This window comes from Rhopilema esculentum, chromosome 21 (assembly GCF_057945365.1).
Source record: "Rhopilema esculentum isolate cy_ngs chromosome 21, ASM5794536v1, whole genome shotgun sequence".
Lineage (NCBI taxonomy): Eukaryota > Metazoa > Cnidaria > Scyphozoa > Rhizostomeae > Rhizostomatidae > Rhopilema > Rhopilema esculentum.
This window is the reverse complement of record NC_142835.1, coordinates 110,586-171,533: the sequence shown is the minus strand read 5'-3', so window position 1 is coordinate 171,533 and position 60,948 is coordinate 110,586. Positions and strand designations below refer to the sequence as shown.

Genomic DNA, 60,948 nt, shown 5'->3' with positions numbered 1-60,948 from the left:
CTACTAGAGGTTTGGATAGAGTAATGAGGGGAAGTTTTTTCGACGGCTGACATCGATGCATTTGGATTAAAGACAACATTAAACACGATTCTGAGAGAGATCAGACAATTGTAAAGACTGACCAGAGTGTCGTAGCTTTAGTTTCGTAAAAACGGAACAAACATACAATCCTTGCCAGGACCTCTTGGAAAACGCAAAACTGCGCTATTTCTCTGAACGACCTAACTTCTAAAACCGCACAATCAGGCCCGTAGCCAAGGGGTGACATGGTGTGGCAAGACCGGTTGTTTGCCACCCCGAGAATTTGGTCTCTAAGATTTTGGTTTTTTCGTCGTTTTCTTTGGATCGCCGTGATAGTTTGAGTCAAGCCTATAGTGGTGGAAAGAAAATAGTTTTTGGGGTCTCTTTTATCCATGTAGGACCTAAGACAGAAGAACATTCGCTGCTAAGCCAAAACTTGGCGCTAATTGGGCGCTTCTCAGAAAAATTGCTAAAACGTTTGCATACCACAAATTATGTAGGAATGTTATGTTCTGTCGTGTTAGAGAACACATGTTTCTTTAGTTAGCCTACAGAATTACAAAAAAACGCTGAAATTTTTTTTAAATCAAGATCATGGAGTTAAAGAAGCGAAGACCGTGGCTTGGCTTGCTGCATCAGCTAGAAGAGGATAAGGACCGCTGAATGTTCATTTTTGTAAACTGCATGCTGGACATTCTAACGCCATTTTACATCATCTTAAGTTAAAACAGCTTCAATTTTCCAGTCACAATCTTGTCACTGCACTGTCTGTAGTTAAAGCAGTGAGAGAGGACCTTAAAGAACGATGTGAAAACTTGACTGTGGTTCAAAGCGCGAAAATGGTTGCTGATTTTTAAAGAAAGCAATGTCCAGCGAAGAAGGGCTTTTGTTTCGAATCAATTAGCTGATTCTGTCAGTACCAAGCACTTTCAGTCTGTGAGTCATAAACGGTAATAGCTTCAAGTATTGAAGACAAGAATCGTTGCAGCTGATTGAAGTGGAGTTCAGCAGAAGGTCTGAATCAGTCAACACAGAGTTTTGTGGGAGAAGATGGAAGCTCTCTCGTCTCGTTTATCCAAATAAAATGAAGTTGATGTGGCTAGAAAGATGTGAAGTTGAAGTGGCTAAAAAGCAAGCTCGGAAAGATAGATTTAGCGTCTGCATAGAGAAAGCGTGCTGATATTAACATATTTTTGCTAATTTTTATGAGTTGCAGTTACTGCTTGCTCCACGTAAACACATAAGAACTTCGAAGAGTGTTTTCTTCATTAACAATAGTAGATTCCCCAAAGTATTTTTTGCAGACAGAGAAGAAGTGCAATCTTGCATGTCTAGTGTTTGAAAATAAGATCTTGATGGAAGAGGTAATTTTTGGAAGAAAATTGGTTAATTGTTTAATTTCAGAAATCGTTATACATTTTCTTGCTTCTTTGTTTCAACTACCCCCCCATCTACAAAAAACTTCACTTTGAACTTCACCTGCATTTGCCCTGGGGAGTTTGCCCCCTATTTTTCAGAGGCCTGGCTACGGGCTTGCTCACAACTCCCCCTCCTCGCTCCCTAGACAACGTTGATTAGCAAGTTCGTAAATCTTGTAAATCTTGTTTATCAAAAAAATGTTTATAAAACGTTGATAAAAAAAATTCAACATTAGGAGGAAGGGGGAATGGGGGCTGCGTGAAATTTCAAGTTAATTTTGTCAAGTTTTTTGGCAAGGATTGTAGCTACGATTTCGACATTGGGTTTATCTACTTCGGGAATGACTTATGCTTCTGTTATGCTTCTGTATACTTACGCTTATGTTATTAACTGTAGATTTCCAGTGAACACGTATATTTGATTAAGCCCAATCTACCTTCTCAAATTCATTATAAATTCGGTGGCAAAGAATGGTGCGCTGAATATTCTAAGCAGCCATTTTCGATGGTTACCAACGTCTTCGCCAACGACATTTACAACCTATTCTCGATGGTAGTAAATAATTCAAAGCTCCTTTGAATAAAGAAAATTCTGAAGAAAAGACAACGACTTCGAAAATACAGGACAAAGCCTGGTAAGAGTAGCGTGCGGTGGACAAGCGTAAGGTAAACTAGCGTGTGGTGGACTAGCCTGTGGTGAACTAGGGCGTGGTGGACTAGCGCCTGGTGGACAAGCGTGTGGTTGACAAGCGTATGGTGAATTAGCGTGTGGTGGACTAGCGTTTGGTAGACTAGCGTGTGGTGAACTAGTGTGTGGTGGACTAGCGTTTGGTAGACTAGCGTGTGGTGGACTAGCGTGTGATGGTCTAGCGTGTGGTGGACAAGCGTATGATGGACTAGCGTGTGATGGGCTAGCGTATGGTGGACTAGCGCCTGGTGGACAAGCGTGTGGTGGACTAGCGTGTGGTGGACTAGCGTTTGGTAGACTAGCGTGTGGTGGACTAGCGTGTGGTGGACTAGCGTGTGATGGACTAGCGTGTGATGGGCTAGCGTATGGTGGACTAGCGCCTGGTGGACTAGCGTGTGGTGGACTATCTTATGATAGACTAGCGTTACAGCGTAAACGGAACGGCTAAATGGAACAATTGTTAACCTTAACAGTATAAATTTTCCCGGGACTGTATAAACAGACTGTAAATGATCCGCAAATCTGATCAGCTTGACCTGATCCGCTCCATTCCGTTCGATCGGCGGATAGTTTTGGATCGGAACCTGACTTACACCAGCCACTTATCATTACATCACTGTGGCCGAAACGTTCTGTTTTTTAGAGATTTGCTTATCGATTTTGGAAAATAGAAAAAACCACTGTAATGGAAAATTAAAAAAAAAAGAAATGATTTCAAATTCTTTTTCGAGTAATTTCAACTTTCTCGCGAAAAGCGGATATAGAATATTGTATATTGTGACAACTTAAGCCCTAGTCAAACGATCCAACATTTCACCCAACATTTCGCCCAACATCATGTTTCGTGAAATGTTGGATCGTTTGACTACCTTGTTGGGTCACCCAACATCGTAAATTTCGATGTTAGACGAAATTTGACTGAGGTAAAAATTGTTGGCAGCCGACGTCCAACAATTCTATTGCCTTGAAGTGTTAAGTGAAATGTTGGATCGTTTGACCACCTTAGCCAACTTTGTTGGCTCAGCGCAAGCGCAGTTGGTTAAGGAGCGCCAAAATTCAATCATTGCATCGTTGTTGTTTTCTTGTGCTGGTTTCGTTCGTTTCAACAATTGCGTTTGCTTACAATCAGTTACACTTTAATTATGGACAATATAACAGATTATAACGTATTATGTGCGAAAGAAGAGGTTTCTAGCGTCATTGAAGAAACTGTAGCACATAGGAGCTACAAGAAAGGGCAGGGGGACAAATTTAGGTCACGGCCTTGATAGGGGATGCGACGCTCGTCCTGAAAGATAGCGATGACAGTGAGAATATCTGAAGAGAAAATAAAAAGAGAAGGCAGTGATTGCCTTTTATTTTTTCGGATCGAAATTTCGCGAAAATGTGCAGCCTTCAGCGCGAACTTCTACCCAGTCCTTTTTCGATCTGCGAGTGAAAATGTTGGGTGAAATGTTGGATGAAATGTTGGATCGTTTGACCACCATCGTTGGGTCACATTCCAACATAATAGAAAAGTGTTAGGCGAAATGTTGGGTGAAATGTTGGATCGTTTGACCACCATCGTTGGGTCACATTCCAACATAATAGAAAAGTGTTAGGCGAAATGTTGGGTGAAATGTTGGATCGTTTGACCAGGGCTTTACGTATGCAAAACGTGTGCAATATATAATCTGATCTGATCTGCGGATTGTTTTCATGTGTGTGTTTCAAATTTTTTAAATATTGTAATTATCAGTCCTGTTATGCAACGCTTTGTTGCTTATACTCTTCCTTTAGCAAGGTATAGACACAAAATTTTAAAATACCTGTTCGACAAAAATTTAATTATTATTTGCCACATCAAGACCTTTTACAGACTGGCTATAAAAGTGCGTTCGAATCTCTACTGTAAACCATAAATTATAATAAGATAGCCCCTCTAAACTATGTATTCCAATAATATACTGAAAGTAACATAAAGCTATTACATGAAAAAATGACAAATCGCAGTCTAGTATATTGCGAAGTATAACCCTAATACTCTATGCTCCACAAAAAAACATGTGATTGATTATAGTTGCAGCAGTTGAGTTCTTCTTTTTTTACATTTGTGACTCGGAAGCGCTGATAGATTCATTTGTAATTTTCGTCCCTCCACTTGCCGAAGATCCTGACAGATACTTGTTGCTTGGTGATCTGCCAAAGATCGTGAGCAGCTCCTTCCGAAACATCGAGCCACTAAGGTTGTACAAAAGGAAGTTGACAGAGGAGTTGATGATGACACCAAGTTTTGCAAAGGCAAATGCCTTGTCTACGTGATCCCATTTCTCGCCTTTTCTTCCATTGTAGCCAAGCATAAAGAAACACTGGGTGATGCATTGCCAGGCAAGTAGTACAAGGAATGTAAATGTAACGGCCAGGAGCATTCGGGTCATTTGTTGGTCTTGCTCTTTGCTATCACGTGATTTTGAAAATTTCTTTGAGGCTTGCTCAGCTCTCTTTTGCAGTGCTCGAATGATGCCTCCATTGAAAAAGGCTATTGAAGCCCAGGGAGCCAGGACGAGGAAAATGCAGTGGACCCAAAACTCGTAGTTGACAGCACCCTTTGAGCTTCCGTACTTAGAGGGCTTGAAGCACTCAGTGTCATTTCCATCAGTATTACTAGGCTCAAAGTTAAGAAAATGTGGAATGTTTACAAAGAAGCAGAAGGCAAGAGTGATGCTAATACCAAGATATGCGCGAGAAGGAGAGCAAAAGTCTTTAGCCTTCACAGGAAAATTAACCATTATAAACCTGTTGAAAGTGACGCAGACCACAAGCCAGATACTTGACGCGATGAAATAGAAAAAGAATGGAAAACCAACGTAGCAGTGAAAGTAACAATAGGAGATCGAGCTTAACAGAGAAGGGAAGATTTTGGGAAGTGAGTCGTCAAGAAGAAAAAATATCAACAGACCACTGTCAGCCATAGCTAATGCAATGAGGTAAATGGCTGTTGATTTGTTCCTCCCAAAATTTTTCTTGAGGATCCTTTTCCAGATAATGATTGAAATTGCGTTACCGATCAGACCAAAAATGCTGATGATAACACCGACTGGAACGCTCATGATCCAATGGAACTGCTTTGGCGTCGCCTGGAAAAAACGGAATTTTTTGTGAGTATCAGCAGTTTAGTTTCCAAGTGTTTCAAAAGGGTTACTAAACAGCAAGAGTTAATTAGGCAGTTAGCGTACTAAGGTTCAGATAAAAAGGTTAAACGCAAAGCAAAGTGTAAATAAAAAGAAGTAAGATTGGAATTTGACTGGTAAGGTTTTATTGTAAGGTGGTAACTGTTGCTTCAATGAGTGCATTTTCTAGCGAACTGGAAGCATTCTTAAAATTTATCCATCCTTCTGCGGCAATAATGTTGTCACCTCGGGTAAAACTGTATTGCTTTTTGCTCCTGTCGAAGAAATCTGCAACCTTACAAAGGCTTATGTTATCCAAGTGAAAATAGTTCCCATTATTTCTGATAATTAATGATTAAAATTTTGTGATGCTCTAGTCTTAAATGCGTTATACCAGAGGGATTTTAATAGAGCCTTTGCCCCATTGACTTTTTGACGATGGCGTAATTTCCAAAAATTTTCTGCAAACATTTACACTGAGATATAATTAAATTTATTCAAGAACGACAAAAACAACAATATTGAGCCACCCATTAAAAGGAAGTTAAAAGTTTCAAAAATTGATAAATAAGGGAGAGGGTCCCTTCAGTTTTCGACCTCGGAGAATACCTTATTTTGATATGAATTGTAAAATCCCTACTCGGCAACCTAGCACTAAACACCCCCTTAAGACATTTTGCCAGAGCCCTTCTCAAGTCTTCAAATTCGAAACATCTTTTCAAATGGTATGTCATGGATCGCCAGTTCAACTTATGTTACATTTTAAGAAGTATTTTACGGAGTTCTTTCAGGCTATTTGCTGTTAATTCACAACTCTGAAACATAGATTTTTGTGACGTCACACTTTAGAAAGTTAACTGCTCTTTATGTTTTAGTAGCTTGCAAGGTCTTGATCATATCCACAAAAAAAGACAGCTGACAATTTGCATACGATAAGTTTGTGAAGTGACTGTGAAAACAACATTTGTACAACGTGCAGCCCTAGATCACTTCACAGGCAATATTCTTTTTGTATCATTTCTTGGTTTTTAAAAACCAGTAATGTTGATGTCCTGTGAAGTACGTTCTCTGTTTAGGCCAATGTCGAAATAAACTAGCATCTCATCATATAACAAAGAAACAAATCTGAGTTTGATTTTCTTTAAACAGCACTCATCATCACCAACAAGCGCTGTGTGACGAAACCAGATGGCCAAAAGGCTGGCTGGTAGAATTTTTTTTGCTTGTTTGACCGGCGCACTTCTAAGCAACAAGACAACAGGAAAGATTGCAAAAAAAGTTGCTAAACCTTTTCATTTCTTAGAATGCCAAGAGGTGTGCATTTTATTTGACAGCATAATTTTCATGTCTCAGAAATTTTATATTATGCACTATGTATCATAAACTACATGACACATATCACATGTTTACACTATATGCTGCTATTTACTATTGCATATAGACGTTTTTTGAATTTTTTCAAGAATTGAATTTTTTTCAGTATTAAGTTTAAATATAAGAATTTAGTTTTTGGAGTCTTTTACCTCTTTGCGTAGAAAGATAATAAGATATATGGTATGACCGCTTCATTTTGCTTTTGCTCCTAAATGTCGGAAAATTAGTGGGAAAACTGCTTAGTTGAAATTAACTTCTAAAACTACATTTGCCTGAATTATTTTACATCAGACTACTCCTTTCACCTCTTACTGAAAGAATATAGGTCAAAAAATACATATGAATGAAATTGCAATAAAGTTTCCCTTATGCAAAATTAAATTACTAGCATTTCTGTGAAATGACCATCCATTTCCTCTAAACACACTCCCATCAATCATGGAATTAGACGATCTTGATTGTAACGGTAGGGTGATTCATTTGATTCTTGTGAATTCGAACAAGTTCTGCTCTGTCTACAGGTTCAGTTGGTGTGAAGGGTTTTTCGTTATCATCTTTCAACTGCATATTTTTAATAACATGATTTTTGGGGGCCTATTATAGGGGGTCCAAAAGCCGCAAAACCGTGCAAAAATCCGCCAAACGCCGCGATCCGCAATGAAATAAAGCGCGAAAACGCGGTCGCCATGTTGAAACGTCACGAAACACCAAAAGCCATTTACTTGCTGATACGAGAAGGGATTGCTAAAAGTAACTGTTTTATAAGCCTGGTTCCAACTTGGTCGTTTGAGTCGTCAGAGTCGTTCCTGAAAGACACGAACGACCCAAAGAACACATTGTGGTTTCCACTTGGTCGTTTGAGTCTTTTGAGTCGTTTGTTGTTGATGCTGTTCATTGCTTGCACCATGCATCGCTCATTTAATTTTGGCGGCATGCGTGGAAGGAACGATGGTAGCATTTGATAAACAACAACTGATGTTGCAAAGTCAACTATTTCTACCTCTGGTGACTTTGTACAGACGACGATGTTAGATCATTAAATTTCAGTGCAATAGCTTGCCATGATTTGATATTTTTGTATTTATTTTTAAACTATTTCCAGTAATTGTTATAATGGCACTCGTATTTTTGAACTTCTTCCATAAAGCTTGCTGTGAAATATTCAGTTATCTTGTTATTGTTCTAGTCAAACACGCGATTACAAGAAAATCTCCTATTCTTGAAGAAAAAGTTATTAAAGCGTGGGTCGTTTGAGTCGTTTGAGTGAGACTCTCAATTGTTTTGCTTTGCAAAACTGAAATAAACAAAAAATTTTAATCTTGACGAAGCTTGATTGGGCGTTGCATTATTCTTCAATTATTCTAAATTTTCAGCGATTTCGAGCTTTGATATTCTTATAGACTTATAGACTCAAGTGCGAGGACGGCTCAGTTGTTAGAGGCGCTGACTACAGAACCAAGGGTCCGTGGTTCGAGTCCCTGACATTACCAAACTTTCACCCAGAGTGGGGAGAGTCGCCAGCTCTCTGTAATTCCACGCGTAGGAATCACGAGGTGTGTTCACATCGAAAGGAAGGTCCAGAACACTGCTCGATAAGCATAGCTTCTCAGTGTCCTGAAAACTTCCTTCGGATGCTAGGTAGCAACAAATACAAATGCAAATACTATATTCTATATTCAGGGTACACAAAGAGTCCTGAAATTTCCTAATATACCGTAAAAAATTTCCCTGGGGGCTTATTTATTTTTGATAATTTTTGGATCAGGCGTTATTAGAGAGGGGGGGGGGGGGGCTTAAATGAGGGCGGAGTAAATTACTAGAAAATACACTGGTGACATAACTGCTAGAAAAACAAAATCTTCTAGAGCTCGCTGAACATAATGAAGAAAACATTATTAAAATAACTTCTTTATGTAGAAATCATAGTAGGAATTTTGGTAGGAATTTCTTTATGAACATTTAATTAATTATTATCAAAAATATGGATTTTTGTGGTAATTCAATAAAACGTCAGAGGCAACCTGAGGTGCCAGTTACACTATACCGGATTGCTGTCGGAGCGGAGTAACTTTCATATCGGATAGGGGTTTCAGTTACACTACGCCACACCAATCTGGTACACAACGCTCTGATTAGCGGAGTGAAAATCACTCCGCTCTTGAGGTCACTCCTGAGTCACTCCCTAGCGAAGCGTTGTAGTGTAATCGCACGAATCCGATATGCTTCACTTCGAAACAAAGAATTTATATTGTTTTCTGATTGAAGCAATTCGATCGTTAGTGAACAATGGCGATTTCTGAGATTTTGTTGCTGTTGGATGATGCTAAATCGAAATCACCCCAATATTTTAGTATTTGGATTTTATCTCTACCCAAATTTTATTGAAGTGGCCCTTGGACGAAAAACATACTTTAACACATCAGATGGAACACAATCTCGCTATCCGTCCTACGAACCCCATCATTTATCTCTCAATTTCATAGTTGTTTTCGTTTTTTTATGCATAGCTATTGAAAAAGAAATCACAAACAGCACATAGATTCAAAAGTACCATCAAAAAATTTAATCTGGTGGATTTTATGTACCAGAAATGCAAAAGAATGCAGGCTTATGAACGAGCGGAGCGTCGTAGAGTAACAGCTACCCTAAATCCGGAGTAAAAGTTACTCCGCTCTGCTCCGATAGCAATCCAGTATAGTGTCCCTCTAGCCTGAGATGGCAAAGGTCAACAAATCGAGGGGGGCCAATTCGATGATTTACAATAGTAGTGGTGGTTTATTCGAAGGGGGGGGGGTTGTTGACAGTTTATAGTCCTAGGGTGGGGGCTTCTTCGAGAGGGCGGGAGGAATTAGAGGATTTACGTAAATAAAAGAGGTCTCGAATAAAGTCCACGTTTCCGATGTTGTTTTGGTACTGGAAGCCTTGTATAAACCATGTTTTGTTTATATTGACCTTTTTGTAACGGAAGGGCGTGGTTGTACAAACTTTGCACGTGTAATTTCTTTACAAAAACAAGTGGTAAAATAAGAAGTGTAATGTGAGAGGTATTGTGAGAGTGTAAATTGTTTGGCAAAGAAATATGAATATTTCAGATTGCTTGATAGATGTATTAGGTTATGTAGGAGCATATCTCTCTCTTTTGTGTGTGCTATGACTGTTCGTATAAGATAGAATCATCCATATAAATTTTTGAAGCTTGTACATCATGTTAAGGTTGTGCATTACCGCAGTGTCAGGTAATGAAAAGCTTGGTTCCAAAAACCTGTAAAAGCACAGGTTGGTTGTAATTTTGATTTTTTTAAATCTGGTGCATGGCCCCTTCTGCTTACAAACAGATTATGAAACAGTATGAAACCCTAGCCTTTATAATTTCTTGAGGTAGCTGCCCCGTTTGCCAGCATTTATAATGTCCACAGCATTTATAATGACGATGTATTCATTGTTTGGATTTTTCAATGATATCCAGTTCAGTAGTTACCAACGGAGATGTTGTTGTCTTGCCTGTAAAATTGTCCTCTGAAAATTACGTCAGCCCCTATTATTAAGAAATAATTTACATTGACCATCCCATGAATCATTTTTAAAACTGTACATCATAATTATATTATCATACTTCTCCCGCCTTGTGGAGACAATGTTCTTCGAAATCACTTCACTTTTGAAAGAGAAGCCTGTGTGTGACACCATATAAAGCTCCAGAAAATCTTGGTCCTTATTTGTTTGGGGGCCCAGTGGGAAGTACAGCCCTGCTAACACGGCATTAAAGATTATTCTATCTCTTTGCCATGAGCACATGCATCTTAAAGCTATTTTTTACACTTTGTCTCTCTCTTTTGTCCTAACCGACAACAAAGACTGACAGTAGCTTGTCCATTCTTATGTTACTACTATTTGCCTCAGAGCTCTTTTCACTATCTTTCAGTGTAAAGTGAAAAGCCTTGCCGCAAGCCGTTATTTCAGTTGGAAGCCGCAACCAGGGACGAAACTTCACTCTTTTCATTAGGGAGATATGATGCTTCGATGCCCGACGAAAGGGCGTGTCATGCTTGATGGAAGGGCGTGTCATGCCTGAACATCATTATTAGGGCACATCGCCTCAAGGTTTGAAATCATCGCGGACCCCGAGAGAGGGCCACTAAGTATGTTAGGCCTTCAGACTCAGGCTGTTTTTCAAAGCCTAAAAATATGCCTCTAGTTTTTCTGGTGTTGGCTATAAACATTTGATTCCGAAAAGCAAGAATTAGTAAGGCCTGTCTTCTCTATAAAAAAAACAGTCTTCACTTTCTAAATCTCCTGGCCATAAAGAGAGCAACTTAAAAAAGAGATTGAAGTAGGGTCTCAATTTGACCACAGTTGAACAACAGAACACAGCTTGGAAATCTTGAATTTAGAAATGAAAACAGTTATCCCAAAAAATAGCATCAGTTTTATTTTTTGAGTTTGATCTTCAACTTGTTGCTACGTAAGGAAATTAAAATTTTACAGGTGTACTTATCAAAGCTCAATTTTTGTGTTATCGTGTTACGGGTATTGTTCAGAAATAGAAGAAACTCGAATTTTTTTGCAATTCTTATCTTAACTACGATTCCTTGATAAATGTTCTATTATTTCCCGCATGAACTGTCAGGGCGGTCAAGAGAAAATTTAGCAATCACAACAAAAGTTTTTGAAAAAAGCTACATTAAATACAAAAAATTTCGTCGTGACAAAACTTCGGACAAATATTTTGACGAAATTATCTTCGACTAAATTCAATTTGAGACGAAATTTTGTCAGGATGAAATTTTTTGCATTTAAGATTTTTTAGAATTCGCATAAAGAAGCTATTACATGAAGCCGCATGCCTTTAATAGGCCCCTATTCTGAGTTGCTGTCGCAATTTTGTTGAGTTCCAAAGCTTTGGGAACTGAATGTTGCAATAAAAAGCTCACGTATTCTTCTGTGTAATCTTTTAACGAGCGTATCAAAAAGCTTATTTTGCCCTTTTGTATACTTAACAACGAAGTTATAATCTAAGCTGAACCTTTCAAGCTGGACGGATGGATTGGATTTTGGATTATTTATGATCATATAGTTTGTCAAGATAAGAGCTTCTGGAGTTCTATACTAAAGTAATTGAAATTACTGCAGATTCAGCAAAAATGCAACTATTTAAGATACAAGGAGAAGCATTTCTTGCTTACCTCATGAAATATTGCAAGTTCAAAAACTGGGGTTTATAAAAAAGTTCATATTAGCTTAGCTTTCACCTGTTATCGGTGTTGCTTTGCTCTTGGTTTTGGGTCCTATTAGTTTATTTCAGCAAACTTTAACCTGAAAGCTTCAGTTGTTGCAATATGTTTTTTCAGTGGATTATCCTTTAAATTTCCTTGCACAAAATTACTGCAGTGAAAACTTAGTGACACCTCTGTTTCATATAAGATCATAGGAATAATGTATAAACCAAATGTACTCAGTTTACGGATGAAGATGAAATTCGAATAGTTTAGGAGATAGAGTTTTTCTTGAGGGTCTAGGCATCTATTTCATTAATGCGGCAAAAATTGCAGCACTAGAGGCCGTTAATGTTTCGAAAAGCAGCCTGGTTAGATAGAAGTCGCATTTGAAAGAAAATGAAAGATTCAACAATAATCTCAGTTCACTTGTAAGCTACTTGCAGGGCTAGATTAGCATGGCTAGGAACTCCTAACGAAAACTCATTGTTACGAGAACAAAGCTTCCCAACTATTTCCTTGACGCTTTCAATCGATATGCTCGCTGGTATTCAAGGGTCGACAGATTAGCATAAATATCAGATCAGATCAAATCAGGTCAGATCAGATCGACATTTAGCAAGTTGTTCGTTTGTTTCTTACCGACATGATACCACTTGAGTAATTTGTTTTCATGTTTTTGAGTCGAACTTTACAATGTAGAACAAATGAAATTGAAATAAAAATGCTTTAAGCAACAGCACTGAAGGTGCAAATCAGAGCCTCAGTTTTCTTCGATGTGCTCTAAACCCTGAAAACAATAATTTTTGAGAAAGAAATGCAACGCTGCCTACTTTCTTTATAGCAAAAAATATTGCGAAATCTAATCAATGTGAAATCCCCATCAATGTTTGGCACCATCTTCTTTTTATCCTTCTGCAGTTTCATAACTTCCAAAAGCTGCGCAAATGATAAATTTGAATCCTCGAAGCAATTAGAAACAATTATAAACATACCATTCCAATAGCGATATATGAAAGCTGCCAGAACAGCAACAGTCAACAGTTTTAAGTTGCCCAATCTTGTTCTACGGTAAAGTAAGTTACCCAATCTTGTTTTACAGTGTCTGAGTCGTTAACGACACCTGTCACTATCCCACAATGCCCTGCTAAAATCCGTCCATTCTACTACCGCCCTCAGTATATGAAGTGCTTTATTCTATGTCAATGGTAACGAAATACTGGGAAAAAGCGAAGGATTCCAGGCAATTCACAGGGAACAATGCCAATTTTACTTGTGATTGACATTTGGTTATTGGATGGGGACACCTTAGGCCAAGCTTTTGTTTGCCGTAGATTCTCTGGCGGTGAAATTATCGGCTGTTTTAGGGGCACACTCTTTGGAAAGGGGAATTTATTCGTTTTGGATAACTACTCGAGATCGCAGCAAAATCGTTTCGATCTAAGCTTTATTAAAAGAAGAATCTTTGCCAAAGTTCGACGAATCTTTGTCATCTTTGTCAAAATCTTTGTCAAAGAATCTTTGTCCAAATCTTCGCCGTCATCATAGCCCTCCTCCTCGTAATTTTCTTCAACAACTAGAATTTCATTCATTTTTTAAGGCGCAGTTTTGAAGGGCACATTTATAATTTTTTTCTCTTTAAAGAGACACTTATGTGATATTCGATAAATACTTATTAAATCACTTCGCCAAAAAACGAGTTGAGTTTATCGATAAGTAAGAATTTTTGACTGAAGTTTTGTGTATAATTTTGTAACGATGAACTAAACTTTTCGCTGCTAAACAAGGAATTATCCTTCCATAGCACATTTTCAGCAATAGATTGATTCATTGGACATTGTTGCAGGGACATTTGCAGTTGTATAATCTATATTTGAAATAACTGTAATCGATATTTTGTATCAGGAATCGTTAATTTTTTATCTGATACAAAACACACGGTAATGGTAGACATGAATCGTTGAAGGGCCTTGGAGTACGTATGGTGGAATCAAAGACATTCTTTGCCTATGAAAGATTCAATGAAGTTCGAAGGAAAGTTTCGAAGCCGAGCTGAATATTCTAGTTAAAAGGTAGAAAACGCGTCGCTTTAATGACGTGGCTTGCTACAAGTGTATACCGTATCATGCGATTGGCAAAAGTATAGCTCAAAGTGGGATAAGAAAATGAAAGAAGAGTACTTTCAACTCTTTTGCCCCTACATTTGTGTCAAAATCAACATCTCTGATCCATAGTTATGAAGGAAATTGCATAGCAAAGGTATTTTGTTTTTAATGAAAAAATCGGTGACACAACGGGATTTGGAAAATTCAAGTTCAGCAGGGTATTCTTTCAAAAATATGACTGGCCAGGTTCAAGAATGAGATACTTAAGGAGAATCCTTCTGGACACAGATAGATCAGGTGGTTTCTCTATTTTACTTGAAGCTTGATGAATATCCAAACATTGCAGAATAACGTCTTCGTTGCTATGAATCAACACAGAAATAGTGTGCTAAGTAAACACTGAATTGTCAATCTTATTTTAAAAGCTGTAATTTGTGCTTTTATTCCAAATGATTGACAGAACCAATTAAAAATCCGAAGTTTTACAGCAAAATTGTTTGTCATAATTCTTTCCGATGGAGTCAGCTGCTAGGTTACCGATGTTTTGTCACTAATTAAATTCCTTTGTAAAGAAAGTTTCAGCATAATATTCTGTATGGAAAAACATTACAATTCTGGTAGGACTCTCAAGTGAATTTCCAGTCTTTAACATAAAAGGATTGTGCAAATCTAACTAGAAGAATTGCGCTTATTGTGAAAAATCTAGTAAGATATACATTGTGGCTATAAATGTGTAAGAGTTGAATTCAAATAAACTTGCAAACATAGTTACTCTTTAACGCATCGGCACTTTGATTTGTGGGTGATTTTTAAGGCTTGCATGTTATCAAACAAATTACAAAAGGGAGGCCTCAGTGTTATTAAACAATATTAAACTTTGTTACAGAAATGTAGACAGCCATGTGGAATTCAGCACATGTCAGATCTTCTTTCACGCGCTAGAATTCTATGCAGAGACATTTTCTCGAATCTTGTCTCTTTGGGCCTTATTCAAGTTTATAATCAATGCAGGTGTGCGCAATGCAGCTTATAATCACCAGGTTTCTTTCTTCTATAACCAGACCAGATTACTATGACCTTAAGATCAAAGACAGAATGGCAGCAAATCTCTCGGGTTGCTATATTCAGAAAAGGGGACCGTACTATCCGACCTACAAACCTAAAAGTTTTGTTACTAGCCATACCTCAAAAGAATTAGAATTGATTATTATCACCACAAAAAGCAATTTCAGGCGCATGCGCTGAGCGGCGATGTGGGGCAATAGCAATGCAACAGTCAATCAGTACTATGAGTTTGTCATATGACGCAACACATGAGATCAGTATTTTTTGCAGTCCTTCCTTTATTCTAAAGAATCGTAACTGATTTAACAATACTTAAACAAGAGAAAATGAAAACTTCTTGCTCTAAATACAATCCATTAAACGATCAGTTGTCTTTAAAGTGCCGGTGAAGAGCACGCGTACTGATTTATTATGTGATTATTGTCTAACGGGAAGTTTTTCTCTTCATTTGAAAGAATCACCAGTGTGGCTGACAGGCACCACGCAGCCATTGGGCTAGCAGGGGCTATAGCCCCCCTCCAACTTTTTTGCAATAATAGGCTAGAAATTCTTTTGGAAGGTTTACTATAACACAACTTTGGATAGTATACTCCTATGTAGTAGGAGTTCTTCCTGACTGGGAAACCTTTTTGTTCATTTTCTTGGTGTTTTATTTTGTTTAATGATATAATGTATTTTCTAGCTTAGCTTGGTTAGATTGGTATTTTGTTACTCTCAAGCTAATTTTATCAATTTTTATAATGATCGATAACTTCTCTGGACCAGACTGTTTATGAAAATTGAGTAGAAATGAAAAAGTATTTTCTAAAAGGGGCGTTTTCCGGCGTTTTGGAGGGCGTGGCCTCAAAAAAGTTTGGTCACACCCATTTCAGCCCCTCCACTTTTAGACTGGTGCGCGGTCCCTGGTGGCTGACCAATGCTTGCTCTAAGTCTACTCTTTATAAGCTTTAATTTACTGAACATTCGTTCACATGAAACTTGCATGCAGCCCAGAGTTATAACAACTTTATAGCAACATAAAGAGCAAGATACGACGAGACATGCATGTTGTACACATGCAAAGTCCAAGGACATTTGACAGGCACTCTAGTTTCAAAGATAATATTTTTGTTCTGTAGGCACCATAGGCGGAGTTGTTTTAGAGGCCCGATCCATGATGCATGTCAATTACAAATTGAAGCTCCCCACTATCGCTAGGAAGGGGGAGCCTTAAATAGAAAGAGGGTAGAGGCTCCCCCCTTCCTAGCGATAGTCACAGGAGTGCGAATTTAATGCGCACAAGAGTGTAAGCAATTTTTTTCAAATCGAGGTTTATACACCTTTTGTCTTTTCCGAGGCTAATCTATGTACCCTGCCGTAGGGCCACTGGCAAGCCCGCGTAGCGGGCTTCGTAGGGGAGCTAGTCTTCCGTTAATTGAAAGTTGCTTCAAAACATTTGCAAGCCCAGGTCTATTCGTGTTTTTCATTTAAATATTTTAATGGTTTACCACCTTAGTAAGCCCCCCTCGTATAAGCCCCCCTCGAATTAGCCCCCTGGGGGCATATTTATTTTTGATATTTTCGGACGGGAGCTTATTCGAGGGGGGGGGGGCTTATACAAAGGGAGGGGCTTATAAAATTATTGTAGACAGTAAGAAGACATTATTAAAAGATCTCGTTTATTTTAGTAGAAATTTCCTTAAGAGCATTTATTTATTAATTAAGGTATGAATTTTAGTGGTAATTTAATGAAATGCCAAAGGAAACCAAAGGATGCCAGTAGGGGCTTATTCGAGAGAGGGCTTTTGAGGCTAATTCGAGGATTTACGGTGCTTCTAACACTTATCGCGGCTATCGAGTGCCAGCGTAGCGGGCTTCGTAGGGGAGCTAGCCTCCCGTTCACTGAAATGTGCATACAGATTTAATGTATTACGGTTGCAATAACGAGTTAAATACATTGTGCGGGCCCCGAACTATTCGCGGTTCTCGTTTACGTATTTTCACGGGTTACCCCCTTAAGCTCTCCTGTTTTTTCTGGTCTCAATGATTAAGTTTTTTATCACTACATTTCGTTTAGCCCTTATGGGGCTCGTTTAATATTTTTCAGACATCTAAAAGCTCCGTTTGTTATTCTAAATTTTGCTTTGACATTTGACACATGAAGTTTGATGTTTTACTCTCAGAAATTCTTTTATATTATTATTAGTATTATTATTCTCCTATTTATACAGAATTCAGAATCAAATGTTCAATTGTTCTAACCATATACTTTTAGCCGTCGTTTACTTGTGAAGATGCTCGAAAATAGGGCCATGCTTTTCGCAAAAGAAAAGAGTTTTCGTGCAGAATTTTTCTTATGAGTCTTTTTTTGATTACCCTTCCCAACCCATCCGTACTTTTCAACTGGCGTCGGAGCCTAGATATCGCTGCTGAAGAGAAAGAGAAAAATGTTTTGAAAACTTTCTGAAAAGATATGAATGAGAAAAACGTTGACAAAGGTTCTCCCATGGAATTTCCATAAATGTGCAGCGATGGACAATGGCAACGCGATAACAAAAAATATTATATTGCGGATTGCGGAAAGCTGTTGAAAAAAGTTGACAAAAGGCTCTTCCATAAAATTTCCACAAATGAAAAGCAATGTACAATGGCAACGCGATAACGAAGAAAAATGTTATATATCGAAAAAACCAAGGCAGAAATCGAAAAACAAAGTTCACCATACAATATTAGAGCCCCTAATGGACCAACCTGTAAAAATTGAGCAAAATCGGACCAGGGGCGCGAGAGGAGATACGGATCGCAAAACAATGGCGATCAGCAGCAATATCAGCGTTTTTAACTTATCTGCATATTCACATATTAGTTATATTGTGTTATAGTGTTACGAAGGAGTGATCAGATTCAATTTGTCGACAAAAATTGGCTAATCATCCTTAATTTGTCAACAAGCCTGAAAATTTGCCCTACAAAGCTCGCTAAATGGCGAAAAACTCCTCGTCTTTACTATGATTTTTTTCAAGGGGGGTGTTACTTCTCGCATCACACCGTGGCGACGGCCTTGCATAAAGGAAAAGTCATCATGTAAAATCAAATTCCTTCAGATGTCCTGACCTGCTAGGTTAAAGGTCGTGACCTTTAACTTAAGTTTATTTGGTACCCCTGTGTTTGGACCAAACTTACTGTTAGCTGTTATTGCGATTGCTCAAGTGAGTAATATGAATCCCAGTATTCAGATTATTAGATTATTCTTTTACAACATTCAAGTCGAAGTCATGTAACTTTTGAGTGAGATTTATCCTTATTTTCGGTTAAGTTTAGCTTGTCTCTGTAGAACCTGCATTTGTAAATAATATCGATTCATCACGACGGAACAAGAGCTACACAGAGATTCAATCTTGATTTTCAAAACTGATGACGGAAAAGAAACCGAAGAGACTTTGCCACTGGGGGATTCGCAATGAGGTATGGCTGCTTCAGGTAATCGAGGCTTTGATTTTGGACGATTTTTTAGACGAGGGAATTGTCAAGATGGCTGTTGAGAATTCAAATTACGATTTCAACTTCCTTATCGCCGTGTTAAATCAAATGGCAGCGATCGCTGGGCGATCGCAGATTTATTTCTGCCCTACCTCAACGAAAATTTTCTAGCAGATTCTTGAAGGTTGTGCGTGATCAGTACCACGGTTGTTCAATGTTTTGGTTATTTTAGGGCTCGGTTTCTTTTGGATGGTTTCTCATAAACAAAATCAGTACGCTTTGAAATATTGGTTCTTTGCTTTAAATATAGACTTATTTCCAGCTGGTTTCCAAGAAAGTCTGAAATATACAATGAGGTTTTTACGATGGAGAATTATATTCATGAAATGCTCAGTCCCAGTAGCCTTGGCTTTGAACACAATGTTATACATGGCCTTACATAAGCTCAAGTTGCGCGCATCAGTTGATCGTCCCCGTGGAAACTTGAGCCTATCTAAAACTAAACGCCCTGTACTTAACAAAGTTAAAGAAACTGTAGATATTCACTGCATGCAAGAAAAGTTTAGCTGAACTTACCATGTTTGAAGTCTTCAGTGCTTGCTTTTACTTTTTCGAAGCTTTGGAAATCCTTCCACTCTTTCAGAAGGCTTTTGCAAGATGCGAAGCATAAGCTGAAGGAGATCAAGTTGCATTCTTAACATAACAACATCGGTAAAGAGATAATCCACCTGGTAGAAACTGTCAGAAACGATCAAAATGTATTTTGATCGCTTGCTAGCCACAATTGTTAACACCAAAATATTTGTATGTTAATTTGCAGAATAAGAACACTATTGTGACGATATTGAACATTGAAAGTTACAAAACGAGTGACCATGAATTTTGTATCTTCAACAGGGGCACAGGAGGTGGTTGGGCTTGCGACCCTTTCCCTTTTTGGCAAAATGCAGACCTAAGCCCAACAAAAAACCTGATGCAAATGAAGTATCATATTTCCATTTTCAATTTGCTGTATAATAGACAAAATTGGATTAAAAGTAATGGCGCAAATAAGTGGTGGGTGATTTGGTGATGCAAAATCCCCATCATTTCTAACCAGTCGGTCCCGGACTTATCTATAATTGTGAATAGTCGCTCCTTTTTAGGGCTCATGAACTGGGTGAGGGAACTACAGGTAAGAGATTATGTCGACCAAATAGAGGAAATTTGGGGGTTCATAGGGGGTTAATTGCCCCTAAAAAGCGTCCTCGTCGAGAAATTCAGGCTTTTGTTAGATAATCCGAAGGCCCATGACAAATTATAGTTCGTCGGAAAATCGTGGGCCGAAAGCCTGAATTTGAGTCACTGTGACCGTTCATCAAAAGAGCAAAATAACTGACAAAGAGGTCGGAAATTAAATAAACCTTGGAAAAGTTTGAAGACCAAAAGGCAAATTTTGATATGCCTCTGACGTTTTACTCGAGAGAAGCACTCGTCCCAAATTAGCCACTAAAAAGTCAGACAAATGTCACAAAAAGGGAAAAAAGGAGTGTCAAATATCAGTTGTCCTAATGGAAACAGAAAATTTGGCAAGTATGCAGCCGAGGCATGCAAAGTACGCTTGGCAAAATGTGAATCTTGTTTGACGTTTCAAAAAATTGTAGAAGACAGAAAAGAATGCTGCACCAGCAGACTCTTTGCGATCAGACAGCTTTGGAAAGGATCCAAAATTTCATAAGAAATGGAAAAAACCCGACGCAGAAGATGCACTAGCATAAATCAGCAACTTCAAGTTACAACAGGAATGTACCCAACTACGAAAGGAATAACCGTATTTGTAACAGGTACGAAGGTAGAGAAGATAATTCGCCATTCACCAAAACATCTTGTTCGTCAACCAAAACCTTTTACAACAATCTTTCAAACCCTTCTTCCATACACTTTGTATCTTTCACTCCTCCACGCGGTCTTACAAAAACACGTGATCTAAAGTTCAAAATTAATCTGGGGGCTAATCCGGGGGATGATGTTTTTACGTACGTGATTTTGCAATCGGTTACACAGACCCTCTACTTTCAACTTAGAGGTCTGGAGCACAGGCTACTGTTTGAGGGGGCGTTTCTGAGAAACAGGGGCTCAACCCCCAACAATTGAGGGAAATTGTTCTTTCAGGCATTGACTGATTGTGGTAATTTTAATATCAGTTAAGCATAATATTACTTATAATAAGCTCTATATCAGCAAATTTGGTCATTAAAAAACCGGTTCCTATTTTTGAGGGGCCTATGGACTTTCAACATTTCATCTTGTCGGAAGAAAAAACCTACAAAATTTGCACTTTTCAAACATTTTCCTAGGAAAATGCGGCTAGAATGTATTTTCAATGAATCTGCTAGTCTTAAAAAGGTCTCCAAATGCTTTATGCGATTTTCCTGAAAAGACAGAACAAATAGGAGCACAAATATATTATTCTTCATCATTTTCCCCATCAATGAAAATCAGTTTATTACGTCATTTGTCTTTACACTTTCTTAGGCCTACGCCGTATCGTAAAATGATCCATCTTTGAGCTCCATTCCTTTTTTATAAAAAACAGTAAATTTAAGTTCAGGCTGGTTTTTTTCTCTCGAAGATTTGCAGCTGGATTGCTCTTAATTTGTTTTTGAACTATTTAGCCTGTGTCCCAGACCGTTAACTTGAAAGTAGAGGGTCTGTGTAGCCGAGAGCAAAATCGCGTGCGAGCGCTTCCTAGGATCTCTGGGAAAATTAATTATGCGTAAAATATGCGGCATCTTCATGACAAAAGTGAGCAATGGTGTATGTTTACGCATTCAAATAACGAAAAGAAATGAATGAGTATTCAAAGTTTCTATTTATTTAGATTCAACGTAAGACAATTTGAAAATGACTCCTGAAAGACTTTGACGCCTAGAAAATTGTTGCCCAGCGCGAGGATGGAAACATTTCAAAACCGGAAGATGAGTTTGTATCAAAACGAACACTTTGTTGTTGATAAGTCAATTGACGTTACAAAATCAATTTTAAACATCAGAATTTCAAAATTTCAAACAACAAACAAGGGAGATTTGTGCTTTTAAAGCGAAGAAATTACTAGCCTGTCTGGAAAGTACAAGGTCTAGGCTTACTACCCTTCTTTGCGCCCAAACTTTAGTCCACTATGGTAGGCAACCTTATCTGAACATATGTTAAATGTTTCATAAATCTTTAGCCATTTTCATTGCCTGTAAACTTGTATCTATAAGTGAGGTCTTTTTCTGCTGCTTGAAGGCAAAGCGTCTTGTCTATTTTTCTATTTCCGGCCATTTCTTATATAATGTGACAGTCATATTTTTTGTCATCGTATTCACCATCAGATCCTATTCCATAAAAACAAGAATCCATCTCCACATTCTAGCTAGTAAATAACAGTCTTCTACCATGCAAAATCTGAACACTCTACTCGATGCAAATCGACTCGACCAGTGGCAAAGCCAGGTTTGGTGGGACGGTCAGGCTCAGATACAATATGCCACGCCCTTTTTGCCCACGCCCAATAATAAAACGCCTACTTCTAATTTGTCAAAATTTATTCATGGTGGAACAATTTTCACGGATTATTGATGGTGGAACAAGGGAATTGGAACAATTTTCCAACAAATTTAGTTCATTTTGTGAGCTACCAGCAGTAAGCGATGATCAAAGAACTCTGTAGAAAATTTAATTTTCATATGGTAATGTCAAAAGTCAACCAAAAGTAAGTAGAATTTACAGAATGACTGGCTTCTGATTATGGGCTAGTACAACAATTTCATCATTTAGCTTAGAAGGAATTTTGAATTTTTTTAGAATAAAAACAAAAAAATCAAACAGAAATAATTTTCTTATTTTCATTACGCTTCCCCCCCTGGCTCTCAACAAGTGCAGTAGTACACAAAAGATGCCTTTTGTTTGTGATGATTCATTAGTCAACAACATACTATTCACACTGTTTAAGTTAATATTTCGACACATTAACTTAAATCAATAAAATAAACGTGATTGTGAACTGCAGTGTAATAACACATTTCAGCTCCGCGTTAAACATGATCAGCCTATCAAGAACGTCCAAACAACGTTAAAAAATCGATGCAATTCACTTTGATTGAGCGGCAAATTTTATAGTGATAAGCCTGACAGGTAGCAAATATATCAACAAAGTTCCTTTCCGCACGACTGATGTTCTTTGAGGGCCAGTAAAACACATTTGTTAAAGGCATTATCGTAGCAGTCACCTTAGAATACATCACTCTGCGTCTTCTGAGTGCAGCATGGGCCTATCCTCTCGTTCTGCTCGATTGATAGCCTACCACCAGAAGGTTTCACAGACAAATGAGCGAAAATAACTTGCACTAGAAATGCTTCCATGCCTTGACTTTCCTCTTTGCGAATTACAGTAAAAGTATCACAAAATTGAACCACGCTTCCCCTCAGATTTGCAAGCCATAACAACTTTTTGACAAAATGTGCATTGAAGTGAATTCCAAAACAAGGTCAAGCCATTTCGAATGAGCCTGATCAAATTTATACTTTTGACCAGGTATTATTTCTGCCAAACACACAAGATTGTATCCCTAGCCAATGAAGTAAGACGCTTGACTGTTATAAGAAAGTGGCAAGAATTATTACCCTTGAACTTATTGTTTCCTTAACAATTGGTCAGGCCATTCCGAAATAGCCTGACCAAAATGTCAGAAACAATGCGTTCACGTGAAACTTCTGGCCAATCATTCAGTAAAAACTATGACGTTGGTCAGGCGAATTTCTGGGAGCCTGACCTTGATCATAATCATAATCAGAGGTGAAACACTGCTCCATAAATAAAAGCGCTCCGCCGCAAAATTCGCTAATATCTGAAGATGATAGAGAAGGACATGAAGAAGAGATATTTTTCTTTCTTAGCGTTATTTTTTCATTATGGGAAAAACATATCACTGAAAATTGTTGGTAAGGCTCAGCCTGACCAGCCTGCCCTCTGGCTTCGCCACTGAAACAGAAAACGCAAAATGCGTTGGTAACAGTCTTTTTATCAGCTTTATTATTAGAAGCTCTTTAGGGTTGACGGTCAACTTGTAAAGTTCGTTTAGACATCTGTGTTAAGATCGACGTCCTGCTAGATTTGATTTTGTTGCAAACAATTACATAAATATGGTGTCATGTGAAGGCTTCAGTACCATAAGAGTGAGCTCAATACCATAGAAGTATCACAATGAAAGTTTATGGATGATAGAGGGAATAGATGAGCATAACAGACAACTGATAAAAGCAGATATCAATTCAGACCCCGTTTACACTAGCACGGATCCAAATGGATCCCTTACCCAAACTAGCACACTGATAGGCGTTTCGTTTACACTAGACCTGCTGGATCCGTACTCATTTGGGTTACCTCATTATTTTTTAATTTCATTTTTTGCGGCTCTGGTACCCAGGGTATCATTTGGGTCTGCTATCTGGACCCGACTCACAATGTTAGTGTTATGGTTTAATTCCTGGCTGCAGTATATTGCTTTTCTATGTTCTCAACACAGGATTCGTCAGTTGAGACTATAGCTTTTGTTATATCTAAACAAAGCAGCCTGGGACTAGGCCTACATCATAACATTCAACAACAGCGACATAGGCACCGCAAACCAAGAAGATTCTGGCAATGGCCAGGAAGAACCCGCTTTTGGTAGTTCCTGAAGAATAGTACGAGAATTTTAGACTAACTACGATCGTTCTTGCAAAAGCGAACAACTCACTTGAGAAAGCCTTTGTCTGTTGAAACCCAATGGGAGATCAAGTAGCCGAGACAGTGGACTGGATCCGTGCTAGTGTAAACGCGATCTAATTTGGATCCGTTCCAGTGTAAACACCAACAAAACTGGTCACGGATCCAAAGTGGATCCGTACCCATTTGGATCCGTGCTAGCGTAAACGGGGTCTTAGTGTGGAAGAGAGCAATACAATTTTAAATTCTACTGATTAACAGATCCGGTTTACAGTGTTCCTCATATTTAAGGCCATTTTGTTTAAAAGGATTTGATGCAAGTTTTCTTTATAATGCAATAACATGAAAGAAGGTAAAAAAAGAGAATCAGTTGTTGAAATAACGTGAAAAAGTGAATAAGGAATCAGTGGAAACATTGCTCTTTCTGTTAAGAGTTTTTAAGTAGGAAATTCATATAGAAAAGAAATGTTCCCTTGCAGCTTTTCTGAACATATCTACTTGAAACTGAGAAGAGAAGTCCAAAATAAGTAAGCACTTTCGCTTAAAGTTATAACATCAAATTTTCCAAAAAAGACGAAAAGATTTCGTCAGTTTGCATATACAGTCAATATTTGGAAAAAAGCTGTGAGTGTGTTTGGAAAAAAGGTGTATTAGATTAATAATACCTTTTTACCCCTAGACGTACCGTCTCAATCAAAATGCTTCTTTCCATTAATAATATTTGCCGTTAATCAGCTAAAACAATGGTCCTGTACGCTGAGAAATATGCAGCGTACAGGGAGCGAACAGCCTCAAAGTTGGTTCAAAATTCAAAAACTATTGCAATGTCCGTATTACTATTTCATAATCATTTTCTCATTCGACCTCTAATCTTAAACTACCAACAGCAAAGTGGAAAGGAAAGAAAGGCTTCTACATAATACTACACTGACTCCCTCTTGAAATGCCAATTTTATTATTGCTTGCCAATCAGGGATGTTTCTGCTTGTATTATGTGATAGAATTAAAGTAAATGCAGATAGGACTGGATAATGTCCTTATAGTTGCCTGGTGTATTCAGTTATATTGTTGGCCTATTTTGTTTGCATTATTGTGCAGTCTCATCTTATTACCTTCGATTCTTTCAAACATTAACTTGTATTGAAAGTATCACGATTAGGCCATGAAGAAAAAGTCTAGACTGCATACCATAAACTATTTATAACTCGTGTAATGCCCTATGTGAATAATTTTGAAACTTTCGAAAGCCCTTTTGTATTAAGGTATCAAGAGTAGGTGTTTACAGTTACTTTCTCTTTACATCAGTGCAAATTTTAGAGGATTCAACAACAACTATTAGGACGTATTTCCACTAGCAAAATTTTACTGACTTGCAATGATATGTTTTGATTTGAATTACTTTTGATGAAATGGTTAGTGGTAATTTTATGCAATAAATGAGTTCGAAAAGTGTATTTGCGTTGGGCTCTTTAGCAAAGTATCGTTTTCATCATTTAAATGCCCTGACAGTGCAGTATTTTTAGTCATGGAAAAACGTCTTCGATATTCAAAATATTATGGGTAAAACAAATTTTATACTTAAGGCTGTCTATTTATGTCGATTTACTTTTGTCCACCCAAGGTTTTGTTGCATAAACAGCAAGGGTACGTCTTGCAGTTTGACTGACTTTATTTTGACATAAAGCTGATCGGTGCACAAAACAGTTATCCGCACGTTAGATATTTCTGCCTGTGAGGTAATTTCCATTTTTTGTTGTATTTAAATAGTAATCATGCGTATTTTTGCTAGTGCGCATTATTTATGTTGCATTTTGTTTACTTATATTAACCGAGAAGCATTGCAAGAAAGCATCATATAACGCTGGAGAGCATGTCAAACCAAATAGCAAAATTATGAGAGGGCAATTGTATTCACCCCTCACATGACAGCCCTCAAATTTAAAAATAATCGATTTCGCAGGGCAAAGGAAGATTTCGCAGGGTGCCAAGAAGAGCTTTATTGCCGCGCAGAAACACCACCTCTAAAGTTCGTAAAGGGCCGTTTAGAAACTTTCAAATGAAAATGGAAATATCATATTTGCTATGAACCTAGCCTCCCTTCCTGATATTGCATTTTAGCGAACATGTCAAGAAGAGCTCCGTCATTAGCAAAGCGAAAGCATTTCTTAACGAAAGTCAAAATCAAAGGATGCAATAATGATTTATGTATATGTTTTTGAGGGCAAGGTTGAGTCCACACAAATTAATTTAAGTTGTAAATTATTTTCATGACAGGCACGGCACCATTGCAGGGCTAAGGGGATGAGACCCCCAAATTTGGTCAAGTTAATTTTTTTATTATTTTTTCTATTACCTTTTAAAACAGTGTGTGAAATAAAAAGAAAATAAACTGTTAAGATGCCGATTTTGTTTGATCTAAAGTGGCGTCGCTCTCTTGGTGCACTTTGTCATAATAAAGCTGATAAAAAGACTGTTACCAACGTATAAAAAGAATATATACCATTTACAGCTTTCCCGATGTGTGCTTTATACTCTGTTAGAATCCAAGTTCCATATTCAAAACGGTTTCCTAGCATCCGCAAATCGAACAACCGATTGTTTTCATTGACGAAATCTAGCCAGTCGCCTTTGTGGTGCACACAAAAATTTCAATTTTGAGAGACTTGATAAATTGATGAATTTTTATGAATAAACAATTCTTCAAAGCAAATCAAATAAGTATGATAAAATTTCCTTCAATTAATTCATAAATTAATGTTTTCTTTCTCTCAAACCGTTTTATCTTGTCCCCCCTTGTTTTTTACTCCGTTCGGAAACTGAATGACTTTGACCCTGTGAATTTCAAAACGCCAATCAAAATACTCGGAGCGAGCAATAGGTGAACCAAAAGGGCGATATCCGCCCAATCAACATTGATTTCGTAAAACACCTCCTGATTTGTTCTAACTTTTTAATTCTCGCACATCAATATATTGTGTCAACATAGGAAGGTGGTTTTATTATTCACAAGGAAACAATTTTTATTGTACCTAAGAAAAAATGAGGAAATTTAAACCAAACCAAACCAAATTTAAGCTTGTCGGAAAGTTAATTTATTTCTAAGAAAGAATCAGGAACAGCCATTAAGTCATCAGCAAATTATTTTCGAATGTTTTTTAATAAAAATGTAAAACTAGGCCCAGTCTACTATTATTTACATTTTGACTAGAGGTATTCCAATTACGCAGATTTTTGCGGGGATACCAAGAGGGCAACGCTACTCTATTTAATAACTTATTCACGTATATTTCTTTTATTTTTCTTTTATTTGCACTAAGTCAGTAAATCATTTTCTGTATCATTGCAATGTTTTCATTTTGGATGTGTAAACACGGCCTTCTCGAGACGAGAAACTGCACATTTCTGTTCAGGAAATAAATTCTCCCAATCAAAACAACAGCTTCCTTTGTCATTCACAACTATGTGCAATTTGAAACGAAAGGGTACCGTTTCTTTCCCTCACTAGAGTTTTTGCATGACTTCCCCCTCCCTAATTTTCCCAAAAAACAATAATCAGTGTTTTAGCAGTATAGTATTTTGCTAAACTTTTGTCTGGAAGATGGTTTTTAGGCCTTTTACAAGGTATAATTTCAAAATTTTTCTTACATTTCGGCCTCGACACTAGTGGGTCCTCCTACCTCACTTAAATTGATTCTTAGCCCCTCCAGGCTCAATTCCGTCGCCCCCTCCACAACATGTACCCACAAATCATATGCCATAAAGATTCAACCTTTATTACAAAGGAAAATCAAATTTGAAATTTAATTTACTCTCACGTAGAGAAATAGATATTTCACAGGCAATGAAGTTTAATTTTATTGCTTAGAAGTTTGTCCTTGGTAAAGACAAATGTACTCTGGTAAAGCTTTCACTAGTAACCTATAGACAAACTTTTCCTTCTAGGTCTGCAGGGCAACACTCAGTTTGCAGGGCAGAAACGGACCTATAGTGCTGACTTGATGGTGTTGAAGGCAGATGTGGCAGCGTTGGTGAGCTGGAATGACTGTTTGCAATGTTTGTGTTTGCCAGAGAGGAGATCCGTTCTAAAGAGTTGGAATGAATATATTTTTTAGACCTCTCAGGATCTATCTTGCTGATTCTTTTTAAACTTTGTATTCCAGAGAAAACACTGAAGAAAAAGTCATTTGAGCTTTTCACATTTCATATTATTCAGCAAATCACAGCTGGGTTCGCACAACCACCCCCAGTTGCACGCACGCAATAACAAAATCTCAACGTTCTATATATATACTGTAAACTAATTAATCCAAAATAAATTACCAATGACGATGCTCTATTCAATTTACGTCAGTTGGCTCAAACGAAAGTGTAATTATTATAATCGAAGCAATTAGAAAATATGGTAAACAGAAAAGCTGCGTCACCAAGTCACAAGATACATTTTAAGGCTTAATTACACTAAACCAAACCTTAATCGACTACGCAATGAAAATTTACGTGAAAACCCGAACATATATTACAAGTCTAAAAAGACATATGTGCAATGATTATAATTTCTGTCTAGTTAAAAAGAAGTAAAGAGCACCGAGACAAAAAAAGAGCTTTAGAAACAGGTCATTGTGCAAATAAATGAGTTCAATGTTTTTTGCAATATAATGAGTTGACTTTGCAAAACTTGCGGAAGTAGGGGTCTAAAAATAGGAACATGTGATCAGCTGCTACTAATAGTGTATTTGATACAAGCGAAAGTTGTTTTGCTTTTCTACTCGGGTATGATGCCCTATCCATCAATAACGCCCTGCTGTCCAGAGTACGTTCTTTGTATAGACCTCATTTTATCAAAGAATTTCAGCGCGATTTGGAATAAAACGACGGTAGAAGTTGACTAGTTCTATGAATCCTCTGAGTTTCCGGGTTGAAGTTGGTGGTTGATAATCCTGGATGGCTTGGACGTTGGTAGGAAGCGGAGAAATATCATCTGCTGAGACGTGGTGTCCAAAAAAGGCGAGGGAAGAAACTTCAAATGTGCATTTGGTAGGATTGATTACGATGCGGAACTCAGAGAGGCGTTCGAAGAGAAGTTGAAGAAGTTCAGCTTCCGAATAGCTGGCAATCAGAGGTCGTTGAAGTAGGCCTATACAAAATCAAGGCCTCGGAGGACTTCAACGATAAATCGTTGGAATGTTTGAGCAGCGTTGGAATTACATAGCAATCAAGAACTGTGATGCGATTAAGAGAGTGGTGAATGATGAAGATGGAGGATGTCGTTTAACAGCGGATGTGGGCGGGAGAACACTGACATCGGTGCCTGTACCCACCAAGAAACGTGTACCAGTGGTACGGTCGGTGACATGAAAGAGGCGACTGTGGTTGTGAGGGGCAGTGGGACTTGTCGCCGCTAGTCGGTGGCTTGGAAGTTTTGTAACTGCTGGGTGGAGTTGTTTGCTGTGAAAGAACATGGCATTGAACAGTGGTGGGTATTTGAACCAAAACGGCGATGGCACCAACAAATGGAGCTTTGTGGGCGGGAAGCACTGGCATTTCAAGCCAGACGTCAACAAGAATTTCCCAAAGGCAGTTTCTCTTAGCATCCAGAACAAAGTGATCTCAGGACTGCGACCCTAATAAGAATGCGTCAGGCCAACCTCTGAACAATGCGGGCATTGTTACTGGTGATGAAAAGTCCAACAATCAGCAAACAATGCAAATGAAAGGAAGCGACCAAACAAAAAGCAAGGAGCAAAGCAACAAAAATCCCAGATGAGAAACAAACATCAGAACAATGTTGGCAAAGTTACTGAAGGTGAAAAATCTAAAGCTACAAATAATGCCATTGGTAGCTGTAGCGATGGCAACGACAGTGGCGTGAATGAAACTGTTCGAAATGAAAGGAGAAGCGGAAGCAGTGCTCACGTGACGAGTGGCAGTGAAACGAAAAGAAACCAACAGCAGTACGGTCGGGGCTTCAAAGAAAAAAATTTGCTCCTTGGTAAACAAAGACGTAGATCTAACCTCGTATGCTGCCGCCACGAAAGGCAAAGCCAGGACCGCTAGCAAACGTTCAGCAGTGATAATCGGAAATAACGGACAAGCACACCTTTTGCCAGGACCAAGCACACCAGTACGTTATATCCGAAAGTAAGTAATAACCGAGTACGTTATAACGGGATTCTACTGTACATAAAACAATAAACAACACAACATATCTCCACCCAAAAGCAAACTCTTTCTTGTTGTTGCTTGTTACAGACCGCCAAGTGACCCAGCTGGCTTTTTTAATAAGCTGGAAAAAGCCCTTGCTTTCTTTGACAAGGAGGGCAAAGACATCATTCTCCTCGGAGACAATAACTGTGATCTTGCCAAGAAATCAACTGATCAGACACCGGATAACAATGGAAAGCTAATTTCTAGGTTGTATAAGCATTTCAGTTTCAAACAGCTTATCGAGGAGCCTACCAGGGTCACTCTTGACACTGCAACAGTCATTGACCATGTTGCTACAACATGTCCCAGAAACATTATAAAATCCAGAGTGCTTGGCCTTTGGAGTAATCACTATATGGTTTACTTCGTTCGGAAATTTAATGGAGCAGTAGAGAAAGGCCACAAAAAGTAAAATGAAAAATTTTAATTAGGAAATATTCTTTGCTGATGTTTCTGGGATTTGTTGGAAACAAATGCTTTCTGAAACTGATGACATCAATCTGATGTCGTGGACTTTTGGTCTGAAATATTTTCGCTGATTATAAAAAAACATGCGCCTTTGATTAAAATGCGGGTTTCTGAGAAATATTGCCCCTGGATTGACAAGGATCTTAGGGATTTGATGCGCACAAGAGACAAACTAAAAATGTCAGCAGTCAAAGGTAAATCCCCAATACTTATGGACGCTTACAGAAAGATCCGAATAAAGTCAATGCCCTTAATGTTCGGTTGAAGAAGCAGCATTATACCAATAGGATCTCTGCATGTCAAGGTAATATGAAAGAATCTTGGAAAGCAATTAATGAACTTCTCAACAAGAGATCAAAATCAAGTAGCATTGATTGTCTCATAGAATATGGTACAGAAACGCAGAAGAAAAAGGATGTTTTTAATGCAATGAACAATTTCTTTTGCACTATAGGTAGGGATCTAGCAGATAAAGTACAACCTGCCGCTAATCCCCTTCTAACAGGTAACAGCTCTAACAGGATTAAGGTTAACAAAGATAAGGCAAAGTTTAACTTCGAGATAATTGAGCTGAAAGATATCAGAGATACATTTGCCAAGGTTGAGACAACAAAGAGCTTTGGGATTGACAATATCTCTAGTTGCCTTTTGAAGCTTGCTTTGACCTATATTGGGAACTCTTTGGCTTTCCTGTTTATCACTTCCATTGAAACTAGCCAGTTCCCAGATGCATGGAAAGTATCAAGAATTACTTCGATTTTTAAAGATGGAGATAGGACTGAAAAATCTAATAATCGTCCCATATCAGTCTTGCCTGTCATCTCAAAGCTCTTTGAAAGCTTGTTTTCAACCAGCTGTACCAGTATCTGAAAGAAAATGGTCTCTTTACATCTGACCAAGCAGGCTTTTTGCGGCTACATTCCACACAAACTTGTTTGCTTAAAATCAGTGATGAATGGTACAACGGGCTCGATCTCGGTAAGCTCGTGGGATTGGTATTTATTGACCTGAAAAAGGCCTTTGATACGGTCGACCATGATGTTATCTGTAAAAAGCTCGAACTTTATGGGGTTCAGCAGCAAGAGCTGTCTTGGTTTAGGTCTTACTAATCCAACCACAAACAATTTTGTAGGGTTAATGATGTTGATTCCGATGTCAGGGAAATAGAAGTGGCAGTCCCACAGGGTTCATGCCTTGGCCCTTTTCTATTCCTCATCTATACTAATGATTTTCCACAGGCGATCCAAGATTCCTCTGTGACTATGTATGCTGATGATATCAGTCTTTGTCATCAGTCTCACGGTTTCAACTCAGCTGAATGAGTCTATAAATAGCGATCTCAAGAAATCGGAGACTTGGTTGCGAGGCAATAAGCTTTCATTGAATGTGGCAAAAACTCATTCAATGCTCATATCCACCATGGAGAAAGGCAGCTCTCTTAGAAGTCGAAATGAAGCCTTGGAACTGAAGATACGCGACAATGAACTCGAAGTAGTTTATAAAACAAAGTTCCTTGGAGTGCAAATCGATTGCTCATTAGATTGGAAAGAGAAAATTTTCAAAAGGCAGTTTCCGCCAAGGTCTCCAGGGCGTTCGGCTAGCGAGACATGCTAGATCTTTTCTGCCTATGGCAAGTTTGAAAACTTTTGTCACTGGTATTGTGGAGCCCCACTTTCGATACTGTTGTTCTGTCTGGGGTTGTGCTGGATCTACAGACATCGACCACTAACAAAACTTCAAAATTGTGCTGCTAGGGGCATAACAAATAGCAGCTTTGATACCGCAAGCAGACCACTTACTGCAGAGTTGGGCTGAAAGACCATCGAAGAGCTCATTGGCAATGAGACTAAAGCAATGGTCTTCAAGTTGCTTTATGCTTTGGCTCCTCAATACTTGTGTAACCGCTTTACCAAAAACTCAGTATGCTCCTCCCGCAGCCTCGTGAACACTGAGACTGATTTAAGGTTGCCAAAGGAAAAGTCGGCAAATGGACAAAAATTATTTTCTTTCCGGGGAGCTAAACTATGGAATAGCCTTCCTGCTGAGTCCAAGACGGCATCCTCCCTGGGTGGTAACAAAAAATCAATACAGGGTAGACTAGTTCCTTTTATAGTGTATGATACCATGTAATTATAAATATGTTTTAAATATTATTGCAAATTGTAGTTAGTTTTTATTGGAGGGTCACTAGAAAAACAAATCGAATTGTAAACAAATCAAATATAAATATATATGAAAATATGAAGATTGTGAAGGGGCAGGACTGCGACCACATGAGCGAGAGTATGGGCGAGAACGAGACTGGAATCGACCTTGATTGACAAGTGTAGCCAGTTGGGTTGTAGGGCTGTTGACTTGGTTGCGGAGGTCGTGGATTCCCTTTGCTACGGAGGAGTCAGCTGGTCATGGCGAGATGCTGGAGATAGATGGATGTGGAGGAGCAACTTCAAGAATTTTGTCTGCGAGGAGAACAAGTTCGTTGAGTTGGACGGTGTCAGGGGTTGATGCCAAAATTATTTGGATGCTTCGCGGCAATCCTTGCAGGAAGAGGCGCTTTAAAATGCCGTTATCCAGGTTGTTATCACCAAGCAACTGACGCATGGAGTTGAGAAGGTTTTCGGTCTCCCAGTTCTTCCAAAACCAGCAGTTGGTCAAAACATTTTTGTTCTGAGGCCGAGGTTCGCTTGATCAGTTCACATTTCAAAATATCGTAAGGGTTGGTAGTCGGAGGTGAAATGAGAATGTCCCATATTTCTTGTGCAATGTCTGGCTGGAGCGAAGATATCACGTAAGCAAGTTTCGTTGACTGTGAAGTGATGTTGCTAGTCAGAAATTGTCTTGACTTAAGCAAATCAGACAATTGGATCGTTAGGCCAGTATGGAGGAAGTTTCAAGGCAAAAGCTTGGACACTAGGCAATATAGCAGAAGCGGTCGGTGTTGAAATGGTGTTGGGGCCCAGACCTTCCTTGGTATCTTAAGGCCCCACACAGTTATTGTTATCACATTCAGTAGTGTAATACGTGCCGAGATACACGGCAGCATGTAGAGTTTTAATTATAATGTTGATTTTATATTTGATTTAAAGCAGTCGTAAATAACATGTTTTGATTCTCAATACCTAATAAGGACAAACGTATGGAAAATATCAATCGACATAGTCTCAGTCAACGTGAATATGTATCTTGTAACGCGAAATAAGTTAGTGAGTTGGTTGGAGTAGAGTTGAAGTAATGATGGTGATCAGCGGAAATGTGAAATAGAATATTGATGGATTTGATACAAAATAGTTACACAAAATGGTGATTTTTCTCTGAGTCTTCATCTTACCTTACGTCTATCATTAAATATTAAGATAGGGGCACCGCTAGAAATAGTGGTCCCAACAAATGGCAATGAAAACGGCGTGGCATGGATGGGCAAAATAACACCAACTATGAACAAGCATAATCCTAGAGTAAACGGCGATAAAATTGAAATAAACAGCAAAAACAATGTCGTGGTTACCAATTTAATAGCTCTTATTGTGGCTGTGCATGAATAATGAACTATTAATAAAGCAAACATTTTACGACATACAAAAGCTTTTTTCGTCTGACACTCCTCAGAGCATAAAACGTTAGAATAAGGTTCCGAAAGAACACGATGGAAAATATATACCCAGTTGTGGATCGAAATAGGCCAATCAGAAAAACGCAAGCACAAGACCGGTATAGTTGACCAATCAGTGCCGCGAGCCTAAAGAAAAATTACCAATGAAGTCCAAGAGAGGAAACGAACTCCTTTTGTTTACACAATGGCGGCTTTTTCGTTTTTATGTAGATTGACTCCAAAACTGCTAGATGGAAGGACGACCGGGCTCTGCCAATTATCGGAAACATGTCGTCATTATAGAGTTTTGCACAATCCGGGTTGTCTAAAAGATGTTGACCGATGGCAGAATCACTTGTTTTAGCAGTGTTTCTAGACCTACAAGAACGAGGAGGCTGTTCTCTTTGAGGGGCAGTTTTGTTTCGTATGTTGGAAGGAACATGCTTTTTTATCCTATTCCCCAATCTCTGGGTCATGTTCTTTCGGAACCTTATTCTGACGTTTTATGCTTTATGTTTGCTTTTTTCAAAGCCATTTTCAAATTCTGTACTGCAAAAAAATTGCTCAAACTATTAATGAAATAATTGTAATTGTACGATCTCACCAATCTTTATCTTTATGATCGTGATCTTTGGTTTATGCTGCCTAAGGTCATAGACACAATTAAATAAATATGCCGTGTTTTTGTGCGTCTATACTTAGCGAAAAGAAAAACTAACTAACTAAAGTACAGGGCGTATACACATAAAACGAGGGGACGCTACAAAAGTGTTGTTGATTACATTACTGTGGATACGAAGACAATGGAAGGTGTTAATGACAATCATACGATGGAAGACATGATTACTTTCGACAATGGTTACTACACCTTGACAGCCTACTTTCGGAATATTAATCAGCGAAATAACATTGGTAATAGATACATAAAGATATGATTTGTTTGGTTATAATATAGCGTAGAAAATGGCCAATGAAACCTAACAGCAAGCACTGATGCATCTTCTTAAATTTCGTTTCATAAAGGGATGCGCAGACTCGTGCTGAATTGGCTGGGTTTGCCACGTCGTATAACTAGCATACGGATTTTCAAATTTAAAGACATTATAAAGTGGGTTTGGGAATAACTGTTTACTATATTCATTGTTAAAGTTGGTTTAAGTTGAGTTCTAATCGTCGCTTGATTCTATTATCTCATTTGATTCTCGATGATAGATTGTATTCAACTAAAAAGCGAAAAAATTCATTACTGCACATTTTCAATTCACCACTGCACAATTTTGATTCATCACTGCATAAATTGGTCATCACTGCACCTTAAATCAATCCTTGCTTACAATGTCACGATTGTACATTGTAGACAAGCATAAGAGACAAAACGAAAGACAAACAAATCTACGACAAGTCTCCACACCGAAGTTTTGGAAGATTTTGACCTTCTGTTGATGTCATGGCGGTTTAAACGCCGAAACGAGGTTTTGGGATTGTGAGAAAACGTTATATCTTGTGTTTATATTACATTGATGATCCGCATAATGTACAGAAAACTTAACTCACAGATAAAGGAAAGCCCAAATGCACAATGACGCTCACAATCATATGAAACGGTCAAATTCCCTTTAGTATAGGGGAGGGGGTGAACAAAACCTGCATGTCCTAGAACAAGCTTGTGCAAACACGATGTTTTACTGAGCATGAATAAAATGCCATTTTTATTCAAGTTGACTGCGCGTATCATTTTAACATAGTGTGATACGATCAGATTTTGACAAGGCTATGCATAAATATTTAGGCGAAAGAATCCTTCTTGAATTCTAAAAGTAATTTGGATGGTCCCACGACTAGAAACAAGTTAATAGATACATCATCCCAATGTGTAAAATATCTTTATCAATATGAAAAGGGTATTTTTTGCTTCCTTGCAATGGGCCAAAGCCTCACAACAAGAGAGAAATACCTTTCGAAATACTGTTTTATACAAGAAGACATGTCTTGCCAAAAAAGAATAGCGTAGGAGCATACAAAGCCTCAAATTAAAAATTTACTGGCCAAAGAGTATGAAGTTAAAGGCAGTCTGTCCCCTATTGTGCTCAATTTTATTTTCACGGGAGTGAAATTCAGGCACCGTTGAGATTGATCGATATTTAAACGATTAAAACCGATCAGAGACAACTTTCATTCCAGAGCTTTTGAATCAAATGGTCGTGTTCCCGTTGTAGTGAAGCTGTGGCTAGAAAATTGGGTTCCCTGTTTGGTTTCTCTGACAGATATTTCAACGGGGAAAAGAAATGCTTCCATTATCAGCATTCAATTCCAGTAATTAAGTCTTCTTGCCATTTCTGATAGCCTTTTGCTCACAGTTTCATATGTCGCCCACAACCCCAGCTAGGCCAGCCAAAGCGAACAGCGTAATCCCTTAAGGCGGGATGGGCTATTGTTCATATTAGCCAATCTTTGAAAAGACAGATTGCCTTTAATCTTCTTGTGATGATGAAATTCTCATTGTTGAAATTTCACCCAAAAATAAATTGGAAATCAATGCTGTTTCCCAGTCTCCTGCTAAGAACAAAATTTTTGCCTCCATGATTACAAAAGGCAGGAAAATTTGTTTTCAACTTGACTCAGGTGCTACCTGTAATGTTCTTCCAGAACACTTCGTTCCTCCAGGCACAAAAGTTGAAAAAGCTGATCACTCTTTGCGCCTGTACTTATAACCGATAAATGGTATTTGAAAACATAAGGTAGCAAACCCAAAGAACCTAACTGATGGGACTGCTGACTGTTAGTTGTGCTAATTTTTATAACGCAAAGCGTAGATAATGTAGTTTTAACAGTATTGCTTCAAGCAGCACACAACAATAGGCACAACCAACGGTTGTCATGGAAACAGTTATATCGGCCACCACAGAGGCTCCACTCAGTATTGCAGATATAGAGAACCGTTTTGGAGATGTCTTTGAAGACCTGGATCACATGCCAGGCAAGTTAAACTTAGGTGTTGATGAGTCACAAACCCCTGTTGTCATGCCGCCTCGCAGAGTACCCATCGCTCTTAAAGCAAACTCAAGGCTGAATTGGAAAATCTTCATTTCGTTCAGAAAGTTACAGGCCCAACAGATTGGGTATCAAATCTCGTCATTGCAGAAAAGCCAAATGGAAAACTGAGGGAGTTCATCGATCCACAACACCTCAACAAAGCATTGAAAAGAAGTCATTATCAGTTACCGCTCATTGAGGATGTGTTACCAGAGCTAGAAGGTGTCAAGGTATTCAGCAAAATCGATCTGAAGGAAGGGCATCTTCAAATAGAGCTCGACGAAGAATCAAGCACGCTTACAACGTTCCAGCCATCATGATGCCGTTTGGAATTAAACCAGCTTCAAAGCATTTCCAACATAAATTTGATCAATGCATTGAAGGCCTATCTGGAGTGTATGCAGTCGCTGACGATGCTCTCATTACCGGAAGAAAAGAAACATATAAAGAAGCTGTCAAAAATCATGACGCGAACATGCTGGCACTTTTCAAACGATGCCAACAAGATAATATCAAGCTGAATAGACAGGGAAATAAACTGTGTATTCGCATAGCTCTAAGAACGAGCTTTTATTTGGTGTGTAGAAAATTTACATTTGCTGATACTGGCGGATTAATTGATGAATGTATCAATCTAAAAACGATGACGTCATCTCCCACTATTTGCAAATCTCTTATTCAACAACTGTTTATTGTCTTATTTTAAGCCATTCTATCACTTTCTGATAGAGGAATACTTTCATTTGATAGGTATGCCTTAAATTGCTCTACATAGCTAATTAATTACTTATTATATGATGACGTCATATACATAAGTTTCTTAAAACGTCAATGATAAATTTTACCATGGAACGACTATTGATATGATAAATCTTCAAGTCATTCTATGGAAGTAGAAGTATCTTACTTGCTTGGTTGATTGATTCTGAGTTGGTTGGCAGAGTTTGAGATGTCTTTGTCTCCATTGATATATAGAGCCTTTTTCTTGTCTTCATCAAGTTTTCATTCTCTTTACAATTAAAGTACAATAAATTGAACATTTTTATTCCATTAAAGCGAGTATCTTCAAGAGTAATGAAAAAACTGTTTTCGGAATCTTATTACGACGTTTCGTTTTCGAGCTATTAGAAATCAAAACATTGGCATCTTTGGATAAAACTAAAACATTGGTATCTTCAATACAAGCTTGAAGACATTCTTCAAGGCAATCTTCAAAACATTCGTGTTTCAGCTTCTTCGTGTCTGCAGCGGAAAATCTTTCAAATCTAATCTCTGGTTCTCCTCCATATTTTCTCTTCTTCTACAAACATCATTTGTGTCTTCAATTTCTTCGATTTTCTGCATAACGGAAGAATCTGCTTGCCACTTTCACTAAATCATTTTGAGGTCAAAAACTTTGCTATGGTTCACCCCGATTTCTGGTGCCACTTTTTATACTGGTCCTTCTATAGGTATCGCTGATGTTTCAATGGAAAAAAAACGTAGATTATCTATGGGTTCAATGTTTTTTAGAAGGGATAGAAACAATTGTCTATACTTTTGCTTTAATTGACCTCATAGCTGCAATTCCCAGCAATCCACTTACAATGACTTGAAACTGTAAAAGCTATAGAATGGGATTCTGCTATTAGATTGTTTCTGAGAAGATGTTTACTTGACTGTCGTAGAGTGAAGCAGGTCTGCTTAAAGGAACTATAGTTTCAAGCGTGATAGTTACCAATCAGACCACCCATACCATAAAAAGTAGTGAAGCCAATTTAAAGTGACTACCAAATCTATGCACTGCCATAATGGACAATGGACAATTGTTTCATGCACACGGTCTTCATTACATATTCAAGACGCATTTTTATATTCACTGCGTAAAACACATTTATAAACTCTAAAAACCACTTATATATGGTCAAATTTGTTTCATAAATAAAATTGGTGCGCAAAGTGATTCTGCTTAGGGTATTTTTTAAGGTACTGACTGGTGGGACATTTTGACCATAGGGCAAATTTTGACCGAAAAATTCCTATATGTATGCAAAAGTATGCGAATCTCTGAAAAATTTGACCCACAAAGATGCACCATGGGTATGGGGAAAGATCATGACAAGTCCTTTGCTGACATACAAAAAGCAATTTGCGAGGCACCAGTTCTAAAGTATTTTGACCATAGGGCAGCAACAGAAGGCCAGGCGGGTACATCATCAATAGGGTTTGGTTTTGTGCAATGCAAGAGGGACGTCCAGGGTCATATTCGAGCAGAGCCCTCATCCCTGCAGAGCAAAATTACAACCATATAGAGAAGGAGCTGCTTGCACAAGAATTTGGAGTAGAACATCACCATACCTATGTCTATGGCAGAGAGATTACACTTTGGACACAAACCACTTGGCTCAATTGTCAGCAAACCACTTGCCTCTGCTCCAAAGAGACTGCAAAGGTTGCTGCTAAGATTGCAATCATACGATGTAAAAATCTACTATAAACCTGGCAAAGAAATTGCTCTAGCAGATACACTCTCTGGTGCATACTTGAAACTGAAGAAGAAGTCGAAACTATCCACATGTCAAATCATCTCCCCATCTCTGAGCCACAGCTGAAAGAAATCCCTCGAGAAACCAAATATGACAGCACTTTGCAATCACTGAAAGAAATAATTTTGAATGGGTGGCCAGAAAGTATACACCCATACTTCTCAATTAGAGACGAGCTAGCAACACAGGATGACGTAATATTTAAGAGTCAGAGTGCAGTTGTACCAGAAACACTGCGCCAAAGATCCGGAAGAAACTGCATGTAACACTCAGAGGAATACAGAGCTGCCTCAGAAGTGCCAGAAAAGCAGTTTACTGGCCTGGCATGAACAAAGATCTTATCGACTTCATCTCGAAATGTGAAATCTGTAACACATTCCAAAACAACCAGGCCAGAGAGACCCTCAGTCCTCGTGAAATCCCAAGCCAGTAAACTTTACCGGACTTGTGTTATGAAGTCGATTCAAAACTTTATAAACCTTGTTCTCCCAGTAGAAGCGAACCTTGCCAGGTTCATCATTCTCCGGATTCCGCACAAGTACTCGATCTCCTTGATATAGAGCAACTCCTCTGCCTTTCTTATAATACTGTCTTTTACTTTGACTTGCAGTTTTCTCAGCATGCGCCTCTTGCATTGCAGATCTCCATTGTTTGACATAAAATGGATAATCTTTCTGTGAACTATGCTTGTTTATTTTGAATGCAAGGTCGATAGGCAAATGTGGTGGTCAGCCAAATAGCAGGAGAAATGGAGAATATCGAGTAGCATCATGTTTACAGCTGTTATATGCATGTACAACTTTCGGGAGGTGATCACGCCAGTGGGTCTTATATGTTTTTGGAATTGATTTTAACATCGATAGCAGTGTCCTATTAAATCTTTCTGCCTTACCGTTTCCTTTCGGGTGATACGGAGTGGTTCTTGAATGGGTATGGGTAATATCAGCTGCTCTTTCTAGGTGGTGGAATAATTCATTTTCAAACTCCCCCCCCCCCTGCTCATGGTGGATTTTTTCTGGGAACCCAAACCGTAAGATGAAGTCATTGTAGAGATACCGTGCTGCAGTTTTCCCAGACTTGTCCTTGGTAGCATAGGCCTAGGCATATCGGGTGACATGGTCCACCACTACCAGGATGTATTCAAAACCACCACTACTCTTTTCCAAGTGCATGTAATCACCTGAGACAATCTCCAATGGGGCTGATGTGATAATAGGCTGTAGGGGCTCTCTTTGCCTAAACTTTGGTGGTTTTTGCTTCAAACAGCGACAGTTTCTCGTTATAAAGTCAGTTATATCACGTTGCATGTGGGGCCAATAGAAGCTCTAGTCAACTGTACCAACTGAAGAGGAGACAGCCGCCGCCAGATCTGCTTGGATTAGATTCGATCAAAGACAATTGAACTGTTACCAGCCAGTAACGACAAGGAGTGGCAGAAAGGTAATTCGACCTAACTACCTCGTTGGACCAAACTTCTGAATCTCAAACTTTAAAGACAATTAATTTATTATGTTACTGTTCTGTTTTTTCTTTTGTTGGAGAAAGGCGTGACGTTATTTGCCTCGTATTTACGTTATGTTGGGCATGTGCCCGTTGCGTTATGTTATGTTCTAGGTGTGAAAATACAAAATGGAGCATTGAAGTCCGAGTTGGGCTCTTCTTTGTTATAATCTACCGCATACATTTACAAACAGCTTTCTCTGAAAATTTCCAAGTAAAGAATATTACATTAACTCCAGGAATATGAACTGACCAGGATCGCTCATCTCATGAATCATTCTGATAACTGTCCGTAGTTATTTTGGTTATTATACCTGTCCCATTTTGTAAAAACTGTGTTATTTGGGAAAATTTTAATACGTTAGTAAGAAACTCTCGTAAGAAAAACCCTATGACACCATACAAAACTGAAAATTCTTTGGGCCCTTGTAGGCGCTCGGGCCCGGGCCCGGTGGGCCCAGCGAACAGTGCCAACCAATCACTTATAGTTGGTCGGCTGAAGGTCACAGTTCAGAATTTGCGATTGTCCGCTACGTCCTTAGTTTTCGAGAACCCATAGTTTTCCTAGCGTTTGCTTCACGAAGCAGATTAAACGCATCTGTTTCCTTGCTTCTTATATAACAGATAAGTTTCTTCAGTTTGGGTCTTATTATATTTGTTACATGATGACGAGCGATGAATGGTAGCTTTACCGAGTTGTTTTATCCATAAAGGGTGTTTGAAAGTGCAGCTTGGGCATCTAACGCCTTCAAGACAATGAGCATCAAACCTCTTTCTCTTGTATTCTAGATGATTTTGCTCCATTCACAAGGAAAAACTGTAAAGTTGTTATTAATTTTTTTATGTTAGGGAAGGATCTTAGAATATAAAGAGGTATTTATAAGACATTTTTTCTTACATATATGCAAGAATTTTTGGGCATTTATAAATTGCTCACTTTTTACAGCCTAAAATATGAAATATTCAGTCACACAGGTTGGCAATTGCATCAAAATCTATCATAATGTTGCATAATGTAGTTATCCAGGCAAAAAAACGTTTCGCAATCACCTAATTCCTTTATGAGATTAGAGAAATTAATGCAATGAGTAGATTCAAAGTTTGGGAAACAAGCCAGCTGTCAGGCTACCAGAATAAAGCTTGAACAGAAACTTAATTGTATCATGGGTTTATGTTCACCACTTGAACTATGCTTTCAGTGAAATTCAGTATTCATCCAAATGCCGTTTGGAGACAGTTTATGTTATGAAATCGTTTTTTAACGCAAAGGAGGATCAAAACAAGCCTGAGGAGTTAGCCCGCGCACTAAACTATGCGGCGTCTTAATTAAAATGGAGATTAAAAAGCAATCACTTATAGCCATCTGCAAAAATTTCAGATTTTATCAAAGAAATAGGTCCATTTTTGAAGGTTTTCTCTCAAAGCACGATATTTAGAAGAAAATATATCTTTATCAAACGCCGTAAGAGACTTACCTATACCTATTGCTGTGATGAACAGTGGCAGATTTAGAATTAAAGAAAATAAATACGTATTTTTGAATGTACTCTGTCACGCCGAAAATAAATTCTTAATGCAAGCGTGCAATAATGCGAGCAAGCATAAGGCGATAATGCTGAGCATTAAACATCTGTCATTTTATAAGATATAAGAAACGAGCACACATGAGTACACATGAGCATACATAAGTACACATGTACATTTTTGTCTTCAGTGTGAGGCAATTGCTCCATGAAGTCAATGGAAAGCTGACTGGGGCCCGGGAGAACTTTAAGAAAACTTACAAACTTACAGGCATTGATTTTACATGAATAGCTGAGCATTAATGACAAACGAGAAACTGCTTGGAAAACGTCCTCCTTTCTTATTATAATGCATAATTGCTTAAATAAAAAGGAAATGAAGAATACTTTTATCCACCTCACTATCAATATGAACTCGATACATGTTAAACGTTAGCTGGATAGTTAATGGCAGTTAGAAGTTCGAGCAATACCGAAGGTGCTTTATTTTTCCAATTTCCTGTATAATGCTCTCTAAGTCAATGGTTCCTGCAATATCACTTTCGATGCTCAGCACTGCGAGATCTTTGAGCCTGTGATGAGTTAGTGTGATAGTCATAAAGTTCTTGACCAGCTTGAGATAGCTGAACGAGCACGCTGATGATACCACTTTCAAGGGTCAGGTACAACATTTTGAGAAATGTACAAAATTTTGATAAGATTTCTTTGAGCTTAAAAATAGCACCTTGATCAAGCAAAGCTTGACGATCCATTCTGGTCACAAAACTTGCGATATGTAGTGCAAAATCACTGCGCCATACTTTTCATCAAATTCAGCGCATTCCCTGCAAAGTCTATAACAAGGCAGCTTCATATTGCGAGATAACATTGTGTGAACGAAACGGGACGAAACAGAAAGAAGCGGAGTGGTACGGAATGATACGCAGTTGGCTCAGGCACATCTTCACTTTATTTTTTAGTTTTTGTTTTTAGAGGCCATCTAGTTTCTTTGCATGTAAGGCAGAGGGGCTCTTTCTCGACTGGTCCAACTATTTAGAGGACTTCTCCTTTAATCAATTTGTCCTATAAATCATCATATAATGTCCTTTCCTTTGTTTTTGTCTGTAGTTCTGTCTGTAATTCTTGATATAGTTAAATTAGCATATTTGTATAGAGGCAGTCGAATGAAACTGAAATTTTACCTTTCTCTCTTGCAAATACTAATTCAAGGAACTATTAAAATTGCATCAATCGTGGAAGAAGAGGGCTCTTGATTATATCATACTAAAGAAGGTAATTTGCATTGCCTCTATTTGCAATTGGGTTCGTCGTCTCTGCAAATGTGTAGATCGTCCAGGAACGAATCAGAACGAATCAACCTTTTTCAATGATGTCAATTTTTTCGTCGATTGGTAAATGTTAGTGATCTTTACAGTATTTAATTTTTAATAATTGAGACTTGTGTGAATCACTATCAAGGTTTGCATAATAACAACCTTTTAACTTTTAAAGAATATTCACACTAATTTTCCAGGAAATGAATTTTAATTGATATTGCTCCCAACAAAACTTCCAAAACTTCAAAGACTTCCAGGCAGTTGCGCTAGTTGCAACTCTCAAACTATGCGCAATGATTTAAGTCATTTATTAGAAACATTCCAATATGGCGCTTGCAAAATTTACTTGCCTATTTGTAGAGTACATAGCTTGTTTTCCTTCATCTATGTAATTTATATTTCCTGTCTAACTCCTGCTCCCAAAAGTATACTGAATTTAGGTCCCGTTTACACGGGAACGGATCCGTAGAGATCTGTTCCATATCTTTTCTGGGAGAGATCCGTACCCTTTTAGGTACGATTAGAAATCAAATCCATTTAGATCTCTCCTTCATCGGCGCCGTGTAAACGGGTGGATACGGATCTGCAAAGTCAAGGCAGTAAAATGAGACCGTTACTAGGGTCAAAGGAGGCTATTTCAATTGTGCGCAATAAAGCATCAGGTTATTGACAAAGAATTGCTTTACCAAAAGTTGGAGAACGAAGCGAAATCTCAAGTCCGCCTGAAATTTGTTTGACAGCTGGTGATCATGCCCTGATTTCATAGCACTCAAGTGGGCTAGCCTACTTCATGTAAACAGACCCTTAGGTATGATGGCCTCTTATTTGAAAATTAGCAAAAATGCCCGAACTGTTGCTGCCAATTCATACAACGTATGTGACGGCCCCCGTAATGCAGGCGTCCTTGTACAGTTCTCTTAATACTTTTGCAGCTGTTTCTGTACGGCAACGGAGACTTTGCATAGGACAGGTAATCATTATTCTTCGTAGCTCTAGAATTTTATGCAATGTAGATTTTACTTTTCCAAATTCAACTGAGGTGTGTTTGGTTTCTATAATGTAAATCATTGTCTTGTTACCACATCATTGACCATCAAAACTGCATTTCCTGAGAGCCAGATGGATCAAGGTCAGTATATGCATTTCCTCAACTGCTCGTTTCCATGGGGCCTTTCGACCAAATTCTTTTCGGAACTATACCCCCTTAAAAGCTTGCCAAACCACTTTTCAATGAGAACACCGTTCCAAAAAATTAACTGATTAAACCTCTTTAGGGAAATTTTATTCATAGAAGTTTGAGTTGAATTCAGAAACTCAGCAAATCTTCTTTTGATACATTCAACTTCTTCTTGTTATCCACCGAAAAAATCCTCTAAAAACGAATAACGGAAAGCTAAAGGACCAACGAGCAGAACATGGAAGGCAATAAAATGGATGTAAAAATGTATACATAGGAGCTTTTAAAAATGAGCAATCAACAGAAAGGAGACACAATACTCTTCAATGTGTCAGATGAAAAGCTCTACAATTTTTTTTTATAATTTTTGTGTCATCTTAAGGGATGCTGGTAACACTGTCGCCAGTATACTTGCTTGCTGTTTATTGGGAGAGAGACAAGGATACCCGAGAAACTCTAATCAAAGGGAATGGCCTGAGCTAGAAAGCAAGTGCTAAAAGTATTTTCCATTTCACTTCCATTAGAGCTTGCACTACTACACTGTGTTGATAATTTACCAAAGAAAAAGCAAACAACACAACTTTAGTGAATGATAATCAAACATCTTTTTTTCACAATAGGAAACGCTTGGAGATCACCACTTTAAAATCCGATCTTTCGCTGTAACGACTTTGATTGGCGATTTGTGACATCTGCTGCCAGAATAGCTGCTTCGTGGTCGCAACTTTACCTTTCATAGAAGATGTCATATTCAATATGTCAAAAAACTCACATTTTGTCAGAAAGTGTTCCACTTCATAGAGTTATTCCTCCAGAATTACAGGTCCACTTGTCCAGATGTGCAGTTATAGCAAAAAACTGCACACTGGTAGAGGCATGACAGCAGTTGAGATAAAAATCAATGCATTGTGCAATCGATTCCTTTTCTTTTCAATAACTTTATAAAGAAAGTTTTGTGGTATTTTATAGAGCATTATATTAGATAAAAGGCAAATTCTATCAGTTTGAGCCTAGAGAGAATGATGAAAGATACATAATACATGTTAAACACGATGCTGAAGTTATGTACACCGAAGTTGGCATAGATAAGCGAGCAGCATCTCTGACTACAGTATTCCAAACGGTGCAACAGTATTTACAATCCCTTTCAAAAGTATTTCAAGATGTCAAGCATTTCTCTACTTCTTCTATTCATTGAAGCGTATTGGCAACAACGGCCTGGTTAAAGTTACGTTAAACACTTTCTGTATAAAACCATCCATTTTTCGATTTCATCTCATTTTACTAGCCGATCGTTCCAGGGCAAACAATGATACCATGTTTGAGACTAACAGAAATTTTGAAAATGAAAGAAATTCCATCATCAACGTTTTTAGTTCAGGTCTGAAAATCTATCGACCTGTTAAGCTGCCTATCGTTGCTTGGCGGTTGTGGTTGCATGTCTCATTTACAATAACTAGTTACAATCGCATGGCACGTCCATGTATCCCATGTATGCCAGTGTCAGATTACACTGTGGTTTATAAGTTTACCTTTCAAGTGCCATCAGCAAATCACGTTTTCTCCGGACTCTCAATTCCTCTACATACAGGTGCAAAAAGCTATTTTGTACCCAAGGAACCAATCGAATGGCTCAAAAATCTTCCCACGACCAGGACTGATGTCGTGTAAGGAAAATGTGTCTCAAAGTTCTTGCATTTGCTCTGGTCCTTCTTTTATAGCCAAATACAGCTATGAGGGGTAGAAAATTTATTTAGCAATTTTTGACAGGGTATAGTTTCAAGAAGGAAAAAATTGAAAAATCTGAGACGCACTTTGGTAGCTTAGGTTCTGTGATTTCTGCTGAAATACCGTATTTCTTCGAATTAGCGCCCTCCCCCCTCGAAAGAGCGCCTATCCTAAATGAATATTTTCAAACTAGCGCCCCCACTCGAATGAGCGCCCCCCTATAATAACGATTTGCCGACGATAACGAAGAGAATGGAAACAATACAAACGAAACTACTCAAATAAAGCACGTTATATCATGTGTTGGAGGTCTGGCTACAGGCATATTTTCTACAAAGAAATCTGAATGGCTAGGAAGTTCCTTCCTTTTATAGGGAAAGATTGGGTCTGTAAGTCTACGAAATGAAGTGAGCACCCCAAAAAAGGCAGATTTGTAAATGAGCGCCCCCCTCGAAAGAACGCCTACCTTCAAAGGCGGACTTTTAAATGAGCGCCCCGGGCACTCTATCGAGGGAATACGGTAAGTCAGATTTTTTACCTCAAACGGAAGAATAGAAAATAGCTTTCGAAGGTGGTACACACATTTAAGCAATAAATTTCCCTAATTTTACTGAAAGTATAATTTTACAACATTTGCAAATTATTTTGATACAGTTGGAATCATCACATCGAATGATGTATAGTTAAATTCGATTCCGTTAACAGTTTTAGGGAGAGAAAACCAATTATCGTGTCTAAAATGTTTACAGTAACCTTAATTTAAGCAGAAGAAGAAGTTAATCAGAATTTAATCGCCACCGGATAAGTTGTTAAAGTTTCTGTAGAAAAAAAATTAATCTTTTAAAGTAGGCCTTTGGGCAGTCAATGAATCAATCACTAATGAATCAATCACTAATGAATCAATCACTAATGAATCAATCACTAATGAATCAATCACTAATGAATCAATCACTAATGAATCAATCACTAATGAATCAATCACTAATGAATCAATCACTAATGAATCAATCACTAATGAATCAATCACTAATGAATCAATCACTAATGAATCAATCACTAATGAATCAATCACTAATGAATCAATCACTAATGAATCAATCACTAATGAATCAATCACTAATGAATCAATCACTAATGAATCAATCACTAATGAATCAATCACTAATGAATCAATCACTAATGAATCAATCACTAATGAATCAATCACTAATGAATCAATCACTAATGAATCAATCACTAATGAATCAATCACTAATGAATCAATCACTAATGAATCAATCACTAATGAATCAATCACTAATGAATCAATCACTAATGAATCAATCACTAATGAATCAATCACTAATGAATCAATCACTAATGAATCAATCACTAATGAATCAATCACTAATGAATCAATCACTAATGAATCAAGAACAATATTATGCATCCTGTATTCTATAAAATATTTTACGTCGTGGTCGGCTTCTTTCACGCCTTGCAGTTTATGAGATTTTGGCGTTTCATGTTGAATATAACTTGCAAAACTTTTCTGCTCGTATGCATATTGAATCTTAATCAATGTCAAGCGATTCATCTTTTTATTCGTTGATAGCTATTCGTCTAGACGTCACTGTACAACCCCATACGATACTCAAGTGACTTTAAGTCCAGGTCAAGATGATATGAGAAATTCTCGCGAAATATGAGTTTGTATCATTATTTATTCATTCATACGCCACTGGATACAGAGCAAACGAAAAATTTCAAAAAATCGGAGGACAAGAGTCTGAGTAATAAGTGTAAAGGCAGGTAGTCCATTACAGCTATAATTAAAAGATTCGATCTTGGGGCAACTCAGTGTACAGCTTATAGTGTAAATAAAATGTTTTTCATTTCTGAACAAAAAATTCTAGTGTAGCACAACTTGCTTTTGCAAGGTCCAATCATAATCCCAAATAAATGACCTTGATCTATTCAATAATTCATAATGCAGCCGAGCCCTTTTGGTATGTAAAGTTGCGATTGTGAAACAAGCGGCTGCTAACGTGTTCATTTCCCACATGCTAAGTTGACTGATCACGTGAAAGTTTTAAGATTCTCTATAAATATCGCTTCAGTGGAGCCAGCCACGGCCAGTCGCTCCAATTCCTTTAGGTTGGTTCATGACAATCTTCTTCGTTAGCATTAAGAGAGGTATTTCAAGAAGACAGCATCTATTAACCGCAGCAGAAAATGGTATGTATCTCCATCTAAAGGAAGCAACAGTCTTAAGTTTTTATTTATATGTAATGCAAACATAACACTGTTACCGTATTTTAGAACAAGAGGCTCCTTATTACTATTTTAAACTTTAGCGTCTGTTCCTTTTCGAAAAAAAGATAAAATCAGGTAGGCATTCTTTGAAAACGAATTGTCTCCCTTTCAATTAATTGTATTACGATATTTTGCACATTACAGCTGTAAAAAATAATGTGACTAATTGATCAATATAGCAGAAGCACCAAAAATCAAAGAGCACATGAAATTTCAATGAATCGGTTCCTTTCAGTGGATGGATGCTTACAACGCCAAACTTCCCGAGGCACTAGATTTTTAAAGATTAAAACATAAAGCATAACACAAAAAGCTTTTCTATAAATTCTATCACACTTTTCTAAAAACTCAAAGGAATAATTAGAGTCATTGAATAAGACTTTGTTTTTAACATCAATTAAAAATGTTTGAATATCAATTAAAAATGTTTAAATTTTGATTTTAATTCAAGATGACATTGTCAAGGGAGAGGCTTCGATGAAATAAGAATCGAATGCCATAAATAGTATACCATACTTCTTTTGAAGTTGAATAATGATATGTTTATGGTTTATACGTTATCAATAAGACTGCTGCCAGAATCAGTCAAATATCATAGTTCCTAGAACGTTTGCTCTCGTTTCCTCGTTTGCATTAAGGGGAAGGTTGTGCCGGAATTCAATTTTTCTCCGTGTGAAGGTACAAGGAATCAAACGGTTGTGAAGTTGTAAGAGATTAGAAGAATGAGATGCTGAAAAATAAAAATTGCCAACCACATCAAGGAGGTCCACTATTGCACTTCATTTGTAAATTTTATTCAAACAGGAAGGTAAGATAAGGGCCGTCAATAACCAAAACTAGTCCTGGAAAATTACAATACCCATTGCTGGTTAATTTATATTTTTTTTTTTTCATTTTATAATATTTATACAGGTTAAAGGTTCATACATATGTTTTTCAACCTGACCTGTTTAAAAGAATAAAATAAGAGCTAATAACTATGTTAAAATACTAGTAACAAAAGAAATTTACCAATCAAACCTAATTTACAATATCTAATAATACTAAGGCTATAAAAAGTGAACGTAAAGATGAAATAAAAGTTGTCCCCGACTATAGTTGTTCTTTGAAGGTTTTCAGGGAGGGGGCCAATTTGGTAGCCCTTTCTAGATTATTCCACAGTTTTGGACCGCGATAAGAAAAAGCCTTTTGGCCATTTATTGTTCTTAGCAGCGGTATCTTAAGATCAGTTTCTGATGAACGCAGAAACCGTTCTCTATCATCCGAACATTTTTCGAATAATTTTCTCAAATAGTCTGGTGCAAGCATATTTAGAGATTTGTAAGTTAGCGTGGCTGTCTCCTTTCTTACAAGATTTCTGATGGTTAACCAGCCAAGATTCTGAATTATCGGAGCAGCAGAGGCATCGTATGGGCTGCTAGTTACAATTCTGGCAGCTCTATTTTGGATTTTTTGCAACACGTCAAGCTTTGATTCATTACAGCAGCCCCAAACGGAACAACAGTAGCTCAAATGGGGCTCAACAATTCCTCTATACATTTTGTTGAGGATGTCAGATGGAAGATATTTCTTAGAATACTTAATAAGTCCAAGGGCTCGATTAGCCTTGGTCTTGATAGTATCGATATGCTTGTCCCAGTTGAGCTTACTGTCTATCTGAACACCTAAGTATCTTGTGTTGGTGATCATTTCAATGTTCTGATCACCAACACAAGTTCTGATCTGATCACCAATTACAATATCAATAATGCGTGTGTTTTTGCAAAATGCGGAAAATGTTAAATTGAGAATGGCTGTGAAGTTTCATCTGCAGCCTGCCAGAGTGATTCTAAGAAGATCTTGACAATTCATATGTTACTTGTAGATACAAATACAGGTGTGTAATTAAGGTTGGTCTCCTAAATCCAAACGTGTACATAAAGCAACCAAACATAAAACAAATATCATGCCAAAATACACCAAGACACTGGTATTACAATGCGCGATAAAAAAGCAATAATCTGAACACCATAAAAAGATAAGAAGAATGTAAAATATTGTCCATCGTGTTTTTTCGGAACCTATTCTGACGTTTTATGCTCTGAGGAGTGTCAGACGAAAAAGCTTTAAGTATGCTGTAAAATGTTTGCTTTTTTCAAAGCCATTTTCATAAAAAGATACTACAGCAACTTTTTGAACGTCTTCTACATCGCTATTGACTCCATATTACCATCGCAATTGACATTCACTACATTTTAGCTTGCGAAGGAGTCCTTAATGCCATATCCTAGCGAATGCCTTCGATGGATCCAGGAATAGTGCACGTGTTGCTTCACTTGGTAAATCATCCAATGCACACAAGCTTGTGCTTCTTGCGATATCGTCTTGTGTAACGTAGTTTTGTAAGAAATTTAACTAGTGATATGCTATTGTAATTTAGTATTGGATGATATATCACAAATAATCATAGAATGCATAAGCAAGTTGCTTCTTTGCTTACTTTTCCGACTCCCCATATTATGAATTTGAACAACGTTTGCATTCTTCCATAGAGAGGGGTAAGTTCTAGTCTCTATGTACCTGCCAAATATCATATATAAAAGGTTTGACGATTGCATCATCACATAACTTAACCATAACAACAGAAACCTTATCATACCCATTGACTTTGCAGGAATTAAGTGCTCAAATGTGGTTTAGTACCATTTCCCTATTCATAGTGTAAGACTGTAGAGGTGACACAGCAATTGGAACAAAACTGGGCAGCCTACTCGTTGTTTCTATTGAGCAATTCTGTGCTACGATATAGTCATTTGACACATTCGCTTTCTTTCAAAGTTATAAACGAAAAGTTCAAGTAGCCAAAAATTTTGGAGCGTTTTGTGTTACCAGCTGGCCTATTTAGCGAATATCATAATGATTTTGTACCGGTATAAGGGTCGGAAGTTTCTGATTAAATTTTGATAGTAGTTTTCTTTAGCATCAGCCATTGAATTTGAAGATAATCTACGAACTGCTTTTACGTTATCCCAGTCATCTACTGGTCGAAATTTTCGCACAAATTTCATAGTGTGCATAAAGCTTCAATGAAAAACAACATACATCCACTATGGCAAAACAATTGGCTTTTCCTTTGTCTTTGAAATCATCATTGACCTTTTTTAGCAGCTTCACCCTCCATAAAGTCGCAGACAAAGTTTTTGTTGATACAGCTCCGCTTCTCCTCCACACTGCTCAACTTCGATAAACGCTCCTCGTGTTTATATATCTATTTCCTTAGTTCACCTCAACACGATCTAAGTATCTCTCCAACGGAACAAATTTTGTTTCGAGTTCAGTTAAAACAGGTTCTGGTTGAGATCTGCAAACTAGTGGTGCAGATTCTATGGGTATAAGCCTTATTATTTCTTCATCTTTATCTTGAAAATCACTGACCTTTAAAACGTGAACCTTCAGTAATAACCTATCAAGTGCAAGAACGTATCGCTTACCGAAAAACAAAAACGATAGCCCAGATTTAACTCGTAGCTCGTACTATTTTTAAAAGCAGATTTTGTAGCTGAGCATGAAACTATTTCTGCATATATCATATAATTGGTGATCATGGTTAATCTATGCTGTTCATCTTTTGCTTATGAAAAGTGTTTCATCACATATGAACTCGGATTCTCTCATTTCCTTCAGGTCTCTCAGTCCGTCACGCCAATTGGTCATATAATGTTCGACTCTCACACGAACAAAATAAATTATAACCCTCTTTTGCTTGGGAGCTATCTCATTAGGATATACCAGGCACGGTTATTTTATTTCATAAATGTTCAACATCTTAGTTCATCTGTTATTTCATTAACTCGTTTTGTCCGTTCTTAACAGAAGTTTACAATCACAAGTGGGTGCCCTATACCTTTTTTTTCTGGATGTGAATTTCGATAGAGTAAATATAGAAAATGCAGAGCGCTTTGCTCCATATGCCAACCATATTTTGAATGGAATAGCATGCATCTAAAGGTTTAGAGCGATGCGCTGAAGGAGATACCCCTGGAATTTCAAGGACAATTGAAGTTCACAAAATAGTTCTACTGTTAAGCTTCAGTTCCTTCAAAATGCTGCATGGAAAAGTCATCCATTTTCACAAAAAGCTATTGAAAATCAGAGTCGGAGGCAATGATATTATGTCAGGAGTTTTTTTATAACTTACACTGGCAAATTTAGGTCAGGTGATATCGGATCACCAGACAGGCAACATTTGGTTAAAACTGTTACCGTTCGTTGTTAAAAGAATATGTTTTTCCTTTGTACATTTTCAGACAACATTTATAATTTACAATGACATGCACAGAAGTTTAAGATATCAAAAATTTTTTAGGCATTTCCAAGTTCCTCTCATGGTTTGTTTACATTGTTTATTTTTGCATACTCTGAGAAAAAGTTTCATCTTAAATACTGGGTATGAGTTTTTCCTAAATAAGGATAAATTTATTTTTACTGAAATATTAGTTTTGCAAAGTTAGCAAAGATTGGTCTTACAAAATGACCTTTTTCTTATACTCCCTCTCTTTGCACATTTTACACTGTTTGAAGCTCAGTGACCCAGCTATCTCCTTCGCTTAAATTCTGTTTATGGTTGGGGGGTTTAATTTCTACAAAAATCTACCATAAGTTTTTGTTTCTTTTCAAAGGAGAGTGGCAATCAACTTATTGAAAATTCATGACTTTACTCAACGCTATTTTCTCGATATAAATCACATATTTGAGTTGCATTATTAAAAACGTCAAGCTTGTTGCTGAAATGTCATTGTTTTATGTGTTAATTCTCTTATTGTATTTTCACCGTCATCATTCATATTCTAGGGTAAAAACATTTTGATGCACTGGGTGTCAAGCGTTCCACTGGGGATCACAATAAGCATACTTGGCTTGGTTGGCAACGCACTCTCCGTCTACGTTTGGTTTCGATTGTTGAAGAAGCGGATCGATAGCAGTTCCTCAACAAGTATCTATTTAATTGCACTGGGAACAGTCGATTGCTTGCTCCTGTTCTTTTTCATCCTCACCAATGCCATTCCTTCTGCAATACCATCCATAACAACGAACTATGCATATGCCGTGTTCTATTCATACATCGGATTTCCTTTCCTTTATTTTTTCATCGTCTCCAGTATTTGGCTGCTTGTTGGTGTCACTGTAAGCCGGTATGTTATAGTCAAAGTACCCTTGAAAGCAAAAGCCCTTTGCAGTCCATTGCGCACTGTAGGAAGCATTGGTATCATCCTCATTATGTCATTCATTGTCAATATACCACATTTTTTTAACTACAACCCAGGATCGGTCAACGGAACATCCACTATTATAGAAACAGCGTTCGCCAAAACTGGAGGCAGTGCTCAATATGAGTTTTGGATTCACTGCATGTTCCTTGTCCTTGTGCCATGGTTTGGTATTTTGTCTCTGAATGGATGCATCATTTGGTCTATGAAGCAACGTGCGGAGATTTCAAGCAACATTTTTGCTGGAGCTGAGGGCAAAAGACAAGAACGAGTCAAACAACAGCACCAGATCACAAGGATGCTTCTCTTCGTCACCTTCTCGTTCATCTTTTTGCTTGGCTGGCAGTGCGTTAGCCAGTGTCTTTGGATGGTTGGATACACTACTCAAGACAGCAACTGGGACACTGTCGATCAGTCCTTTGCAGTCGCTAAGCTCGGAATCGTCATCAATTCTTCTATCAACTGGCTCCTTTATTGCGTCACTGGCTCTGCGTTCAGGAAAGAAGTCTTGAAGCTGTATCATAGTCATGCCAGCGTTGTTTATCCAGATCAAACAACTGAATCAAGCGAAAAAAGTGTGAAACAGACATTTACATTATCTAGTGGTAAAAAAGAATCATCCATTTGAGCATTTAGGGCACAGGAATGCACTCTGACGCTGAAAACTGATAGAAAAAAGTTTTTTACGCGCGTTTAAATTGAAAAAACGTACCAATGAATTCAATAAGTCACGTTCATAATCAGTCTCATTGTCATTTCTCTGAACTAACAAAAAAGTAGTCCTTTGTCTTTAGTTGCATGCGTATGAGCAAAGTGAAAGGTGAGTTTGTACGCTTCACTTGAGTAGCTTACTGCAGGCCAAGAAATTGCATGTTCATTCCAATGCAAACATTATGTTTCAGTCATATACGTTTGTTTAAAACCTTTAAATATCAAAAGAGTGCATTCTTAAACCAGCATTGTTTAAGTTACGCTTTATCATAATATTATGTTGCTTTCTTTTCAAACTGGTACTTAAACTTGAAGTGCTTTTGAACATTAAATTACTGTACATAGTTGTATTCCATTTCATGAGGTTTCATCATGAGTTTCGGTATAATTGGTAAGAGTATGGGGATTATTGGAATGATTCTAGGGACTTTTTTCTAGATTTCTAGATTAAAAAACAATTTGTTCAGTAAAAGTGCAATGCCTCTCATCTATAAATTTTGCTCATAAGAAGATTATGATACCTCTATCCAATCGATCAAAATTGCAATAATTTTCTTTTATAACAGATTTGTTGTTAAAACTTCGATATCAAGACCATTTGGGGTTGGTTCTTCCATAACTTTACCAGCCTTTTTTTTCACCATTAGCCAATTTTCCAAACTTTTGTGGAAACCCGACCGCTCCCAAATCATGGCCTTAAATAGATCTTCCTTTAAAAGTTCAGTTCCTGTTTCATTATAGTAAATTTAACACCACGTTCCTGTATTTGTGGATCGGTTTATTCATGTATACAGTCCAGAAAGAAAAAAGCGTATATACCCTTTGTATTTAATTACTGATTATACCTCTTGTATTCTGTAAGCTAAAATTTCATTATGCAAATTTAATTTATTCATTGCATTACATTTGTCAATGCTGTATTATTCTTTGCATTATAACAGAAAGTATGAAGTTAAAATCAAGTATTCGTTTATTGGTTGACTTGCCTTCTTTTTTATAGATTTTAGCGTCCTTTTGTCCCAATAATCACAGCCTTTCAAAAATGTGTTAGTTAATCATATAAACCTAGTCGATCGGAAGTGGTCGTGGAAGCGTAAGAAAAAAGAAATCCTGCTGACTCTTTTGACACGGATGGGATGGGGCTGGGAATTACGGGGAGAGTTTAGGGAGCTCGTGGAAACTTTTGTCCTATATGCAAAGCTTCACATAGGCACGATATCAGATTTTATCAAGCTCAGGACTCAATTTAGCTTCGGCAAAAGTCATTAATCATGGACGGCGGCAGAGGGAGGAATATGGGAGGCTGGTGGGCTCCAGCCCCCTACCCTTTTCCGAAAAGTTTCCTTAAAAAAATAAAAAGAATTAAAGATAATAATTCGAAGAAAAGAATATTGCGATAAATCCTTTTATTGATTATATTTAAAGGATTGTTTGAAAACTGCTTTAGCCACCCTGTGTCAGTATTGCGACAGGATACTTTTTTAGGCAATGCAGAAGTTCCTCTCGTTTGTCGTGAAGCTTTCCAACAACTATCTCAACTGACTGGCGACCTTCAGCATAGATACAGCTTTGGCTGCCTTTTTCTTTTCCAGGCTCGTTCTATGGTGCTCCACTTTATTGGCGCGAAAAATAGTCTTCGGATTACAAAATGCAATCTGTGTAAAACATATATGCACCTCCTCCACAACTGACCGTGCTGCTGCTCGTTGCTTAAAAAATTGACTGTTTGAACGTCGTGCATTGGCCCATCGAATGGAGTAATGTACTTGCTTATCAAGCAGGGTCGGAATAAATCAGCAAGGGTTGTGGGGAGGGGTGGGGCTAAATAACGATTGGATTTTAGTGCCGCACTCTTCAGGTGACTGGAAAAGGATGGAAATGCCTTTATTAAAAATTGAGTTTCAAAAGACTAAAATTGAAGATAGGGCTAGCGGAGCTCTTATCTTTTTGCCAACACGTCCTCTAGATTAGCTTTAAATACATTTCAGAGCATTTTTTGCAGTCATTTTAGCTACTTTTTGAAGCTTGCTTTGCCCTATATTGGGAACTCTCTGGCTTTCCTGTTTAACACTTCCATTGAAACTAGCCAGTTCCCAGATGCATGGAAAGAAGCAAGAATTATTTCGATTTTTAAAGATGGAGATAGGACTGAAAAATCTAATAATCGTCCCATATCAGTCTTGCGTGTCATCTCAAAGCTCTTTGAAAAGCTTGTTTTCAACCAGCTGTACCAGTATTTGAAAGAAAATGGTCTCTTTACATCTGACCAAGCAGGTTTTTTGCGGCTACATTCCACACAAACTTGTTTGCTTAAAATGAGTGATGAATGGTACAACGGGCTCGATCTCGGTAAGCTCGTGGGATTGGTATTTTTTGACCTGAAAAAGGCCTTTGATACGGTCGACCATGATGTTATCTGTAAAAAGCTCGAACTTTATGGGGTTCAGCAGCAAGAGCTGTCTTGGTTTAGGTCTTACTAATCCAACCACAAACAATTTTGTAGGGTTAATGATGTTGATTCCGATGTCAGGGAAATAGAAGTGGCAGTCCCACAGGGTTCATGCCTTGGCCCTCTTCTATTCCTCATCTATACTAATGATCTTCCACAGGCGATCCAAGATTCCTCTGTGACTATGTATGCTGATGATATCAGTCTTTGTCATCAGTCTCGCGGTTTAACTCAGCTGAATGAGTTTATAAATAGCGATCTCAAGAAATCGGAGATTTGGTTGCGAGGCAATAAGCTTTCATTGAATGTGGCAAAAACTCATTCAATGCTCATATCAACCAGGCAGAAAGGCAGCTCTCTTAAAAGTCGAAATGAAGCCTTGGAACTGAAGATACGCGACAATGAACTCGAAGTAGTTTATAAAACAAAGTTCCTTGGAGTGCAAATCGATTGCTCATTCGATTGGAAAGAGCAAATCGATTGCTCATTCGATTCAAAAGGCAGTTTCCGCCAAGGTCTCCAGGGCGATCGGCTTTTTGAGACATGCTAGATGCTTTCTGCCTATGGCAAGTTTGAAAACTCTTTTCACTGGTATTGTGGAACCCAACTTTCGATACTGTTGTTCTGTCTGGGGTTGTGCTGGGTCTACAGACATAGACCACTTGCAAAACTTCAAAATTGTGCTGCTAGGGGCATAACAAATAGCAGCTTTAATATCCCAGACTGGGCTGGAAGTATCATTGAAGAGTGGTCTTCAACACTAAGACAGTGGTCTTCAAGTCGCTAAGACAGTGGTCTACAGTGGTACTAAGACAGTGGTCTTCAAGTCGCTTTATGCTTTGGCTCCTCAATACTTATGTAACCTCTTTACCAAAAACTCAGTATGCTCCTCTCGCAGCCTCCGGAACACTGAGACTGATTTAAGGTTGCCAAAGAAAAGGTAAACAAATGGACAAAAATTCATTTCTTTCCTGGGAGATAAACTATGGAATAGCCTTACTGCTGAGTGCAAGACTGCATCCTCCCTGGGTGGTTTCAAAAATTTAATACAGGGTTTACTAGATCCTTTTTTAATACTGTATAATACCATGTAAATAGATTTTTCAATCTTATGGTTTTTTATTTTCTAGTGTTTTAATTGTATGTTGTAATTAGATTTTATTGGAGGGCCCCTTGAAGAACAACGTCCGTTGAAGAGCAACCCTCCATGAACAAATTAAATATGAAATATAGATATAAATATGATGTCGGCTGTGGTATCCGGATCATGCCATCCGGATCTTGATACTATTACAAAACAATTAGAAGAAGACAGCCCTGTGATAGTAAAACGGTTTTCTGACAACTTTTTAAAACTAAATGATGACAAATGCCACCTAATGATATTTGGAGAAAAAAGTACTGAAGCAACAGTCACAATTGGAAATTCAAAAATTAATTAAAGTGATTACGAAAAACTGTTAGGTGTGACTTTTGATAAGAAATTAGGTTTCAAAAAACATGTTGAAGATTTGTATAAAAAAGCCAACCAAAAGCTTCACTTGGTTGCTCGTTTGTCTAATTACATTGATCCTGTCAAATCAGAAATCTTAATGAATTCTTTCATCAAGTCGCAATTTAATTATTGTCCACTTGTATGGATGTTTCATGATAGAGCAACTAATGCAAAGTGAAGTCGCATTCACGAAAGAGCACTGCGATTGGTATGCAAAAATAGTGAATCAGAGCTAGCCGAGTTGAAGAGAAAGTATGGAACTATTCATCCGCACAATCTGCAACTGCTAATGATTGAAATATTCAAAATAAAAAACAATTTGAATCCAACATTTATGAAAAACATTTTTACTAAGAGAGATATTCAATACAATCTGAGAAGTGAAAATCATTTGCAGTTGCCAAAAGTGAAGACAACATCATACGGGATAGAGAATATTCAGTACAGAGGTCACCATTTTTGTTCCTCATTACCAAGGGAAATCAAAGATTCCAACACACTAGTCGAGTTCAAACGAAAAATAAAACTATGGCATGGAAATACTTGCATCTGCAGATTGTGCAAAGTTTTCATTAAAGATCTAGGGTTTTTGTAGGTTTCGTATGAACATTGTAAAGTAGGTTTTAAATTATTTTTTGGCGTTAACTAGTTATAAGCTATATGTATTTTTTGTTTGTTCTTTATTGCCATCGTTGAAGAAATTGTTAATAATAAATAATAATAATAATAATAATAATAATAATAATAATGTGAAAACATTTTTTATTTTATATTCTTCTACTTACAACAGTAACCTCACTTTACAGGTAGTTACTATCGGCTAGCCTGGTGACAAGTTTACTAATTTTACAAAAGTTATAACATTTAAATAAATCATATGAGTGCAAAGAATCTTTAGAAGGAGAGCAGTTCAGGGTTTGTCCAAGTCTTATTGCGCATACAGAATATATAATAGGATGTGCGTATAATTATTGCTAACAGTTTTTTAATTATAAAATTACGGTGTTGGTAGTCAAGTTTTAGTTCATCACACATATCGATGAAAGAATCACAGGAGTTACCAAAGATACCGAGACAGCTGATAGATAGATTAACAAAGTTTACTTTTTTGAACTTAGGGCGTAGTTCCTTTAGAAGGGAACGGTACTTCTCAGCTTTACGCGAAGCGTTATTGTCCAGGTTAGTCTCGAACCCAACAGTTAATTCGATGACATACAGACAGTTAGAAGCAGTTTTGATTAGCATGTCGGGACGGAACGAATCGCCAGTTATGATACATGGTGATAAATAAGCGGGAATGTCAGCATAAATGAATACATCTCGGATACATTGAAATGATGATGCAATGAAGTGCAGGGCAGAGTCGTGCCTCCAAGTAAAACGCCCTTGCTCAAGGTATTTGTTACATCCAGCTACGACATGAAGAAGTGATTCAGGCTGAAGGCAGAATGAGCAATCTGGAGAAGAGC

General features: G+C 37.8%; 2 protein-coding genes across 4 annotated transcripts; one reads left to right on the top strand and one right to left on the bottom strand.

Annotated features, from left to right (window-relative positions):
- Positions 1–3,938: 3,938 nt before the first annotated feature.
- LOC135684515 (FMRFamide receptor) lies at positions 3,939–26,877 on the bottom strand. 3 transcript variants are annotated; one of them, XM_065200099.2, is made up of 3 exons: positions 26,721–26,877; positions 19,069–19,163; positions 3,939–5,243 (listed from the first exon to the last, which is right to left on the bottom strand). In XM_065200099.2, the coding sequence occupies exons 2-3, from the start codon at positions 19,069–19,071 to the stop codon at positions 4,212–4,214; spliced, it is 1,035 nt and encodes a 344-aa protein (XP_065056171.2). In that variant the 5' UTR covers positions 19,072–19,163; positions 26,721–26,877; the 3' UTR covers positions 3,939–4,211. The 3 variants fall into 3 exon arrangements, with proteins under 3 accessions (XP_065056171.2, XP_065056172.2, XP_088971045.1); XM_065200100.2 differs by lacking the exon at positions 26,721–26,877 and having other exon boundaries at positions 19,069–19,209; XM_089114919.1 differs by lacking the exons at positions 19,069–19,163; positions 26,721–26,877 and adding an exon at positions 12,859–13,011.
- Positions 26,878–49,050: 22,173 nt separating this feature from the next.
- On the top strand, positions 49,051–56,529 carry LOC148957548 (FMRFamide receptor-like). The gene is made up of 2 exons (XM_089115162.1): positions 49,051–49,500; positions 54,409–56,529. Exons 1-2 carry the CDS (start codon positions 49,498–49,500, stop codon positions 55,450–55,452), a joined length of 1,047 nt encoding a protein of 348 aa, XP_088971288.1. The 5' UTR covers positions 49,051–49,497; the 3' UTR covers positions 55,453–56,529.
- The last annotated feature ends 4,419 nt before the right edge of the window (positions 56,530–60,948 follow it).